Source organism: Hippocampus zosterae, chromosome 5 (assembly GCF_025434085.1).
Source record: "Hippocampus zosterae strain Florida chromosome 5, ASM2543408v3, whole genome shotgun sequence".
In the NCBI taxonomy this organism is placed as follows: Eukaryota; Metazoa; Chordata; class Actinopteri; order Syngnathiformes; family Syngnathidae; genus Hippocampus; species Hippocampus zosterae.
Genome location: NC_067455.1, coordinates 4,078,520 through 4,148,908, shown reverse-complemented (window position 1 = coordinate 4,148,908; position 70,389 = coordinate 4,078,520). Strand labels below are relative to the sequence as shown.

At 45.4% G+C, this 70,389-nt stretch overlaps 5 protein-coding genes across 6 annotated transcripts in view; 4 read left to right on the top strand and 1 right to left on the bottom strand.

The window, feature by feature from the left end:
* Positions 1-20,172: 20,172 nt before the first annotated feature.
* On the top strand, positions 20,173-36,812 carry LOC127600540 (CTP synthase 1). The gene is made up of 18 exons (XM_052065200.1): positions 20,173-20,328; positions 21,646-21,826; positions 21,951-22,121; positions 23,342-23,442; positions 23,956-24,072; positions 25,235-25,318; positions 25,409-25,489; positions 26,724-26,875; positions 27,573-27,705; positions 27,776-27,864; positions 28,513-28,607; positions 28,829-28,891; positions 28,964-29,007; positions 31,526-31,622; positions 31,711-31,766; positions 31,940-32,036; positions 35,631-35,775; positions 35,849-36,812. The coding sequence occupies exons 2-18, from the start codon at positions 21,661-21,663 to the stop codon at positions 35,925-35,927; spliced, it is 1,770 nt and encodes a 589-aa protein (XP_051921160.1). The 5' UTR covers positions 20,173-20,328; positions 21,646-21,660; the 3' UTR covers positions 35,928-36,812.
* Positions 36,813-37,833: 1,021 nt separating this feature from the next.
* On the top strand, positions 37,834-40,361 carry LOC127600631 (ras-related protein Rab-39B-like). Its single transcript, XM_052065327.1, has 2 exons — positions 37,834-38,223; positions 39,410-40,361. Exons 1-2 carry the CDS (start codon positions 38,006-38,008, stop codon positions 39,843-39,845), a joined length of 654 nt encoding a protein of 217 aa, XP_051921287.1. The 5' UTR covers positions 37,834-38,005; the 3' UTR covers positions 39,846-40,361.
* Positions 40,362-42,959: 2,598 nt separating this feature from the next.
* LOC127600659 (transcription initiation factor TFIID subunit 12) lies at positions 42,960-44,988 on the bottom strand. The gene is made up of 6 exons (XM_052065380.1): positions 44,818-44,988; positions 44,025-44,216; positions 43,770-43,847; positions 43,558-43,672; positions 43,334-43,422; positions 42,960-43,252 (listed from the first exon to the last, which is right to left on the bottom strand). The coding sequence occupies exons 2-6, from the start codon at positions 44,103-44,105 to the stop codon at positions 43,217-43,219; spliced, it is 399 nt and encodes a 132-aa protein (XP_051921340.1). The 5' UTR covers positions 44,106-44,216; positions 44,818-44,988; the 3' UTR covers positions 42,960-43,216.
* A 1,428-nt stretch (positions 44,989-46,416) lies between these two features.
* On the top strand, positions 46,417-58,692 carry si:ch211-79k12.1 (uncharacterized protein LOC568891 homolog). 2 transcript variants are annotated; one of them, XM_052065279.1, is made up of 7 exons: positions 46,417-46,591; positions 46,896-47,017; positions 48,030-48,228; positions 49,918-50,063; positions 52,824-52,965; positions 55,181-55,322; positions 57,596-58,692. In XM_052065279.1, exons 1-7 carry the CDS (start codon positions 46,540-46,542, stop codon positions 57,687-57,689), a joined length of 897 nt encoding a protein of 298 aa, XP_051921239.1. In that variant the 5' UTR covers positions 46,417-46,539; the 3' UTR covers positions 57,690-58,692. The 2 variants fall into 2 exon arrangements, with proteins under 2 accessions (XP_051921239.1, XP_051921240.1); XM_052065280.1 differs by lacking the exons at positions 55,181-55,322; positions 57,596-58,692 and adding an exon at positions 53,397-54,204.
* A 4,352-nt stretch (positions 58,693-63,044) lies between these two features.
* The window catches only part of LOC127600548 (cell adhesion molecule 4-like), a 184,141-nt gene continuing 176,796 nt past the window's right edge, over positions 63,045-70,389 (top strand). The window contains exon 1 of the mRNA XM_052065212.1: positions 63,045-63,449. Coding sequence (XP_051921172.1) covers positions 63,377-63,449 — 73 coding nt within the window. The 5' untranslated portion in view covers positions 63,045-63,376. The remainder of the gene's footprint in view (positions 63,450-70,389) is intronic.

Below are 70,389 nucleotides of genomic sequence, written 5' to 3'. Positions count from 1 at the left end.
AGCCATGCATGACGTTTGACATTCAGATTCATGTGCTATTCCTTGAATGATTAAAAAGACGTGTTGGTAATTATTATTTGCTAATCCCGACAGAAGTTTTTTCAAAAAACAGCAACCAAAAAATAAACACGTTAATCCCGATAGACCAAAAATCGAGCTCTGATAAAAAAATGTGACCTCTAGGGTGGTGATATCGCATCTTTTTCTCTTGTGAGGTCGACTTCATGAGTGCAAACTAAAGCAGTTCTGAAGTGGGCGCCCCCCCCCCTGAGATTACCCAACGTTGTTTAAAACCTCATGATCACAACAGCGGCCTCCAAGAACACAACAGCCTCCCCTTGTTTGGTGAACGCTCATGTCTTTAATACGGGTCAAACCAGTGCGCTGCGCAAGCTAGTTATTTCTATTCCCGCATCTAAGACAACCCCCGAGGGCACTGCCATACATCTGCCACCTCAAAAAACCACCGTCCAAGACAATCAGTAGAAAACAAACACTCGGAAAAGCAACCATCGCAACCTTTGATCACCTAGGTGGCTCAATAAAATGACGCTAACGGCCCGGACAGCAACGCCCCCCCGGAGAGAGGGCCTTTGGAGCACATCTGCGTGCCACATGCGTGCGAGGGGCTGTAAACCAACCGACACCTCCGGCGCGCTGATTGCGCAGGAGACGCTGTGCCCAAATGTGGCTCGAGCGCAGCTTTTAACCCAGAGAGCTAACAAAAAAAAAACGAGAAGAATCGCGCATTTGGCGCCACGCCGCCGCGGCTGCAAACAGCAACGCTGTTCCACTAAAACTGCCCTTCAATCATACAAATCTGGAACATGTATCTTTTCATTCATTCATTCATTTTCCGAGCCGCTTGATCCTCACTAGGGTCGCGGGGGGTGCTGGAGCCTATCCCAGCTGTCTTCGGGCAGTAGGCGGGGGACACCCTGAATCGGTTGCCAGCCAATCGCAGGGCACACAGAAACGAACAACCATTCGCACAAACACTCACACCGAGGGAGCACCCGGAGAAAACCCACGCAGGCCCGGGGAGAACATGCAAACTCCACACAGGGAGGCCGAAGCTGGAATCGAACCCGGTACCTCTGTACTGTGAAGCCGACATGCTAACCACTGGACTACCGGGCCGCCGGAACATGTACTTCATACTGTACGCGAATGTGTGTTTAATCCATTTCCTCCAAGCAGGAACATGTATCTGCTTGGAGGAAACGGATTAAACACACATTCGCGTACAGTATGTAGTGATATTTGCGCCGTTCAGGCTACTGTAGCCTGCGGGGATAAGCGCGAAGCCCCTACCGCCCACCCCCCACCGACTCGCAAGGTAGCTACTCCGTGCAGCCTTATTGTGAGTGAGTGAGAAAAGACCCTCTGTTACTGACAGCTGCCTTAAGCAGAACACACACAGAAAGGACATGACAAGATGCACGTCAACAAGGACTTAGTCACGTCTGTATGCAGTATACTGTACAAGCTATTATCCAAGGATCCGGGCAATGTAATAAAGCAGTAACGACCGCCTACTGTGACACAGCGCTTCTCTTCCAGGCTGCCCTACTTTCCGAGTGTAGTTGATAACTTGGATATTCAGTCTGAATGGCCACTTATTGCTATTCTCTTTTTAGTTGATTTTATTTTTTTATTTGTTTCAAGTGGCCCAACACACACGTCGGAAAGCACAAATAAGGTGCGGCGAAGAAGACGGGCACAATTTATTTTCAATCATCAGCGACACAACAAACAGATTAAATTGCTTCATGCGTGTGTGCAATGTAAAGCCTGAGGTGGTATGCGGGTGTTTGTTGACACGCAGGCGGGGTAACACCCTGAATTGGATGCCGGCCAATCGCCGGGCACGCATGGACAACCATCCGTTTACAATCACACCTCACGACAATTTAAAGTATTGGTGTTAAACTCAAGGCCCGGGGGCCAGATTTGGCACACCACATGATTTTCTGTGGCCCGCGAAAGCGAATCAAACATGTCAGATTCTGTGATGCTTGCCAAAATCTCGACCAAAATGAAACGATTCTCATATGTAATAAATAAGATTACATACACAAATGAGGGGTTTGTTATCAAATAGAAAAATCGCGCATTTGGCGCCACGACTGGGCATTTTGGTTCCACCTCTGGTTTGTTATCAAACCCATCATTTGTGTATGTAATCTTATTTATTACATATGAGAATCGTTTCATTTTGGTCGAGATTTTGGCAAGCATCACGGAATCTGACATGTTTGATTCGCTTTCGCGGGCCACAGAAAATTATGTGGTGTGCCAAATCTGGCCCCCGGGCCTTGAGTTTAACACCGTTTGTTATCAAACCCCTCATTACAATAACTTCAACAATAGTTAAATAAACCGGTATTATTGACTTCCTTACATGGTGTCAGTCATAACGGCCCACCAAGGGAAATGGTAACTAAAATGCAGCTCATTACAAAAAAAATGAGTTTGACGCCCTTGATTTAAAATGTTCCATGAATCTACTGTGCATGTTTTTGGAACGTGACGGTCAAAGGTTTGATCGAAACTTGCAGCTTTGCAACTATTGCAGGTGAGTCAGGAAAGCAGCCCCCCTTGATGAACGAAGGTTGACTGTGCTGAGTCTTGTTCAATTGGTTTTATATTGTGTACGTGGCCAAGTGTTTTTCTGCAAATCTTCATATTACCGTATTTATGAATTCACTATTAACCGCTTCCAGGGACAGCAGTCACGACAGTGGACGGGTTATTATGTTATCAGTTTACAGGGTGCATGAAAGGGTACAAATGGGAGAAAAAAAATACATATTCTTATTATTCATTCATTCATTCATCTTCCGAACCGCTAGATCCTCACTAGGGTCGCGGGGGGTGCTGGAGCCTATCCCAGCTGTCTCCGGGCAGTAGGCGGGGGACACCCTGAATCGGTTGCCAGCCAAACGCAGGGCACACAGAGACGAACAACCATTCACACTCACACTCACACCTAGGGACAATTCAGAGTGTTCAATCAGCCTGCCACGCATGTTTTTGGACTGTGGGAGGAAACCGGAGCACCCGGAGAAAACCCACGCAGAACCGGGGAGAACATGCAAACTCCACACAGGGAGGCCGCAGCTGGAATCGAACCCGGTACCTCTGCACTGTGAAGCCGACGTGCTAACCACTGGACTACCGGGCCGCCCCATATTCTTATTATTTTTATCTTATTCTTTTCCAATCTTAACACTGCCCTCACGGTTTTCCTGGCACTAAATGTGGCTGACTGACGGACAAAATGAACACAAAGTATGGACGGAGGATTTCACAATTTTGGCTCAACCCAGTCAGTTACTTTCATGTCGTGTTCAGGTACCGATTGACTCCGTAGGAGCCCGCCTCAAGGTATTTATTTATTTTCCTAGATGGATGAAGATAGCGAGCGGATAATGACCTCAGCTTCCATCTGCTGGGCACCGTGGGGCGGAGACACCTTCAACCTGCCACCGGTCGCTTGCCACGGCAATCTGCCGCTCCCCATCGTCCTGGCGACATCTGCTTTTGGGTGACGGCGAGATGAATGCATGCGCCACCAGCCCGCACCGGGCTTAGAACAGACGTCACGCAGGCCAAGAGGCGCACACACAAACACACACACACACCATCACTGCGGCACAGATGGCCACGGGCGCACTACTGTGGAGATTACAATCTAAGCATTCTCGGTTGCCTCTAACCGCTCAGTAACATACACATGATTTCACTGCAGATTTGTTGTTCTGCTTTTTAATATTCGTCAAAAGTGGCCCTCTAGAAATGTTTAGAGGTTGAGACGATCATTTGCAAGCATGCCCACACTCTCCTGATAATAAATGACACAACAGACTCAATGACCTGCTAAAAGAAGGACGTGCAAATTGCGGTTATGGCTTCACATCCAAATTTGTTTGTGTTTAACGCCACAGGGGGAATTAAGTGTTGTTGCTGACTAGTACTCTGTATCTATGGCGATATCGTTTTGCTTGACTAGAGTCCCCAGCCACAGCTGTCACAGTTATTTAGTGCCTCTGCGGTAACCTTGGAAACACCCTCCCCACATAGACACACACACACACACATGCACACGCACGCTGCCGAGTGTTTGCACAAAGTGAAATCCTGATAAACAGGTGACGCGCAGGCAATGTGTCAAATTCACACCAAGTGACGCGACAAAAGTAACATAATGTGTCGGGAAAGGGCATCCGGGAGCGAAAGAGAGGAAATGGAAAGTGGGCGGGTGCCGCTGACTGGAACATTGAAGCACAAGTAGCAGAGGACAAAAAAAAAAAAAACGAGAGGAATTCAGGTCAGCATTGGGGGATTATGCATGCCAGACTGGGCATTTTGGTTGCACCTCTGGTCTGGATCGACTGCTGGGTGAGGGAAGGGAAAGCGGATGACTGATGGCTGATAGAGTGGCGGCCTGCGTGGCAGAGGGGCAGCTAGCTGAGAAGGAGATCAATTAGAATCGACCTTCATCATTCCTCAGCAGGGGAGAGTGAGTGAATTTGGTTACAAGGTGGTTAATTTAAGGTGTGTCCACATGGATTCACCCCCCCCCCCCCAAAAAAAGAGTCCAGTTTAACTTGAATAGTTCAGGCTTTGGTTACATATAAATAAATGCTAGGACTGATACCAGAAGGCGGCCCGGTAGTCCAGTGGTTAGCACGTCGACTTCACAGTGCAGAGGTACTGGGTTCAATTCCAGCTCTGGCCTCCCTGTGTGGAGTTTGCATGTTCTCCCCGGGCCTGCGTGGGTTTTCTCCGGGTGCTCCGGTTTCCTCCCACATCCCAAAAACATGCGTGGCAGGCTGATTGGACGCTCTAAATTGTCCCTAGGTGTGAATGTTACCGTGGATGGTTGTTTGTCTCCGTGTGCCCTGCGATTGGCTGGCAACCGATTCAGGGTGTCCCCCGCCTACTGCCCGAAGACAGCTGGGATAGGCTCCAGCACCCCCCCCCCCCGCGACCCTAGTGAGGATCAAGCGGCTCGGAAGATGAATGAATGAATGAATGTTCTTAGGGATGAGTGTTAGCGCAGATGGTTGTTCGTCTCTGTGTGCCCTGCGATTGACTGGCAACCGGTTCAGGGTGTCCCCCGTCAAGTCAACCCGAAGACAGCTGGGATAGGCTCCAGCACCCCCCCGCGACCCAATTGAGGATCAAGCGGTTCGGAAAATGGATGGATGGATGATACCAGATGTCGGTATCGTGCCGATAACCGCCTTATTCTAAGGTATCGAGTCACTATTTTGCGCAGGCTGTCGATACCAGCCACCGATACTTAAGGCGAAACATTTCAGATGTCGAGTTAACTCTCCTTTGCAGTGGTTGCCGCTATCGCCGGTAGTTTGACAAATTGCCGATTCCTCATCGGTTTTATCTATCTAGCACTTACCCTCACAAGGGAAAACATGCCAACTGTTGTGAACTAGTACACCGACTATTGGAGCCCAGAGAAACACGAATATGAGCGCAAAAATTTCATTTTATTGGAATAAGGGAGCAGAACAATAAAAATAACAAGCGGCAAATGAAATCCACAGAGGTGGCGAATCCAGGTCCAGAAAATAATAACCCTGCCACAGTTCGCCTTCAGCCACAGGTGCTTTTCTTCAACCGGCCGTTTAACTACCAGGTGAGTTGAGGCACCGTTGGCTAAAGCCAAACCGTGGCAGGGATTTTTACTTTCTGGATCAAGATAGTCGCTCCACGCTGTAATAAGAAAAATAAGAACAGACTCAAATACCACTTCTTCTTTCGGCTTGTCCCTTTTCAGGGGTTGCCACAGCAAGTCATTAATGTCCTTATTTCCCTGTTCTCTGCATCCCCTACTCTGACTCCAACTCCAACAGACTCAAATACTACACAAAGTGCAATCACACGATAAATGACAAACACACACAAAAAAATCAACAACTCAAAATTGAAAAATGCCTAATTCCATTTTCAAGTGGTTTTCAAATCAAATAAACAGTTCTCCGGAACCTAAAAGTGAGGTATGCTGTGGACCAAAGCACGTGACATACATTAAAAAAAAATATGCTCCTTGCTTGTACTTTGTATTAGTGCCAAGTTGGGCCTTTTACACTTTGGAAAGGATCCCAAATGAAAGATGACAACTGACATTTGCCAAAGCGGAAGATAACTATAGACACTGCAAGACCACTAAATGTTAAGTTTAAATAGGTCCAAATGTAATGATTTGATTTCCGTTCTCAAAATACCAGGCGGGTACTTGTGATTCCTGCAATGACTGCGTTTCCTCTTGCGCAGCACTTTGAGCTCAGAATGGCATTTTTATGGCAGTTTAATAAATGATGAAAAAAAACAGATTCATCCCTCCAAAAAAAAAATTTCAGAGGTGTCAAAATACCAGAATGCTGCAATGCACGATGTGCTGTACGCAGGCTTACCTTGGCCAGGGCAGGAAAGTGGACATCTTTATATAACCAAATAGGTTCCAAAAGGCTTAGGAGCTGGCAAGCAGGCAAAAAGAAAAAAAAAAAGCTGGAAGAGGAAAAAAGACCAGAGGACACATGATTAGGAGCCAAGAAGAATAAATGATGACTACAATTTAAGACTTCGGAAAGTAAACTCAAAGTGGACACAATCCCGCAAGGCGACAAGCTGCAGTGAAAGCAATCTTGGAAGAAAAAACCGAAAGTTGGCAACTTTGAACAACAGAAATTGCAGTGTGAATTCTGTGAAAGCTAGCTATCTAGCATTCGGAAATTTACGGTGCCATTTGGTTGCGGAATCCAGAATAGACTCGGCTGACCAACAACAAGCCGGTTTCCTGGCATTTATATGGACTCTGGTGGCACCAATTGATTTTTTATTTTTTTTATTTTTTTACTGACACTTGTCAAGACTGCCACAGGAGGTGCTACGACAGTTCTACACGGCAGTCATCGAATCAATCCTGTGTTCTTCCATCACGGTTTGGTTTGGGGCCGCCACAAAAAAGGACAAAATCCGACTTCAACGGACAGTTAGGACGGCAGAAAAAATCGTTGGCACCGCCCTACCCACTCTTGAGGACTTGCACACTGCAAGAATCAAGACAAGGGCACGGAAAATCCTCCTGGATCCCCCGCATCCTGCCCACCACCTTTTTCAGCCACTCCCCTCAGGCAGACGCTACAGATCCATGCGCACCAAATCCAGTAGACACTTAAACAGCTTCTTCCCTCTAGCCATTAACTCCTTAAACAGTCACTGACATAGTCACTCTTCTTGCACCACAAAATGGTACTACAAAACTACTGGTTACTCTAAAATGGTTCAATGATTTTGTTGTTTACGATGATACTAGTGCAGCGTGTCATACCGGAGACAAATTCCTTGTGTGTTCTACATACTTGGCCAATAAAGATGATTCTGATTCTGATTCAGGGCGGCCCGGTAGTCCAGTGGTTAGCACGTCGGCTTCACAGTGCAGAGGTCCCGGGTTCGATTCCAGCTTCGGCCTCCCTGTGTGGAGTTTGCATGTTCTCCCCGGGCCTGCGTGGGTTTTCTCCGGGTGCTCCGGTTTCCTCCCACATTCCAAAAATATGCATGGCAGGCTGATTGAACACTCTAAATTGTCCCTAGGTGTGAGTGTGGGCGTGGATGGTTGTTCGTCTATGTGTGCCCTGCGATTGGCTGGCAACCGATTCAGGGTGTCCCCCGCCTACTGCCCGGAGACGGCTGGGATGGGCTCCAGCACGCCCCGTGACCCTAGTGAGGATCAAGCGTTACGGAAGATGAATGAATGAATGATTCTGATTCTGAAGACACCATTACAGTAATCGAACCTACTGAAAATAAAACCATGAGCAAGTTTTTCCTGTGTCTTGTGACAGAAAACTCTTCATTCGAACGATATTTTTCCTAGTGGTATCAGGTGAGTTAGTAAAAGCTTTTAAGTGGTTGATAAAACTCAGATCCGAGTCAATAATTACAATTTTCTTCATATATGTGGTTTACTTTGTTGCTTTCAATGACACAGATTTAACGTGAGAGCTGATCTGTCATTTTTCGGGGCAAACGGCATGTCAACAAGTCTTCCGGACCATGTTCAGCCTCAGGGGATTCCGCTGTTTTCTAATGCAGACATGTGTACTGATGTGTGTTTTATTTGACTTGTAGAAACTACAAGAAAATGGTTGTTTGGTTACCAAAGCATTGCTATGTAGCAACAGAGTTGCCGATAACGTGCTAGTCTGCTTTGGGCTCTGAAGAATCTGCAAATTCAGCATCACACTCCGAAGACTCCAGGCGTTAACCCCAGCCGAGTGTTGAAGTAGAGCACTCACACACACTCACGAGACTCGCTGACTTGCACGTACACATCAGTGCAAACCCCTGCCGAGCTTGTAAAAAGAAAAAAAAGAAAAAAACACAAATCTGCACTGCTCTCAGAAATTCCAACAACACATCCCGCGCATACATGCGCGCCCACACAATTAAGGTGAGATCACATCCATCTCCAAGTGCCCCAACCCCTCCCCCTGGCTCTCCAAAACAAATAGCTGAGGATTGCAATCCCTCCCCGTGGCCTTTCCCGATGTTTTTCATTTATTCATTCATTCATTCATTCATCTTCCGAGCCGCTTGATCCTCACTAGGGTCGCGGGGGGTGCTATAGCCTATCCCAGCTGTCTTCGGGCAGTAGTCGGGGGACACCCTGAATCGGTTGCCAGCCAATCGCAGGGCACACAGAAACGAACAACCATTTGCACACACACTCACACCTAGGGACAATTTAGAGTGTTCAATCAGCCTGCCGTGCATGTTTTTGGAATGTGGGAGGAAACCGGAGCACCCGGAGAAAACCCACGCAGGCCCGGGGAGAACATGCAAACTCCACACAGGGAGGCCGGAGCTGGAATCGAACCCGGTACCTCTGCACTGTGAAGCCGATGTGCTAACCACTGGACTACCGGGTTCCCTAAGAACAATATTTGAGTTTTCAATCAGCCTTCCATGTATTTTTATGGAATGTGTGAGGAATTCGGAGTACCCGGAGAAAACCCACGCAGGCCCGGGGAGAACATGCAAACTCCACACAGGGAGGCCGGAGCTGGAATCGAACCCGGTACCTCTGCACTGTGAAGCCGACGTGCTAACCACTGGACTATCGGGCCGCATTTTTCATTTATTTATTTATTTTAACCGTCTTGTGTACTGCGCTCACCCTCGCGCCGGCCATAAAATGGCCCATCGCGAGCACCGATGTCAACGGGAGGTTGATCGCACGTGCACGCTGCATTCCAAACTCATTGGGTGTGGAGAGAGAGGTGAGATCCTCTGATCATTGCTTTTACGGCGGCCGTGGTTCAGCGCCCTAGCAAAGCGAAAGGAAGCGAGGGCCGGGGTTCCGATTCGCGAGCGGCTGCTGACCTCAACAATCGACAGTCCTAAGTGGATCGTTTCCTATGTAAATTCAAGCTTCGTTCCAGCATCAGCGCTGAGGATTTCCTTGATAAATATTGACGGAGAGGCTTGCCGTAAAGGTCCAGTTTGGCCTCCGCAAAGTCACCGCAAGCCCAAGACTGAAATTCAGGACAGTATGCGGACAAGAGGAATATTATCGAGAGGTACTGGGTTCAGGTACTATTTGTGAGCAAGCAAGTGTGACACAGGCCCTGTGACAGAGAAGGTCGCCAGTCAATAGCTTTTTGTTTCTGGTGGCAACAAGTCGGCCTTTTCTCCTGCGCTTAGCCGCGGGAGGATTTGAAGCTCAGGACGAGACCTGACTGAACCTTGCTCCTGATGCCATCACACTCGTTAGGCTTGTTCGCAGATGTTCACGGTCCGCACGGGGGCCAAACCCCATCGGTTCTGGCTGGTCATGCTCCCGCATTCCTCTATACATGTGATCCAAAGTGATACGTCGTTCCGATCAAGACGCCCATTGTCCCCCCCCCCCCCCTCAACCCCTCCTTCGTTCCTTCATGAGGACTTCTCACGGACAAAGACGCGGCTGAGAGGCTGTGAAACAAATCCCCTATTGATAAGGCCACCAAAATAGGACACTACATTGTGTAACACTGTAGCTCCTTTGTGGGCATGATGCACTGACATTTGACTTATGATGGCGTGGTGGCAAAATAAAATATGTTTCAAATTGCAAGATTGTGGGAGACCACAGTGCAAAGAAAGAAATAATGATCATGCAGTGGCACGTGCGGGGAATTTAAATTCATCAATACTTTTTCATTGACTGATCGGTTAGTTATGTTTCTGTCACCGGATAAATATAACTGCATAGCTAGCTAGCTAGCTAGCTAGCGAGCTAGCATAAAGTTGTCTCTTTTCTTGAGTAAATATTTGCCTTGCATGAAAATGGGGTGGCCTTCAATGATCAAATTGTCTGTTTGTTTGTTTGTTTATTGAACATAGAACATATACAGTAATAATTTGACAGAAAATAAGGTAGATAAAAAAAGTAAAAAGAAATCAGTCTTCATTCAACACAGTTATTATGTTCAAGGGAGTAGGATGAAGTAAAAAACTTATCTAGTCCTACCCCGTTATGTGTTTATATCTACTAAATCATTTTTATATCAATCAGAAAAGAAAAAGTAAAAAGAAGTCTCCATTAAGGCTCATACTTTACCCTTAACCGTGATATTTTTACAGTTTTTGCTTTGTATCGGGATTATATTCATCCTCAACCTGGCACTCTTGTGTCAATTTTCTCTTGTATTCATAATGGTATTTCAATAACTTTCTCTATTTATCAACTTAGCATATCATAGCAAGTTAATAATGGTCTGAACCCAAGAACAAACGTCACTAAGTTCACTATTTGGTCAACGGGGAAATTGTTTGTCAAAATGATAACCGCTCATCTCGCGACATTGTTATGTGGTCCAAACACCTTCAAGGGACTTGAAGTAAGTTTGACAATGTTGACTCATTCATTGAATGACAGTTATGCAATCCAGGTTAAAATAAATAAATAAAGGTTTAAAAAAAACAGAGTTATATAAAAACGCAGGCACCGGAATCGTTTGTTGAATGTTATGAAATAAAATATAGCGGGAAGTTAAACAGACAGCAGAGGACTTCATTCCATTCAATATTTTGACTCAGATTTGAGTGCCAACTCTGATGAATGATCTTTTTTTTTGTTGCTATTTTAGTTTTGATTAGATTTAATTTTATTTCACATTTTGTCATGTTTCTCCTGGGACCCTTTTTTTTCATGTAATCTCTACACATTAGGTTTTCATTCTCATTTGTACTCATCAGTCCGGTTCCTTGGATCCATCAATCAGCTGCCTTCAGCGAATCGTGTGTTGTCCAGGTGTGCCTCGTTGTCTCGCCAGTTTGGCTGCATTTAGCTCCCTGCTTTGGTTGAGTCCTTCTCGGTTTGTTGATGTTGATGCTGTGACATTAACGACTTCATTTTCTGGATCAAGCGGCTTGGAAGATGAATGAATGAATGTAGTTTTCACTTTATTCTATTTATGTGTGTCTCTTTGATACTTTTGGCTCTTTTTTAATGAACTTTGTTTATTTAGTAGTTCCTTGTGTGGGGGCGGGGGGTGGGTTCTTTGTTTGTTTTGGGGTTATTTGTGAACACGGGGGCGGCCCGGTAGTCCAGTGGTAAGCACGTCGGCTTCACAGTGCAGAGGTACCGGGTTCGATTCCAGCTCCGGCCTCCCTGTGTGGAGTTTGCATGTTCTCCCCGGGCACTGCGTGGGTTTTCTCCGGGTGCTCCGGTTTCCTCCCACATTCCAAAAGCATGCGTGGCAGGCTGATTGAACACTCTAAATTGTCCCTAGGTGTGAGTGTGAGCGTGGATGGTTGTTCGTCTCTGTGTGCCCTGCGATTGGCTGGCAACCGATTCAGGGTGTCCCCCGCCTACTGCCCGAAGACAGCTGGGATAGGCTCCAGCACCCCCCGCGACCCTAGTGAGGATCAAGCGGTTAGGAAGATGAATGAATGAATGTGAACACGGGTGCCCATTTTTCAACTTACGGGTGTACAAAACTGGCACTAGTACTGGCTGGGGCCTTTTGAGAAAGGAACAAACTTGACAAGAAGAGGTCGCGAGTGTTTTTCTATTTTCCCGTCAGCAGGCAGCCATAGCTCTCCGGCCTGTAAACGACGCTGCCACAGTTGATTGGTGTCGGCAAGCGCTATTCAATGCATGAAGAGGCCGAGAGTTGTCAATAAAAGAACCACTTGTTCACTCGGGCCCCCCCCGACAACTGACTTGAGAGGGCCGTGTGGTCAACGAGCCCTGATGCACACGGTCACAAGGCACCAGGGGTTCAATCCTTATCTTTGCTACCCCCTCACTTTCCAATGCAAGGAGTTATTTTAGGGCCCCAAGGATACTCACTTGGATTTGATGGGAGTCGATGTATGCTTGTCAAGAACGTGACGGTGTTAGTAAATGACACTTTGCAGGAGAAGCCTCGCTATTTTGGTCGTGGCAACGTCACTATTGACCCAGAAATGAAAATGGTGACAGTGTTTTATAATTATAATTATAAAACCCTAATTATAATTAGGGCGGCCCGGTAGTCCAGTGGTTAGCACGTCGGCTTCACAGTGCAGAGGTACCGGGTTCGATTCCAGCTCCGGCCTCTCTGTGTGGAGTTTGCATGTTCTCCCCGGGCCTGCGTGGGTTTTCTCCGGGTGCTCCGGTTTCCTCCCACATTCCAAAAACATGCGTGGCAGGCTGATTGAAGACTCTAAAAATTATCCCTTGGTGTGAATGTGAGCTTGGATGGTTGTTCGTCTCTGTGTGCCCTGCGATTGGCTGGCAACTGATCCAGGGTGTCCCCCGCCTACTGCCCGAAGACGGCTGGGATAGGCTCCTGCACCCTTTTAACATCTTAACAGATTTTGAAATTGTAACACCCCACACGATTTATGCACGATGTTACTGGACCTTTCGCATGTGGCCTACCAAGACACAACAATATCCTCCCCCGCAAACTGACCTGTGAGCGGCTGTCCGAGATTCAGAAAGTAACGCGCCCGTTGGGAATAAAGCCGTTGACAAAACTGCTGGATCAGAGAGCGTGGGTGGTGGTATGCATGGTGAGCAACGAGGCAAAGCTCGGGTGGGATATTGCCAATATTACTGCAGTTGTATGATAATTACGGCTGGTTGTGGCTAAATTGTCCACTGTTGGAGTGTCCTTGGGCAACACGCTGAACCCTAAATTGCTCCCAGTGAGACTGGCAGCGCATGCCATTGTAGGGCAGCAGTCACTAATTAGTTAATGAATGTGTGAATGAGGGCGGCCCGGTAGTCCAGTGGTTAGCACGTCGGCTTCACAGTGCAGAGGTACCGGGTTCGATTCCAGCTCCGGCCTCCCTGTGTGGAGTTTGCATGTTCTCCCCGGGCCTGCGTGGGTTTTCTCCGGGTGCTCCGGTTTCCTCCCACATTCCAAAAACATGCGTGGCAGGCTGATTGGACGCTCTAAATTGTCCCTAGGTGTGAGTGTGAGTGTGAATGGTTGTTTGTTTCTGTGTGCCCTGCGATTGGCTGGCAACCGATTCTGGGTGTCCCCCGCCTACTGCCCGAAGACAGCTGGGATAGGCTCCAGCACCCCCCGCGACCCTAGTGAGGATCAAGCGGCTCGGAAGATGAATGAATGAATGAATGATTGTGTGAATGAGTGAACGTGAGGCACTGCAAAGCACTGTCGACGAAACTGCATTTCCAAATAAATATGGTCGAATATTTTTTTTTCTTCACAAAACATTTACATCGGTCTTATCCCCACATTGTCTGTCATCAATGTGCATCGGTCGAAATGTTGGCACGTTGCGCTGGAATAGTGACAGCGTTCACGTCACAACCAGCTGGCTGAGATACAAATTCTTCAAACCTTCTGCGCATGTGCGTGAATGAATACTCACCAAGCTGACACCCGGCCCGCCTCCCGATTGCCGACGTCAAGATTGGTGTGTCGAGGCCATCGGAGAAGAAAGTATCACCTGATACTACTTTCCTATATGGACAGGACTTTGTTGGCACCTTTTGGCATCTGGGCGTGTTTCTGAAATAACACAAAAAAAGGGTGATTAACTTTTTTTTTAACATTTGTATTTTTTTTAGACTCTTAAACACTATTGTCGTGTTAAGCAACTGGTGAAACGACATCATTTTTCTATTTTCAGTTCAAACGCTCCTGTGTAAAAAAAAGCCCTTTGGTGCAGGAGGCGTGAAACAAGCATTAAATGAGCGACTCCACGCTAGCAGTTTGGACGTGATAAACGGCACGGGAGCCGTATGAGTGAACCTCATCCGCCTCCCCTGGTAGAAATCTCTCTTCGACTCCATCTTTCCTATCCTATTTGTATGCGACTCTGTCAATTCTTAACTCTGGTCATTGTCATCCGTGCCCCCTCACCCGCAATCGAGTATTGAACAAGCGCCATCCCTCAAGGCTGATCCTCCCTCTGCGCTTGTAATCAAATTAGACTTGCCGCACGTTACGGGAGGAGCTCACAAAGACTCGAGTCTGCGCGCACAACAAACAGGCAACGCCCTTCAACCGACATTGGCAATCTCAAACTCTGGTGTCTTATGTAATGGCTTGCCATTACATTACAATGGTGGGTGTCACACTGCGCCGTGGCGCATGCAAATACAGAGCTGCTCAAAGTAGCGATCCAAACAACAGCCGATTAACGAGCTATTGTTGACGTGCGACTTGGAACGTGTACAAATTTTGGCAACCGGAATTGAATGCCAGCCTATCAATCAAATGAACAAGTGACATGGACACGCGCAGAGAGCAGGGAGTAGAAATACAGATGCATTGTGGGAAATTATGTCGATTCACTGCGCACGTTTGACAGAATTATTCATTCATTCATTCATCTTCCTAACCGCTTGATCCTCACTAGGTGTGAGTGTGCGGGGGGTGCTGGAGCCTATCCCAGCTGTCTTCGGGCAGTAGGCGGGGGACACCCTGAATCGGTTGCCAACCAATCGCAGGGCACACAGAGACGAACAACCATCCACGCTTACACTCACACCTAGGGACAATTTAGAGTGTTCAATCAGCCTGCCATGCATATTTTTGGAATGCGGGAGGAAACCGGAGCACCCGGAGAAAACCCACGCAGGCCCGGGGAGAACATGCAAACTCCACACAGGGAGGCCGGAGCTGGAATCGAACCCGCTACCTCTGCACTGTGAAGCCGACGTGCTAACCACTGGACTACCGGGCCGCCCTGACAGAATTACACATCAAGAAATATATTTGGATCGATATCACAAATAGCAATGTGACAAGATTTCCCACCAAACGACAGTTGGCCAAAACTCAAGGTCTGCTCGGAATGGTCACTTCAACCTAAGTACAACACAGCAAGGGTTGTACTTGCAAAAAAATGGGTTTCAGAGTAATTTAGTGTTTTGTTTATTTATTTATTTATTTTTAATCGGGGGTCGTTTTACATTCATTCATTCATTCATCTTCCGAACCACTTGATCCTCACTAGGGTCACGGGGGGTGCTGGAGCCTATCCCAGCTGTCTCTGGGCAGTAGGCGGGGGACACCCCGAATTGGTTGCCAGCCAATCACAGGGCACACAGAGACGAACAACCATCCACACTCACACTCACACCTAGGGACAATTTAGAGTGTGTTCAATCAGCCTGCCACGCATGTTTTTGGAATGTGGGAGGAAACCGGAGCACCCGGAGAAAACCCACGCAGGCCCGGGGAGAACATGCAAACTCCACACAGGGAGGCCGGAGCTGGAATCGAATCCGGTACCTCTGCACTGTGAAGCCGAGTAATTTAGTGTTTTGTTTAATTTAAAAATTTTTTTTTTTTTTAAATCGGGGACGTTTTACAATATATCGTAAAAAAAAGCACACAAACACACATCTCTCTCTATGTGTATATATATCCTCAGGGGAGTCCATTGCCAGATTGTGTGACAGTTCAAAATTTTCGAGGGGTTCTCCAAGTCGATGCATCCCTTGTTACTGTGATGTTTCAAACGTGTCGCTTGCCCGTTTAACTCACCTTAAATCGTGCAAAATGGAACATTATTGCCGAGAAGAGCAGCGTGGGCAGTAGAATAGGTCATCAAGATGTGTTAAACAACCCCTGACAGAGCACATTTTTTATTTTAAAGCCAACCCACTGTTCAAGGGAGCAAAAGTATTGGAACATGTGCCTGATGGGTGCATTTAGGTGCTCAGGTGTTGCCTTTTAGATTGATTGCTCAAACATTAACTTGTGTTCGTTTGAATAATAATAATAATAACCATAGCTAGCTCGCATTCACTGGCTGAAATCAGAGGATTGGGGCATTTCAAGTCAAACAATGGTTTTAAACAGTTACCTGATTATTAAAATAGCTGTAGATGAATTTGATCATCAATGAGCTACTTAAACAGTGTGAGAACCACTGCGCACTGTGTCTCCAGCAAGCAGCTTTCAATGCTCCAGATCCTCACACGCGCACACAGGATGTAAACGTAGCAGCGCGACTTAGCTTTAACACAATGATAAGAAAGCAGACGCTCTTGAGTCGAATTCCTGACAGACTATTGTTTGCCCGAGGCGCCGCTTCACAACCGCACATGACCTTGTTGTCGTTTGCATGAAGGACTTCAAATATAAATGTGCATGTGGGTATGTGAGAACTGGAAATACAACTCTCCATTCGGGGCAAGCGAGGCGGTGCCCCAACCACATCCAGCAGAGGGCTCAACTGTTTTAAATATATTATCCTCTTTACACTTATTACAAAATACAGGGGTAACCTTGACATACGAGTGCCCCAGTTTGAGCATTTTACCGGTTGCAATCTGTTACTGGGTCGATTTTTTTCCCCCCCTTTGTGTTGTAGGCCAATATTTGTACACTCAATGAGCTTTGGGTGCACATGAGTGAAATGAAAAAAAAGAAGAGGGACGTTCAGCCGTTTATTGAACGGTTAAATACCCCAAAAACAAACAAACCAAATAAATCAAGCGGCACCGGAGCACTAAAACACACATGAACACAATAGAAATAGCTAGCTAGCTAGCCAGCTAGCTAGATAGATTCTATCTAGCTAGCTAGCCGGCTAGCTAGATAGATGCTATCTATCTATCCGTGTGTGTGTGTGTGTGTGTGTGTGTGTGTGTGTGTGTGTGTGTGTGTGTGTGTGTGTGTGTGTGTGTGTGTGTGTGTGTGTGACTTTAAAAGGCGGGTCCTGGCCTTTTAAAGGATATCAGTATTCACTCTTGAGTACTCACTACTATCTATGCAGAGTACCAGTACAACTCGTACCTTTGATAAATGAAATTTCGATGCTCACATTGCCTTTCTTCTTGACATGATGATTCACCAATGTGTCAAACCGCCACTGAATGTGCCGTAAAAACTGGGGAGGGGTACTAACTCGATTGTTTAATTTTTTTTGGGGGGGGCCCTAACGGGGACTGGTATCAGGAGCATTCATAAGCAGCCAATACATTGAAATCAGGGTGGTATGGCCCAATACCTGTTATCAATACTCGCCCACCTTTCATGAATGATGAAGATATTTAACACTTGGAACCATCAACCTGAACCATTTTCCAAGCAGATAAGAGAAGAAAAATCACTCTGAACACACACCCCATAGCACAAGATAATCACTTAGGACAATATTTTAGAGACATCTGAAAATCAGACCTTTGCTAAATTTGATCAGAAGGGTGAAATTATCAGCCTGTGTGTACCATGCTTTAGTTACGGCAGAGGGTTAGGAGACAAATCCCTCCGGGGAACATTCGCAAACATCCGTTTATTTAGATTGACGCTGCAGCTACTCTGCATCAGACCGTGCAAAGACGAATGCAATTTCACTTTTAATTTGCTCCATTTTAATATCTCCATAAACCTCGCTGAGCGTAGCCGTCACCGGCGCGATCACATTACGACAGCCCGGTGTCCGCTATAATAGTGGCAAAGTCAATCAATTTTATATGAGCTTCAACGTGAAATAGGTGCGAAAATTAGGTCACATCTCCCGCTTGAGAGGTGCCTCGCCTGCAGTCATTTGAAGTGGATGATTATCATCATCATCATCATCATCCATTTCTGAAATTTTGTCAATCTTGTTGTTCTCTCTTGCAGGAAGCTCCTAAAGGTCACGTGGCAAACAGGTATAGACAATAATTAACAGCCCAGCACGTGCCCTTGCAGCGGACTTGGTCAATGCTAGGTCACGTGACCAAAACATATTGCAAAAACGTGGCATGACAAAGTATCGTGTTGTCATCATCTTTGCTTAAATGCGATTAGCACATTCCAAAGAGGTGGACCTGCCTTTGGATTGCCCGCCTACCACCGTGTACTTGCAGGGAGAGATGGTGGGCAGCCAAAGGAGCTCTTCACGTAGGAGGTTAATGTGTGTCGTTGCTCACTTGTCATCAGTAATTGAAAGGAGGGACTTTTCAAAATGAGGTGGCGAGGATGAGGCCTTTAATTAGATCGAGACTGGTGCAGGATTAGAAATCTGGAGCATGCACCAGAGTAGTCTATACATTAAGGGAGACGCTTAACGTCTCAATCTGTGTGGCATGAGTGACATTTTGGGGAGCACCGGTTGATTTTATTAGGCGTCACTTAACCGCAGAGATTACCTCCTGGAACAATAACACAAATCCCTGTGTCACACGATGTCTCGCTTCGCCTTCATTAGCCATCCATCCATACTCAACACCTCTCCCAGCTGACTTTGGGTGCAAGGTAGACTACACACTGAAATGGTTGTCAGTCATTCGCAAGGCACTTTTATCGAGACAAACAACCATTCACACCGTCACTGAGTTGGAACGGATTCCACGCAGCCCGCTCACAAGTCAGGCGAGTTTAACTACAGCAGGGGTGCCCAAAGTCGGTCCTCAAGATTCAAATAATCAAGGATTGTTATAATGCTGCTTCAGAGCTGGCTGATGAGCTGATCATCTGAATCAGGTGTGTTGCAGCCCAGAGAGATGGAAAAGACAGTGGCCCTCCATGACCGGAGCAAAACATGCCTGAACTACACCATCAGCGACACCTTTCTACGACGTGCGAATAGCCGAACCCATTGTTGGCTCAGCATTTCAGGCAACATATCATGGAAGTTCTCTGCCATCTAGTGGTGAATATTCGAGTCAAATTTAGAACTACAAACATATAGTGAAATAGGGTGTTTGGACCATAAAAATAGTCCATTAGTTTTACAAAGACGACAATAATGAACGCACGCTAACCTGGAAGCACTCCGTTTGCGGTACTTTAATAAAGATGTCGAATGAAAACCATGCCTATTATCTTCCATTCCGGAAGATTTTTGGGACGAGCTTCTGATTGGCCGATTTTGAAAGAGGCGTGGTATAGAGGAGCCCGGTGAGTGACTCAGGAAGTAAATAAGTAACTCAGGAAGTAAAGAAGCTTGGTAAGATGATGTCACAGCAGCGGCTGAAGTAAAATACTTTTTAAAATTTTAAACAATCGCATAAATTAGAAAATAAATATATGCTAAATATTAGCAGGCGCAAAAAGGCAAATGTTGTAATTTATTTTTCTCGTCTACAAGTTTTGTCTTTGGTGACAAGTCTTTGTCCTTTGTGATCAGTATTATGCAGTTATTGGGCAAATTTTACTTTTTTTAACATTTAAAATGTATATATTTACATTCTAAATGTATATATTAGTTTTAGAGATAATCTAAATGTAAAGACATTGAAATGAATATAGAATACAATAAATACATTTTTGTTCATGTAGTTATTTCACAATAGCTGCAGCTGTAACGAAGCGCTTTGCAGAGCAGTGAACATAAAATAACAAAAATAATATCATAGAACACAGAACATGAAAAATAAACAGTTATACAATCGTAACGACTATTCTTGTATGTGCATTGTCGTTCTAATCTAAGCAGTTGTACATGAACGAGGATAGAATCAGTCTCCTTTCACCAGTGGAACAATAAAAGCGTTTCTTGAGTTTTCTCTTGTTAACCGCGGATGAAAGTTTACCATGCTTATTTCTCGTGTTGCATTGGTGTTTATAAATTTCGTTATACATTTGTGTGTTTGTCATTGTTTAATTTAGTCTCAATAACAAAAAAGAAAAAAATACTAAATCTGTAGGGGGCAGTAGCGTAAAGAAACTCCGGAAAGTCGGTGAGAAGTGTAGTCGAAGAAGAACGTCCAGGAAAGTCAGCTTGTCCTGCACGTGTTGTTGTCAGCGTGCAAAACAGCCCTCGGATATTCAACAAAAGGCTCAAATAACCCAGATAAACGCATCGCATCCATTCGACGCCACACGACTGTTGATTTGTAGTCGCTTGGTAAGTATGCCGACGTTGATTTGCGCACACGTTGACGTGCGGACGCCTCAAATCTTTTGACAATGAGCGCTTCCCACTAGCACGCTAACGTAATTCGAGTTTGAATTAATTGCCGTAATATCACAGTAACTAAAATAGAGTCCATTAGCGTTTAAAAACGAAGACCAAATCGTGAATGTCTTACCGGCGTGCCTGCGTTGCAAAAGTGGGGAACACCCGCTAAACTAAGTCAAACTCCCGCCATTTCATTTCCGTGCTTTCCAAAATATGCCACCTTGAACGACGTCTGCGTACACGTAGTACAATGATGCCCAAGTGCGGTCCGCGAGAGCCCTTATCCAGCCTGTTTTACAAGTTTACCTCGTGCATCGGCAATCTTTGCAGAAGGCAGCCTCGTAAGGATTCTCCTGATCATTTGAATCAGGTGTTTTGGCGGCGGAGGGAGACATCTAAAACGGTCTGCTTATGGAGCTTTCACTTTCACTTTATTTATTCAATTTATTATTGTATTGTATGTTTTATATGTTCAATCAACAAACAAACTTTCGAGGACCGGATCTGGGCACCCCTGATGAAGTGCCGCATATTTTTTTTTTTAGATTAAGGATGGTTGAAATATCCATAAACGGTCAACACAGTCAAGCCTTAACCCAGAGTCACAAGAACATTGTTTGTTTGCGTGTGTGCTGCACTGTATGCAAGCGAATGTAACTCAAGCATAGTAAATCAAAGTCATCTGACCAACAGTGATCATCACACGGTTAAACAATGCCCCAAGGAATCTACAAAGAAAAGAAAAAAATGTATTGATCCTGCGGAGAAAACTGACTCAACAGAGAAAATTATTGATTCCGTAGATTGAAAGGGCAGATTTATTCCACATTATTCCCTAACAATCTTGTCCCATTCTCAATTTTTTTGTTTTTGTTCAAAGACGTGAACGTATTACTTTGTAACCATCTAGTTGAATCTTGGGGTTAGGTTTCAACATTTGAAACGAATACCCCATATGTGTTTGTTTTGTTGACAGTCCTTGAATGCATGTTGTGCACAGTCCCAAGTGAAAGTGAAAGTATACAGTAGTTCTGCTTCTCTCCTGATGCATCTACTTACTACTACGTTATAGCCTGTGTACTACTACTGCCATTACAATTTGCTTACATTGCCTAACATTCATTTTTGTCATCAAATACCAAAAGGTTGAGTTCAATGACTTGTGTGAAGTGCCCGTGTGTATATTTGTTCGCCCTTTCTAGCTTGTTATTTTGGCTCTTATACTCATGTTGATCGTCGATACCATGTCTGCTCTCCGTCCAGATCTCCTATGCCACTATGAAGTACATCCTAGTCACCGGCGGTGTGATTTCCGGCATCGGCAAGGGCATCATCGCCAGCAGCGTGGGCACGCTCCTCAAGTCATGCGGCCTTCATGTCACAGCCATCAAAATTGACCCGTACATCAACATAGACGCCGGCACTTTCTCGCCTTATGAGCATGGTCAGTCAACCGGACGTCTCGGTTACTTAAAGCCTAGTTTTGTGCCGCGCGGTTAATATTTGACAAGATGGATGCTACTTTTGTTCCAAGAGCCACACTAATGTATTCTCCGTGTGCATATAAGGTGAGGTTTTTGTGCTGGATGATGGCGGTGAGGTGGATCTGGACTTGGGCAACTACGAGCGTTTCTTGGATATCCGCCTGACGAGGGACAACAACCTGACCACGGGGAAGATCTACCAGTCGGTCATCAACAAGGAGAGGAGAGGAGATTACCTGGGCAAGACCGTGCAAGGTGAGAAACCGCTAATAATTTAGCTTTGGGGCCTTTGTTTGTTTCTTTATTTAGTTTAACCTTTGCTGTCATTTGTTTAAATGAGCCCTTATTGCGCATTTAGACGTAAATCAGCCGTGTCATGATGCCAGTTGACTCGGCTACTTTTATTTAGGGAGCTTGAAATGTGAATCATAATATTTAATGTTTGGTGGGGAACTGACAAAGCTTTGAATTTGAAATTCAGACGACGGATTTTTACCCCACTCAGTGCTAATGTGTTACCGTATATTTACACAGCAGTCTTTTATAAAGTCCATTAATTGTCATTAAATATTTTGTGTTCAAAAGAAAGAAAATGATTTTACGTGAAATAAATACATACATGGAAAATGGATTTACTTTATAAAGATACATAGGATGCTTAATGGCACATTCATGTAATTACAGTTGATAGTGTATATTTTTTCAAGTACTGAAAATGATAAATTTTTAAATATTAGGCTTACAATTGAGAAAAAAAAGGATCTATATTTTAACCCAAAGAACGTTCAATGTATTAATCATGTAAATAGCTTAAATAAATAAATAAAATCGGACGTTGTATCGGTCTGTAGTGGTGAAGAAGGAGCTGAGCCAAAGGGCGAAGCTCTCAATTTACTGGTCGATCTACGTTCCAACCCTCACCTATGGTCACGAGCTATGGGTCGTGACCGAAAGAACGAGATCCCGGTTACAAGCGGCCGAAATGAGTTTTCTCCGCAGGGTGTCCGGGCTCTCCCTTAGAGATAAGGTGAGAAGCTCGGTCATCCGGGAGGGGCTCAGAGTCGAGCCGCTTCTCCTCCACATCGAGAGGAGCCAGATGAGGTGGCTTGGGCATCTGATTCGGATGCCTCCTGAGCGCCTCCCTGGTGAGGTGTTCCGGGCATGTCCCACCGGGAGGAGACCCCGAGGAAGACCCAGGACACGCTGGAGAGACTATGTCACCCAGCTGGCCTGGGAACGACTCGGGATCCCCCGGGGAGAGCTGGACGAAGTAGCTAGGGAGAGGGAAGTCTGGGCTTCCCTGCTAAAGCTGTTGCCCCCGCGACCCGGCCCCGGATAAGCCGTAGATGATGGATGGATAAATAAATAAAAGATTCTATGAGTTAAAATAGACCACAATAACAATGCATTTATGTTTTATGCCCATATCAGTGGGCATGCGAAGCTTAGAATTGTGTCTCTTCCACCCCGTCCAGTGGTTCCTCACATCACCGATGCGATCCAGGAATGGGTGATGAATCAGGCCAAGGTTCCCGTGGACGGGGATGGCGTCGAGCCTCAAGTTTGTGTCATAGAGGTCAGTTGGCTTGGTTTTTATACACTTTGTGGCCTAAACTGGGTTTTTTAAAAAAGTGCCGTGTGAGCCATGCTGTAGGGAAACTGAATGTTTTGCTTTGGTGCATTGCCTGAGGCGGTGAAGCGCGCGCATCTGTCGGCAATCTGCTGCACGATTGGGTAGGCCGCTGTCGGAGCCGGCTGTGAATATCACTCAATGTCTTCAGTCCAAAACAAAGCGAAATTGCGGTCGGTTCATCTTGATATTTGTCTCGGTTGTTTATCACACACACACACACACACACACACACGCAAAATCACCTCAGTGTTGCGCAAGCTTTTACGGGTGAAACAAACAGACAAAAATGACAATATGTCAAAAAACCGATGGGCCGGAGTGAAGACATTTAAAGTGATGTCAAAATACATTTCGAGACGCATGATGCCATCTGATTAAAATGTTGAACATCAAAATCGGTCTCGGCCCTGTCGCGATGATACAATGCGCCCTAAAGCCGGTGTGCGGTGTCCGCAGCTGGGGGGCACGGTGGGAGACATCGAGAGCATGCCGTTCATTGAGGCCTTTAGGCAGTTTCAATTCAAGGTGAAGAGGGAGAACTTCTGCAACATCCACGTGAGCCTCGTGCCGCAGGTGAGTGACTACACCGCACCCCCCTCCCTCGCTGCTGTTTCAGTCTTCTTCAAACCCTTCAGAAAAGGCTTCCAACAAGTTCGTCATTGTTATTTTTGTGAACATTTAAAAATGAAGGTTCAAGACTCCATTTCAGATTTTTCATGATTTGCCAATTAACAAAAATACAGTCGTACCTCGGTTTTCAACCATAATCCGTTCCAGAAGGCTGTTTGAAAACCAAAACTTTATTAAACACGTCTGTTCACAATGGAACGCTACACGAGGAAGCGTCACTTCCTTGTGTAAGGAATGCAAGAGGAGTCAAGTGACGCATTCAAGTGACTCAGTTTATTCGAGAACCCAAATTCGGTCGTCACCCGAGGCATAAAAATCTCCAAATTTTTGGTCGAAAACCGATTTGGTCAATAACAAAGACGTTCGAAAACCGAGGTTTGACTGTATATTAAAACTTTTTGGGGGTACGGGGGCTTGAACATTATGAAATGCAAATTTGGATCACATTAGTTTGTATTTATTTCTAATAATTTAAAATAAATCATTCATAAACAATAAATATAATAATAAATATATATATTATATATATAATATATAATATTATATAATATAAATATTATATTATATAATATATATATAATAAATATAACAAAACGAGTGGAACGAAATACAATGGTGTATTGCAAAAATGCTTTTCTCTTAATATACAGCTTAATAGTTTTCCATTTTTTATTTAAACTGCTGGTTCAAAATCAATAGACTACATTGATTCACTCAACAAAAAGAAAACTGCAGTAATCCTCCAACAAAATGTCTTTGTGAAAATGCTTGTGAAATGCAGCGCGGAACGACAAGAGGTTGAATAATTGGGACGCTTGGTTTTTAATAAATCAAATCCATCTGAAAAGCCGACTCAAAATGTCACTGGTAAATATATTCAATAAAAAATTAAAGGACCTTCACAGTGTTTCCGAGATCTGACTGAATAATTGTGGCTTGTTAAAGGCCGGGAGTGCCAAACAGGAATAAACTCATGTTTTACAAAACAAAATTGTTTTAATACAGCATTGCATGTGTAAAAAAAAACTGGAGTTGATATTTGTTGTGCAAAATTATTTAATTTGATGATTCTCTCCCTCACCTCCGCCTTTGTTTTTATCTCCAGCCAAACACGACGGGAGAGCAGAAAACCAAGCCGACACAAAACAGCGTGCGGGAGCTCAGAGGCCTCGGCTTGTCTCCCGACCTGGTGAGGCAAAAAATACGAGCGGCGAGACAAATCGATGCTGTCAAAACTGGATACACGTGCAAAAAGAAAAGTCCCAATTCTGTGCTTCAGATCATGTGCCGCTGCGCAACGCCCTTGGAAACGGCGGTGAAGGAGAAGATCTCCATGTTTTGTCACGTGGAGCCCACTCAGGTGATAAAAGGGGCGGATCTTTCGTGCCAGTTATTGAACGGAATGTCGGCAGTGGCGGTTCTGCGGGAGGGCCAACGGGGGCCAGTGCCCCTGTAGCACTGATTCTGGCCCCCCCTCCGAACGTAGATTACGCAGTCGCGCCAAGTCGCCGATGCGAAAAGTGGAACTAAAGTGCGCGATTTAACATTCTCGTGGGACCCTTTAGTGCCGTTTATTGAACGGTTAAATACCCAAAAAACAAACAAACCAAATAAATCAAGCGGCACCGGAGGACTATAACACACATGAACACACTAGAAATAGCTAGCTAGCCGGCTAGCTAGATAGATGCTATCTAGCTAGCCAGCTAGCTAGCTAGATAGATGCTATCTAGCTAGCTGGCTAGCTAGCTAGATAGATGCTATCTATCTATCCGTGTGTGTGTGTAACTTTTTTAGTCTCCCTTTTTATTTTTATTTAACAGGATCAATATATAAGACATTGCCTTTTAAAATTTGGATAATTATATGCATGTAAAACATCAATATCATCAATAGCTTCAGTGTATTTGCAATTTTTGTACCCGGCAGGCTGGTACCATATCATCCCCTGGCTTGATATTCTCAACAGATGGACACGGCGTATTGTTACGCTTGCAGACATTTTAGCCCTCCTAATACTGTTTTTTTTTCTCATCACTGTAATGTTATGAGGGGCGGCCCGGTAGTCCAGTGGTTAGCACGTCGGCTTCACAGTGCAGAGGTACCGGGTTCGATTCCAGCTCCGGCCTCCCTGTGTGGAGTTTGCATGTTCTCCCCGGGCCTGCGTGGGTTTTCTCCGGGTGCTCCGGTTTCCTCCCACATTCCAAAAATATGCATGGCAGGCTGATTGAACACTCTAAATTGTCCCTAGGTGTGAGTGTGAGCGCGGATGGTTGTTCATCTCTGTGTGCCCTGTGATTGGCTGGCAACCGATTCAGGGTGTCCCCCGCCTACTGCCCGGAGACAGCTGGGATAGGCTCCAGCACCCCCCGCGACCCTAGTGAGGATCAAGCGGTTAGGAAGATGAATGAATGAATGTAATGTTATGACTACAATTTCAAAGTTTGAAGAAATAAAAAGTCATGTGAGATGTTGAATCTGTCTTTTTAGCCCTGGGTTGAATGTGCCCCAGCCCGGCCCCCTTAGTGAAATTGATCCAGAACCGCCACTGAATGTCGGCAGCACGTCAATCAATAAACGGTTCGTTCTTGCAGGTGATCTGCGTCCACGACGTGAGTTCGGTGTACCGAGTGCCTCTGCTGCTGGAGGACCAGGGCGTTGTCAGCTACTTCTGCCACAGGCTCAACCTGCCCGTGGAGATGAGGCCCAGGAAGATGCTCTCCAAATGGAAGGAGATGGCCGAGAGGCGAGTAATTCCCCCCCCCCCCCCCCCCCCCCCCGACTCTCGTACAAAGCTCGCCACTGACCTCACCGAGGGGCAACTGCTCTCGAAAACGCACGGCCGAAGACGGCGGCCTCGGGTGAAAAATAAAAAGAATATGAAATGCTGTTACACAGAAGAAAGGAAAAGATGAATTGCGCGGGGTATAAAACAATAATTTTGTGGCCCCATAACTTTGACGCCGTGGTGAAATGTGAGAGTCCTGAAGCAAACGGAGAGTTTCTTTTTTTTTTCAAACGTGAAATGAAGCGGCTATAATCGTTTATTACAGAAGGCGGCCCCGGTTCCCTTGTTGCACTTATGTGATTGCTCTCTCTTCCCTTTCAAATGCTCTCCGTGTAGCTGAAGGAAAAGACAAAATGTTTGAGATGAAGTGCTCATTTAAGGGCCGTCATTTATTAGAACCGACACAAGGCGCACTTATGCAATCGCCGCCGTCCCCATTCCGCATCTTAAAGAGTCTCTCCTGCAGTGTATGTATTATAAAAGCCATCTCGCTAGACCGTGTTAAGCATATTTGACGCAAGGAAAAAAAGCCAACGTAATGCCGAGTAGAAAAATGATTGAATGAGCTCAGTCGAGCAGCTGCCACAAAATGTTGCGACGTTCAACTTGAATCCACGCTGACGTTTATTCTCCAACGTCCTCATTCACATTCCAGATCCGACCGTCTGCTGCAGCACGTTTCCATCGCGCTGGTGGGGAAATACACAAAGCTGTCGGACTCGTACACGTCCGTCATCAAGGCCCTGGAGCACTCGGCGCTCGCCATCAGTCACAAGCTGGAAGTCAAGGTATGGCGACGGCTCTCGCCATGTTGGACTTACGACGTGTTTAAAATGTGACGCCCGTCGCCCGTTCCAGTACATAGACTCGGCCGACCTGGAGCAGGCCACTTTGCAGGAGGAGCCGGTGAAATATCACGAGGCCTGGCAAAAACTCTGCAGTTCCGAGTGAGTGCATTTTAATCGGTCGTGTTTGTTGTCGCCACATGAGGGCAGCAGAGAGCCACTACCGTGCTGGTTTAGAACATAACATTTTTCACCGATGTACTTTGCCGAAAGAATTTTAGCTCACGGTATTGACACTTTCACCGAGCAATCAATTTACTGCACGTTGGGTGATTGGAGGACAATCAGTGCGTCCAACAAAACTCACTGTTCCCTTTTTTACCGCGGGATGGAAGCGCATGCTCATAAATAAGCGGGGGGGTTGTATGTGGTTGTATAATTTCGCTCTTGGCATTCCAGAGGACTTTTTGTGTCCTGTACAATCACTCACACTGACTTTTACGTACTACTTTTTGAGCCCTTTTAAGTTTTATCTTGCCAATTTGAGCATAACATAGTAGCAATGTGCCTTTTTGGGGGGGAGGGGTCCAAAAAATGGCTTCTTCGGAGAACTGTATATCACCTTTTAAAAAAACCACCTTCAAGTTGCGGTTTAAAAAAAACAACTATCTTGCTATGGCAGGTTTTTGGAAGAGTTTGACGAATACATTTCATGATTTTTAGCACTTTGTACAAGGTTGGCGGCCACTGATCACGTTGCTATTTTCAGGGTTTTGTTCGTGCTAAATGTGACTAAATGTTTCACCACAGTGGTGTGTTGGTGCCCGGCGGTTTTGGTGTGAGAGGCACAGAAGGCAAGATGTTGGCGATAAACTGGGCAAGAAAACAGAATAAACCCTTCCTAGGTAAGCAGGCAAGCAAGCGCTCTACACAATAGCAACACTCGTCGATAAAATCCAACACAAGTGCTCCATTGGCGTGTTGGCCGCCCCAACAATGGGCAACAATTCAACTTTATTAATTGTGTGGGCCGACTTTTTAATACAGCCTCTCAAGTTGCAACAATGTCATTCGATTGTACTCATTCAGCAAAAAAAAAATGCTGTCTTGTCACGCATCCGTGCAGGTGTGTGTCTGGGCATGCAGCTGGCTGTTTGCGAGTTCGCCCGCAACGTTCTCGGCTGGGAAGGTGAGAGATTACGAACACGCCGACGTTTAATCCCGTCTTCATTTGGCAAGAAAATTTGCTTTCTTTTCTCAGACGCCAACTCCACGGAGTTCAACCCGGACTCCAAGTACCCTGTGGTAGGTTTGTCCTCCTGTGTGCAATCATATTCACACCAACCACTGAGAAAAGTATGCGGGTATGCTGTGTACAGATATGAATAATTGACGATTGTGAGTCGCAGTGGGGATGAGGCAACGGGGACGGTTGATGAGGAAAAAATTTGCCGTAGGCCGCCACGCAATTTGAAAACTCTCGTAATATTTTTAATAATGACTCAAATGATTCAATTATTATGTATTCCACAAAGGTTGCATAATATTCATTCATTCATTCATTCATTCATCCTCCGAGCCGCTTGATCCTCACTAGGGTCGCGGGGGGTGCTGGAGCCCATCCCAGCCGTCTTCGGGCAGTAGGCGGGAGACACCCTGAATCGGTTGCCAGCCAATCGCAGGGCACACAGAAACGAACAACCATTCGCACTCACACTCACACCTAGGGACAATTTAGAGTGTTCTATCAGCCTGCCGTGCATGTTTTTGGAATGTGGGAGGAAACCGGAGCACCCGGAGAAAACCCACGCAGGCCCGGGGAGAACATGCAAACTCCAAACAGGGAGGCCGGAGCTGGAATCGAACCCGGTACCTCTGCACTGTGAAGCCAACGTGCTAACCACTGGACTTACCGGGCCGCCTCCTCACTAGGGTCGCGGGGGGTGCTGGAGCCTATCCCAGCCGTCTTCGGGCAGTAGGCGGGGGACACCCTGAATCGGTTGCCAGCCAATCGCAGGGCACACAGAGACGAACAACCATCCACGCCCACACTCACACCTAGGGACAATTTTTTTAGAGAGTTCAATCAGGCTGCCACGCATGTTTTTGGAATATTGGAGGAAACCGGAGCACCCGGAGAAAACCCACGCAGGCCCGGGGAGAACATGCAAACTCCACACAGGGAGGCCAGAGCTGGAATCGAACCCGGTACCTCTGCACTGTGAAGCCAAAGTGCTAACCACTGGACTTACCGGGCCGCCTCCTCACTAGGGTCGCGGGGGGTGCTGGAGCCTATCCCAGCCGTCTTCGGGCAGTAGGCGGGGGACACCCTGAATCGGTTGCCAGCCAATCGCAGGGCACACAGAGACGAACAACCATCCACGCCCACACTCACACCTAGGGACAATTTTTTTAGAGAGTTCAATCAGGCTGCCACGCATGTTTTTGGAATATTGGAGGAAACCGGAGCACCCGGAGAAAACCCACGCAGGCCCGGGGAGAACATGCAAACTCCACACAGGGAGGCCAGAGCTGGAATCGAACCCGGTACCTCTGCACTGTGAAGCCAAAGTGCTAACCACTGGACTTACCGGGCCGCCTCCTCACTAGGGTCGCGGGGGGTGCTGGAGCCTATCCCAGCCGTCTTCGGGCAGTAGGCGGGGGACACCCTGAATCGGTTGCCAGCCAATCGCAGGGCACACAGAGACGAACAACCATCCACGCCCACACTCACACCTAGGGACAATTTTTTTAGAGAGTTCAATCAGGCTGCCACGCATGTTTTTGGAATATTGGAGGAAACCGGAGCACCCGGAGAAAACCCACGCAGGCCCGGGGAGAACATGCAAACTCCACACAGGGAGGCCAGAGCTGGAATCGAACCCGGTACCTCTGCACTGTGAAGCCAAAGTGCTAACCACTGGACTTACCGGGCCGCCTCCTCACTAGGGTCGCGGGGGGTGCTGGAGCCTATCCCAGCCGTCTTCGGGCAGTAGGCGGGGGACACCCTGAATCGGTTGCCAGCCAATCGCAGGGCACACAGAGACGAACAACCATCCACGCCCACACTCACACCTAGGGACAATTTTTTTAGAGAGTTCAATCAGGCTGCCACGCATGTTTTTGGAATATTGGAGGAAACCGGAGCACCCGGAGAAAACCCACGCAGGCCCGGGGAGAACATGCAAACTCCACACAGGGAGGCCAGAGCTGGAATCGAACCCGGTACCTCTGCACTGTGAAGCCAAAGTGCTAACCACTGGACTTACCGGGCCGCCTCCTCACTAGGGTCGCGGGGGGTGCTGGAGCCTATCCCAGCTGTCTTCGGGCAGTAGGCGGGGGACACCCTGAATCGGTTGCCAGCCAATCGCAGGGCACACAGAGACGAACAACCATTCGCACTCATACTCACACCTAGGGACAATTTAGAGTGTTCAATCAGCCAGCCATGCATATTTTTGGAATGTGGGAGGAAACCGGAGCACCCGGAGAAAACCCACGCAGGCCCGGGGAGAACATGCAAACTCCACACAGGGAGGCCGTAGCTGGAATCGAACCCGGTACCTCTGCACTGTGAAGCCGACGTGCTAACCACTGGGCTACCGGGCCGCCAGGTTACATAATAGTTGACCTAAATAAATTTCGCGAATGGCGGGGGCCGTCGAATGATGGTGGGACATGACCCCAAAGTTGAATCCTATTGGGAGTTTGCAAAGGAAAACAACTTGTTCGTCAGTGCTTGCCGCTTTCATTGTGATCATTTTTTTAAAAATATTTTTTGGTACGGCGCAAAGTTTTAAACGCAATAGTTGGTACTCTGCAGGTGATCGACATGCCAGAGCATAACCCGGGCCAGATGGGAGGCACGATGCGGCTCGGCCTGAGGCGCACCATCTTCAAAACCCAAAACAGTGTGCTGAGTACGTGCACCCTCGGGGACGGCTGTGCTAATCTTTGCAGTTTCGTTCAAGCCACTTGTAATGAATTGGCCTCGTCAAACCCTTGCAGGAAAACTCTACGGAGACGCGGACCATGTTGACGAGCGGCACAGACACCGATTTGAGGTGAGCCGCGGGGCCCTCGACGATGTGGGGGGTCGAGGGGGGGGGGTGTGAAGGCCCTCTTTAATCAACCCCGTTTTAATCTCGAGGCTCTGATGTAATCCGACGCTATCGATCGGCAAAGTCTTTTGACTTGCTCGTTTCCGAGATGATTTGATCCGGCCCTCTCGCTGCAGGTGAACCCTGAGCTCAAGCACCACTTTGAAGAGAAAGGCCTGCAGTTTGTCGGCCAGGACGTGGAGGGGGAGCGGATGGAGATCATTCAGTTGGAGGGTGAGTTCATCACAATGGCATCACCGAAGCACAAACTTCTTAAGCGATTCAATAAACCAATCAGGGTTGAGCGACAACTGTTGCAATGCCCCATTTGCGGTGCACGCCATCGACGTGACTCGATTGTGACGTAATTTAAGATAAGATATCCTTTATTCGTCCCACACTGGGGAGATTTACAGCCTCCAGCAGCAAGAATGTGTAGTTGGTCATGGTTGAAGATAGTTAAGTGATATCTAACAGGGCCCCCGCCTGATCGATTCAACCCAACTCAAGCTTATTTATTGATCTCATTAAAAACAACCACAGTTGCATCAAAGTGCTGTACAACAAGTAAGAACAATAAATTAAAAACACAGAACCAGTAACCCCCCAAAACACTCATTGCCAAGTCTCATACTGAGTTGAAAGCCAAAAATAAAAAAATCTGACAGAGAGCGTGCTTTAACATTTAACAGAAGGTCATTCCAAAGGGAGTGACCGGCAGCGGAAAAGCCTTGACCGCCTCTCAGGCTCATCTTATTTCTCCCGAGCATCTGCTCCTGACCTAAGGCGAGACCAAAGATTTAAAAACAAAATGATCTTTAAAAAAAATAAAAATAATAAAAAATAGGGCAGCCCGGTAGTCCAGTGGTTAGCACGTGGGCTTCACAGTGCAGAGGTACCGGGTTCGATTCCAGCTCCGGCCTCCCTGTGCGGAGTTTGTATGTTCTCCCCGGGCCTGCGTGGGTTTTCTCCGGGTGCTCCGGTTTCCTCCCACATTCCAAAAACATGCATGGCAGGCTGATTGAACACTCCAAATTGTCCCCAGGTGTGAGTGTGAGTGGTTGTTCGTTTCTGTGTGCCCTGCGATTGGCTGGCAACCGATTCAGGGTGTCCCCCGCCTACTGCCCGAAGACAGCTGGGATAGGCTCCAGCACCCCCGTGATCCCAGTGAGGATCAAGCGGCTCGGAAGATGAATGAATGAATGAATGATCTTTAAAATAAGCTCTAAAATGCGAGGGGGGTGCCAGAATCGGGGTTATGTGCTCCCTCCTACAAGCTCTAGTTAGGCGGAGCAGCAGTATTTTGGACCAACTGGAGACATTTGAGGAAGGAATTTTCAACTCCGAAATAATGTGCATTACAGTATCCAGTCAAGACCTGGCGTGGAGAATTATTTTTAAGTGCTTTTGTGAAAGGAAAATCTTTACCTTAGCCAGCTGCGGAAAATGAGGCTGGTCTGTATTTAACAATGGCAAAAATTTAATACACAAGTTCGAGTTTGTTGACTTTCGATTTGATATCACGGTAGGGCAAGATGCACAAGGGCCACAATCAGCGTATAGTAACTTTTCGTTTCAATTTTCGTGGTTTCGTGCCATCCAGGCTTTGATTCCCACCCGACAGGACACAAGTGGCCGTCGTCGAGATATGTGGCTTGATTGGCTAAATTTGGATAATCGATTTATATTAAAAAAAAACACAGAATAAAGAATAAAACAACTTTTTTTTAACTTCCTTCATACTCACAATTACAAAGATATGAATTTACAGACAGAGCATGTTAGTTTTACACAACTTTTTTTTTTTTGTCAAGTTAAACTAGCATGGATGTCCTGACAACTCTTGAAACTTTTAAACGACTTGCATTCCAACACAAGCGGTCGTAACCATGTGATAACAGAACACCAACAACACTCACATGCAAAAGATAATCCCCCGGCAAGAAAAAAAAAAGATGAATATCACCGTAGTTTACAGGAGTTGCGGTGCTCTTCGTTGATGTCAAATTTGAGCGTTGTTCGATTAAGCCGTGACGATCGATGGCCGCTCACTTGTGTTCTTTCGTGTACCGCGCTTGCAATTTTCACCCCAATCTCAAACTACTGTCCGGCCTCTTTGCGATGACTTGCCGAAGTTTGTTCCGGTCACATTTGTTATCAGATGAAGCTGAGAGGGTGCCGACTTTCCCTCAAGGCCATCGGCGCAGAAAAACACTTTTTCACTGTGTTAAACGCTTGCGCCGCAACACTTTAATGGCTTTGTCCTTGGCTCGGGCCGAGGCTTGTTAAAAGATTCACCAACGCCTCCACTTCCAACACTAATGTTGGGCAAAGGGTGGCTGCTATTCATTCTGCTCTTATTGCTGTCACTGTTCAAAATGAATGTCTTTGCTTTTTCAACGATTTGTTTTCACCCGTTGTGGTGCTTTTGCTTTGTCCTTTATTGGTCTTTCTTTATTTTATTTTTATTTATCGTATCCTGTAAGTATTGTAACCTACAGGGGTAAATTGGCATTGTTTTATTAGTCTGCCGCATCAATTTTTATTTTGTATTTAGAGCAGGCATGTCCAAAGTCCGGCCCGGGGGCCAAATCCGGCCCGCGGTCGAATTTCATCCGGCCCTCGGCCCCTGTCATAAAATCAGTGCCGTCTGGCCCGCAGTTTGGGCGCAATGGAACACGTGTTGCATTGACTGAGGTCTCGTAGACTGGTGAGTGATGTTTCATAGAGTACTGCTTCCCTCTAGTGGCTAAATGAGTAATAGCATTCACTAAATGAGTAATAGCATTTAGACACTAGAGGGCATCACTCACGAGTTAACAAGACATCACTCCGTGTTTATATTGACTGATATGTCATATTTCAAATGGTCCTTGCAGTTGTGGATATGTGTATTGCTTGTTCATTTCCCTGTTGTTCGAGTCAAAGGTTTTGTGACTATTGAAAAGTCTTGGTGATACATTTTATGTTTCAAATCAATCAATTTGCACTCAGGAGACTTCTGTTTAAGAAAAAGTCAAGTGAATAAGCAGTTGCATGTGATATACCTGTTTCAAATGAACCAAAAGAAATTCTTAAGATTGTTGAAATTAAAATCAAAATGGAAATGTGAAACAGCCTGGCTTACTAAAATTTGTTGAACAATATTGTTGTTCAATGTAAAGAATGTCAGCCAAGGTCGGCCCCCCGAGATTTTACCACATAAAATCTGGCCCCCTTGGCAAAAAGTTTGGACACCCCTGATTTAGAGCATATTTGTAATTTGTGTGTTAGTAATAAGTTTGACCTCCAGAGTGTTTTTTTTTTCTGTGTAGAAATTGTACTGGAATGCTTGCTTGGTTTCATATTCAAGCCTCCAACAATACTACTAGTGTAACCGACGTGAAAAACAGCGCTCTATGGTGGTAAAAAACAAAAGGGGGCAATTATGAATCTGAGCGATTAATTTTGATACATTTTCTTAAAAGCAAAAGTTTTTGCATTTTTTAAAATGAGAACAATAGCAGTCTAGATTATACTTTATGAACACATAGATGGACATGAATTAAATAGATGTAAAAATATAATCAAAACAGTTTTTGTCACACTTTCATTTTGCTTCTCATGCTGGTGTGCTTACCTTAGCCACCCGGGCGGGGGCAATACAAGATGGACGTACAGTGCTATACTGTGGACTCGACTCCTTTTCTTTGCTTCTCACTACAGCATTAATATTAGTCGTTTTTTGCAGAGGATAAAGAATTTATACCCGAGTATCATCATCGTGCATTGCTGTTTGCGTTCAGATGCTTAATGGGTGACAACGGTGCCTCTCTGCTTTCTTTTTAGACCATTGCTACTTCATCGGAGTGCAGTATCACCCCGAGTTCACCTCCAGGCCCATCAAACCGTCCCCGCCCTACTTCGGCCTCCTCCTGGCTTCCGCCGGAAAACTCCAGAGCTACCTGGCTAAGGGTTGCCGGCTGTCTCCACGGTAACCACCACAAAATCCCACTGATCTCCTCCATTGGCCTCGCCACCGTAACGCCGGTCCCCGTACTTTGCAGGGACACATACAGCGACCGCAGCGGAGGCAGCTCTCCCGACGTAGACATCGCCGAGCTCAAGTTCCCGTCCTTGTCGTGAGTCCGGAGGCGGCGCAGCGAAGAGTATTTGACAAAAGTGCCACACAGAACGAATTTTCAAGCTATTGGGTACAATATACTTTTATTTATACTCTACGGTGAAATGTGTAAAGCTTTGAGGGACGTCTTCAATAAAAGTTTTTGTTAGTAAAAGATGTGGTTATTATGAGCAGCAGCATAGCACGTTTTATGTCTGGGATAGAAGAGTGATAAAAAATTTAGTTTATCACGTGTTGGGCTTTAAAATGGTTTTACATAAATGAATGAGTTTGCATTGACAAAAAGTCCGACATGGTCGTTGGTTGTCTTGCAAACTGCTCCAGTCTGTTTCCGTAATGCAGTTTTATGTACAAATCAAACACTGACATTGAGTGTACTGTATCTACAAACATTGTGTAATAGTAGTGTATGAGCACACAAAAACCGTTTGATCACCTCTGCCTTGATGAAATAAAGAAAGCGCCTCAGCGTAAGATTTCGTGCATCACCTTTTGCCTGATTGTATCCAAGGGGCTTTTTCATGCCAGTCATTCAACACAGTGTTGAATGAATAAAGCAGTTTCGTTGTCATCTCTGCTAGACACACTTTTTTCCCTCGCGACAAAAGGTCAAGTTGAAAATGACATTTTGGGGACTGCACTTAGCTTCATGCAAGCAAATACAATCCTTGAAGATTTCAATTGTGACTCCTGGTTTTCATTTTTGTCCACCAGGTGGATATGTAAATGTTCAAATTATGAACCAATATAATATGTTTAACATGGCCTGCTCTCTCCGATAATTATATATGACAGCTGAAGCTGTACAACATTAAGCAATCGTGGGAAAGAAAAACACCCACAAAGCTCCAATCTGTCATCAGTTGCCAACGTTTATGAAAGGTGAAGTAAACTTGACCCTGTCCCAGCTTTTTGGAAACATGTACCAGCGTTCCTTGAACATTCAATGTCTTGTCTCTGTAATTAAATATATCTGCATGTTGGACACGATAAGCAAATGATTGTATTCTGTTTTATTTTTGTTGACCAAAACGTCATTGGACTTGGGTTTGCAGCACCTTCCACGTTAAGGCCCCAGTTCCAACTGAAGAAAAACGGAATCCTGTCGTAAACCTGTATGCATTACTGAAACAACACTAACATTTGGAACAAAAATGTACGGGCCATTTTGATTTTTTTGAAGATGGTACTTTGATATACTGTACAGCAATCTTTTTGTACTGTGCATTTCTGTAACAGCTTTCCCAGAAGGACTTCGCATTGTCAACTTCCTCTTTTGGGGCTTTTTTTTCCCCCACAAGGGACAGGATGACCCTGTCGAGATTAAAAGTCATCAATGTTTACTCACTAGCTTCTCCTTTTCATCCATTTTCTCATCAGTTTATCCACACCATGGTTGCGGGATCTCCTCGGCATTTAACTTTATTTAAAATGCTCTTTCAAAAAAAACCTAATTTGTCAGGGCGACTTGAAAATAAATTAGTTGCTCTGTGCTGTCGTTGTGTTTGCGTTTTTTAAAAACTGCATACCACAAAAACATCGCGAATCTGTACCGAGTGAAAGTGGCCCCGGAGTGAATACAAACTTCCCACGTGTGCGCCACGCCCAGTTGTGACGTCACACCACGCCTTCAACGCCGTTCTCGTGTGTGAACAAGCAAATGTAAGCCACTTGGCCAAACCCGACCTCAGTATTTAACTATATTTAAAATGCTCTTTCCAAAAAAAACTAATTTGTCAGGGCGACTTGAAAATAAATCAGTTGCTCGGTGCTGTCGTTGTGTTTGCGTTTTTTAAAAACTGCATACCGCAAAAACATCGCGAATCTGTACCGAATGAAAGTGGCCCCGGAGTGAACACAAACTTCCCACGTGTGCGCCACGCCCAGTTGTGACGTCACGTCACGCCTTCAACGCCGTTCTCGTGTGTGAACAAGCAAATGTAAGCAACTTGGCCAAACCCTTCATGGAAGTAAACGCGTCCGTGTCGGCTTGAAAATGAAATGTAAGCCACAAGTTGTCCTGAAATATGGTGGTTAATTAAATAGGCTTTGACTTCCCCACCTCGCCCGTCTTGCGAGTATGGACCCCAGCCTGTGGCAGTACCAGTTCCGCATCATCATGTTGGGCGACTCGACGGTGGGCAAGTCGTCGCTGCTCAAACGCTTCACGGAGGACCAGTTTCTCGAGGCCATCGATGAGACGGTGGGGGTGGACTTCTACGTTCACTTTATGGAGGTGGAACCCGGCGTTCGGATCAAGTTGCAGTTCTGGGACACTGCCGGACAGGAGCGCTTCAGGTGAGACTTTTGACTTTGAAGTGCGGTACGCTCCAGGCTAGAAGAACGTCGGTTATTGTGACGATCCAGACGCACGTTCGAATATGTCGTGACAAGAAAGCCCGCTCGCATTTGAATGTTTTATGTCGTACATAGAATCGGAAAAGAAATTCCCTAGATTAAAATGCTTGTCAAGTCAAGTCAACAGTATTTATAGAGCACTTTCAAACAGCCATCGCTACATACAAAGCACAATCGTTGCTATTCTTCTACTTCTGTTTTATGTTGAGATTGTTGATGATTTGATTTGCAACGCAAGACCCTCCACATTTTTTTTTGTTAATGAGTTTGTTTCTTTGTTTATTGAACATAAAACATATACAGTAATAATTTGACAGAAAATAAGGTAGATAAAAAAAGTAAAAAGAAAGAAATCAGTCTTCATTCAACACAGTTATTATGTTCAAGGGAGTAGGATGAAGTAAAAAACTTATCTAGTCCTACCCCGTTATGTGTTTATATCTACTAAATCATTTTTATATCAATCAGAAAAGAAAAAGTTAGAAGAAGTCTCCATTAAGGCTCATACTTTACCCTTAACCGTGATATTTTTACAACTTTTGGGTAGGAGTGGCTGAATGACCACATTATTATTATTATTATTATTATTATTATTAACACAATTCTTAACATTTTCCTCATTTCTATTATTTGTTTTTAAAAGAGCAACACAATACAATACAAGACATGCTGATTTTTATAGCGCTTTCACAACAGCGGCAGCTGTAACAAAGCGCTTAACAAAACAGTTAACATAAAGTAAAATAATAAACACAACACATAACATAACGACACATTTAACGAACAATCACGTAACAAATTAGGTGATTTTTTTTTTCTTTTCATGGACCTGTACAGTGTGACGGCGTGCTGCCAGGTTATTCGTAGTTGTGTGCGAGCCGGCAAAACCGAGAGAGGAAGGTCTGCGCCGATGTGGGAGTGGTTATGGCCGACTTTAATCATGCCGAATCAATTGCTATACTTTAATTCTTATTTAATGTGGCGTGCTCGTCGTCGCGCGCTAGCAACTCGACCTGGAAAAGTTCTTCTCCACTGTGAAATGGCCGCTTGGAGAACATACGTCCAACCGTGATTGTTTTTTTGAGTAAGAACATTCGTAACATGCCCGACGTCGGGACTCTTTCAGGTCGGTGACGCGCTCCTACTACCGCAACTCGGTGGGAGGCCTTCTGGTCTTTGACCTGACCAACCGCGCGTCCTTCGAGCACATCCGGGACTGGCACGCCGAGGTGTGCGAGCATGTGCTGCCCCACCGGGTCCTGTTTGTCCTGGCGGGCCACAAGAGCGATTGTGACGGCCAAGCCAAGCGGGCGGTGAGCCGCGACGAGGCAGAGAAGATGGCCGCCGTCATGGGCATACCCTACGTGGAGGCCTCGGCCAAGACGGGCCACAACGTCAAGGAGACCTTCGAGCTGCTGGCCCGCCGGATTTACAAGGGACTGGCGAGCGGGGAGGTGGATCTGCACGAGGGCTGGGATGGAGTCAAGTGCGCTGCGCCGCTCGCTCTGCAGGGACGCAGGAGCAGCCTGGCCCGAAAGAACAAAAAGAAATGCTGTGACTAGAGTGGTTCAAGCCAAGGTCCCGCAAACTTTGTTTACACCATCGACCGCTTACACTTCAAACAATTTTTTTGATGGACTGACGCAGAAACATATTAAAATAAACATGAAAGGTGCAACTCAGCGTTTCTCTGGACGAACTTGTTGTAATTGGCGGGCAACATGAACGTGATTGCGGCCCGCAGATCGGGATTGGCCTCAATGTGGTTAGAAGTTAGTAGTAGTTGAAACAGCCATTTTCGTATTTAGGTTTATGGCAGGGGTGTCCAAACTTTTTGCCAAGGGGGCCAGATTTTATGTGGTAAAATGTCGGGGGGCCGACCTTGGCTGACATTCTTTACATTGAACAACAATATTGTTCAACAAATTTTAGTAAGCCAGTCTGTTTCACGTTTCCATTTTTATTTTAAGTTCAACAATCTTAAGAATTTCTTTTGGTTCATTTGAAACAGGAATTTGAAATATGACATATCAGTCAATATAAACACGGAGTGATGTCTTGTTAACTCGTGAGTGATGCCCTCTAGTGTCTAAATGCTATTACCTGTACTCATTTAGTGAATGCTATTACTCATTTAGCCACTAGAGGGAAGCAGTTCTCTATGAAACATCACTCACCAGTCTACGAGACCTCAGTCAATGCAACACGTGTTCCATTACGCCCAACCTGCGGGCCAGACGGCACTGATTTTATGACGGGGGCCGAGGGCCGGATGAAATTCGACCGCGGGCCGGATTTGGACATGCCTGGTTTATGGTCTGTCCATAGAAGGCGAAGGGGTTGAGAATCCGCTTAGTGACTGGTTGAGGTTCAATTTCGAGGTTAGAGAAAACACGTTTAATGCGGCTCGACGCGACCTACCTGCACGTAGCACCGGCGTCCCCGTTTTTGACTCCGAGCCCGGCCTAGGCTCGCAGAATGGCAACCCCCATAGGATGAATGGGATGAGATTTTCATGGGGTGTGTTGTCATTTTTCGAATCGTAACCATAAAAAAAAAAGGTTGCCTCGTGTATTCCTGTCAATCTGTGACACTGTGCTGGCTCCCTTAGATCATTCTTCAGTACGACGACAGACGTGTGCTTTGAGTGATTGTTGGAAACCGATGTCTGTAAGGAGCTTAAAATGTAAATATATATATATTTTTTTTTACCTAATTAACGAACTTGAGTTCTAAAACCGCTTAAAAGTATTCGATTCGACCACGTACCAAACGGGGAAAAAAAAAATCATGAAACTAAAACCATCGTGGTTCACAATATTCATTCATTCATTCATTCATCTTCCGAGCCGCTTCATCCTCACTAGGGTCGTGGGGGGTGCTGGAGCCTATCCCAGCTGTCTTCGGGCAGTAGGCGGGGGACACCCTGAATCGGTTGCCAGCCAATCGCAGGGCACACAGAGACGAACAACCAGTCGCACTCACACTCACACCTAGGGACAATTTAGAGCGTCCAATCAGCCTGCCACGCATGTTTTTGGAATGTGGGAGGAAACCGGAGCACCCGGAGAAATCCCACGCAGGCCCGGGGAGAACATGCAAACTCCACACAGGGAGGCCGGAGCTGGAATCGAACCCGGTACCTCTGCACTGTGAAGCCGACGTGCTAACCACTGGACTACCGGGCCGCCCGTGTTTCACAATAAGAAACGTAAAAAAAAATGTGCTGTTGAAGTGTTTTTTTTTTTTTTTTTTGCTTCTATGTCCGAGCTTCTGCCGCATCTGCACAAATTGCTCAGCATTCGAGGAGGAGGAGGAGAGTGAGCAAATTTGTTTTCACCCGGCCAACGTTGACAGTTACTCGAAGAACGCCGCGGGGCGCTTTTGGATGTCGTTGCCGAGCAGTGTCGCGAAGTCATCAAGGCAATTAGTGTCGCGCTCGCCGTGACGAATGAGCCTCCGGTGTAACTAAAGGGCGAGCAAAGTTATTAAATGGCACTCTACAGCCCGAAAAGTCATTCGGACCATGGATTAAGTCCTGTGATGTACATTAGTCGAGTATTTTTACTTGTGCTGTGAGGCTTTCTAGTCTTCTCATTTAGATGACCGCCAAGTTGGGCGTCTTCAAAGAAATTAACATTCGTGTGCTGGAAATTTGATGACCTTCAAATAGGCCTCTTATTGTGCTGATTTGTGAACGTTGAAGGTGTTTTTTTTTTTTTAACATTGCATGAGCACTCTTGAGTAAAAGGTCTACTGAATCAATGTGTGCCTTATTTTTGTCATTCATTCATTCATCTTCCGAGCCGCTTGATCCTCACTAGGGTCGCCGGGGGTGCTGGAGCCTATCCCAGCTGTCTTCGGGCAGTAGGTGGGGGACACCCTGAATCGGTTGCCAGCCAATCGCAGGGCACACAGAAACGAACAACCATTCGCACTCACACCTAGGGACAATTTAGAGTGTTCAATGGAATGTGGGAGGAAACCGGAGCACCCGGAGAAAACCCACGCAGGCCCGGGGAGAACATGCAAACTCCACACAGGGAGGCCGGAGCTGGAATCGAACCCGATACCTCTGCACTGTGAAGCCAACGTGCTAACCACTGGACTACCGGGCCACTATTTTTGTCATTTTATTGTCATTTCGGTGTACAATGACATATAGTCATCATCCTGACCTCTGAGACAGAACATCGTAATTTAAAAAAATAACAGTACTTTAAACAATTTTTTAAAAATGCAACCGCTTTGTCTTTACAAGTTTAGATGATCCTTTGAAGGTATATTGACAAAATAAATAAGGGTCCGGAAAATCCTGCACTTTAAGTTTAGGTATGACTTGATGTTGAGTGTTGCAAAATTATTCTTGACCTTGTTTGATGGTTATCCCTGTGGAAAAATTCCCAGTACATATTTTTTGTTTAAATATACTTTTGGGATTAAAAATCTGTTGTCTCTTATCTGAATGTTTACATCATCTTAAACAAAGTTGTTACTGGCGTAACCTGTTTTTTGACTATTTTGTGTGGATTTTTACAGTGCGGGTCAAAATGACCCGCAACATAATCAATGTGATTTTTTTTCAACATAATATGAGGGTTAACGAGTTGGACGTTCGTCAAATACATCTCACAAATGTTCCCCGTTTATAATGAAACAGCAGTTGTCACAATCCAAACAGGTGACTACATTTATTGACATAAACAGCTGAATGTGTACACAAAACAGGAGGAAAAACAAAACCAAATTAGTACACTAGTACGTGATGATAATATACTCCAAAATTAGGAAGACATGACAATGAAATATTAATGTCAACAAATGTCCTTTCACCAACTCATGATTTTTTTTTGAGGACAACCCTCTCTCAAAAAAAAAAAAAAAGAAGAAAGAAATACAAGGTGGCGGGCTTGACAAGAATGATGGAGGCTTGCTACTTTTTGGTCGTCTTGCGGATCAGGGCCATCCTCTAGAATAAAAAAAAAAACAATAATGAGCTTTGCTACAATAAAGATAATAAACAGGAAGGACTATGACTTATGTGGGTAACCTGTTTGTGAGCCTCTGTGGTGCAAGCCTTCTTAAAGGGCCGGATCTCATCCGACCCGTAACCTGGGATCCACATGTTCCATTGACGTTCTGCCAAACCCCCCCACCCCCACCAAAAAAAAAAACAATAGCAATTTACAATTTAACCAAATGCTGATTTAAAAAAAAAAAACAAATCCTTGTATTATTGTAAAATCTAAAAGTATTTGTTGAAGAAAAGCTCACCGAGATGCAACTGGACGTCTTTGACCTCCAAGCTGTTGGATTTGCGATGGCGTGCCAGCTGACAAGCGGCCGTCACCACGCTCTCGATGAAGTCGTCGGCGATCTGCAGCAGCATCTGCAGAGAGGCGTTTCCGAATTACACTTTATATGGCGCTTGATAGGGGTGGGGGGGGCACAACATGGGGAAGCGTCAAGACAAGACAGGCACGGACCTCCTCGACGTCCTCGTCCAGCTGCTCGTTGGGGTCGATTTCTCTCACCAGGTCTTGAAGCTTCTTCTTGCTCAGCACCTGAAATTGATCATGACAAATAGTGCCTGCAAATGTTACTTCCTGCTTATGCATTTGATCACGTATGCGAGGCTCAATGGTGTCACCAAATGTAGTTAATTTTTTTCATTTCTCTCCAATTCCGTCAACTTTCGTCATTCGACGCGGAAGAGTGTGCCCGTGCTTGCATCAACCCACCTGAGATCCTTCGGGGCTGCTTCTGCCCGCAGGACCGGGTGCTCCCATAACCTTTACTGCCGTCGCGGTGCTGTTGGCCATACCAGCACCCTCGAGACGATTGGCAGGATGTGCAACGTTTGAGTGCCGGGTCACTTTCAGAGCAAAGACGACGGATTGGATTATGTGCAAAGTGGAACCACGTCCATATATCTGCACAATGCAAGGGGAAAAGTGTGTCAGCTTCACAATATTAGGGACGCTTACGATTCTTTTCGACATTTCTCGAGTGATTCACGTCATTCAATATTTAAAATATTACTGTGATTATATTACAGCTTCCATGCTGTGATTATATTACAGCTTCCATGCTTCTTGACTGAAAGTTACCTAATTCAGTCGGACATTATTTTATTATTTATTGCTCTTCCTTCAAAATTTATTGACCTTTACAAGCCATTCCAAGTAACACGGTCCACATTTCATCGATAATTCCAACGCTCTTCAAGCATCCAAACGCATTTTGTACCGAAATGTCATTCTTCAGTTATTGCAATATGTTTGCACGACTCGTCGCGACAAAAGCAGGTACAGCGTCCCACGCAACAATAGCCTTAAAGGCAATTGTAAAAAAAAAAAACTAACTAAAAAATGATTTCAAATTAAGGTTTTGCGATGAACGCGCAAAAGTGACGGCGTGTTATGCTAAAAACAATAGCAGCCGTATAGCATTGACCGTAGCGGACGAAGCTAACGTTAGCTTCGGTGCCTTTTCAACACGGTTTCAAGCAGCTCGTCCAATTAATCCTCTTACCAACTACGCAGAGATCTTCTGTCCATGTTTAGGTTCCACTATAACGGGAAGATTGTGAGATAAATACACAATTGAAGACACACGTCTCGGCGCTACTCCGAAGTCACGAGCAAAAAAAAAGAGAGCGAGATGGTTGTTTTTTTGAACCGCACTACATCCGGTTTCAGGCGTCTCCTTCCGGTAGAATCTCGCTTCCCTCTTGCGCTGCATGTTGGACATTTTGCGTCATTACAAGTAAGTACAATTAATCGGCAGTTTGAACAGTTGATGCATTCCGGCCATCAATTGATTGGCGATTGATGGGTTTCCCACGTTTGACAACAAGTAACACATAAATAATACTTACCTGGCAATGTACTACAATCATGACTTCGATATTGTAAAGTCGTAGGCTAAGGCGTTCATAAAAAACAGGCTTTAGTCTGGCTTCCAGGAAACTGTTTTTTTTAAATTTTATAGTTTGCTTCTATCACTTTCACTGATTCGCGAATGAACAGCCAATCTCACAGCGAACAATTATCACGTATGGCTAATGTCATTTTGCCTCAAAATGTTTTAATCCTTCACAATTTTAAATCTAAACACTGATTTTCACTTTAATGTGTTTCTGCTTATATTATGAGGGTGGCATCTTCCGAGGCGCTAGATCCTCACTAGGGTCGCAGGGGGTGCTGGAGCCTATCCCAGCTGTCTTCGGGCAGTAGGCGGTGGACACCCTGAATCGGTTGCCAGCCAATCGCAGGGCACACAGAAATGAACAACAATTAGCACTCACACTCACACCTAGGGACAATTTGGAGTGTTCAATCAGCCTGCCACGCATGTTTTTAGAATGTGGGAGGAAACCGGAGCACCCGGACAAAACCCACGCAGGACATGCAAACTCCACACAGGGAGGCCGGAGCTGGAATTGAACCTCTGCACTGTGAAGCCGACGTGCTAACCACTGGCCTACCGGGCCAGCCATTGTGAGGGTGTGTTTTGGGCAAAATTTGTATATGTGTGCAGTTTATTGAATGCATGACTGACTGTAGATGGTGTGATGTACAACGATATCTCGGCCGTGTTAGTTGCTCATGTTACCCAGAAAGCGCTGCTTTTGTTTTGTGATGAATCATCAAATGCATTTCTAGTTTATAGGACGCCTTGAGGTTTCGTTTGGATTGTTTGTTTGCAGAGACTATGTTTCCCAACTGGCCTGGGACCGTCTTGGAATCTTCCTGGAACAAGTGACTGAGGAGAAGCAAGTCTGGGCTACCCTCCTAAAGCTATTCCCCCCCTTAGCCCGACCCTGGATAAGCAGATATAAAATGGATGGTTGGGTGAACTTTACAAATGTGGTTAAATGCAGTAACAAAGCGTTTGCCCTTGGTTACTTGCCAGGTGATTCAAAGCTCAAATAGCTTTGACGAGGACCGAAAGCTGCATAACGTCAGGACGTTTCAAGTATCCAGCAAACTCACACAAAAATAAAAGTGCAAGTACAAAGCTCCAGGTGGAACGCTTACATGTCACGCCAAGTAAACATATGAGGTGACTATATAAAATAACCGGATTGAGCCAAGAGTTGAAACGGGTTTGACTGGTCAGCCCACATTGGTAAGCCACACCCGCTCCGGCTTTCTGTAAACACGAGCTAGATAGTTTTGTTTTCAAATAACACCCAGGCCAATTTATGTGGTACACGTATTTGCAAACAATCGGTGAATTGGATTTAAAGCAATGGATTTATTCTTTGTCGCTTTTTACCTTGGAATGGCCTCCCTAGTGGATGGTAATTATTGATTTGTTCTTCAAAATTTTGAGTAATTCTTCTATTTGAATATTTTCTTGTTAAACAAGTACTAAGAAATTAATGTTCCCCCACGTCAGGTGAAAATCCAGCTTTGTTTTATAAGTACAGTAAAACGTATCGTTATGGCTACACAAGATATATTTTGCAACAAGGCCTAGTTGTGAAGAAACTGTTTTGCTACGTCACCATTAGAATTCCCCCCCCCCCCCCCCCCTCAGGTGCAGTAGTTGACATGGAAAATATTGTGGAATTTCAGAATCATTTGTTTTTTCTTTGTATCCAGGTGACTTGCTTATTCGAGGCCCAAACCAGAGCGTTATGGAAGGTGAAAGTGTGACGCTGGAGTGCCTGTACACACAAAATGAGTACAACATCAGTCATGTAAGATTTGAAAGCTTCTCCCAGGTGAGCAGTTTGGGCCACATGCTGTTTGAAGTGCTCCTCAGGCCTCCTTGTCAAGCAAAAGTGCTGCCTTGAGATGTGACTTGAATTTGTTTTGTGACCATGCTCAAATCTCAAATCATCTTTCCACATCGAAAGGAATGAAAATGCCATTCATCTTTTCCTGCCCCAACATATAAATATTTCTTTAATATGGAAAAACATCACCTCTATCAGATTGTATTTTATAAATGTGTAAAGGAACAACTTCATTAAATGGAATGTACTGTACTGTATATCATGATTAAATGCTATCCAATTCAGTGTGTTGCTCCCACCTTGGCCAGCAGGAGGTAGTATTGTATGTTACAGCATTACAAAGGTAAACAAAGAAGAGTAGACATCTTCTCCTACTGTACTCAGAATGTTGCTGTAATGTTCTTAATTTTCGCCGAGGTTAACGAATATTCGCATGGGCTTATTTTTATATTGTCCGTCTAAATGTTTTTGAACAGCTTATGTTCATATATTTATTAATAAAAGGGTTCTAAAATCGCGAATATCAATGCTAACAATAGCATGTCAGTGGCATTTTCTGTTCATGTTAACAAAGCTAGCGGGGCATTCTAAATATCGTTTTCTGTTTAAAGGTACACACGAGGTGTAATTGTCTTTATTGTATTGTTAATTTGACGTTAAATTTAAATTCGGAATGGCATTGCACCACTTGAAAAATCTTTTGTTGGAAATTGCAAACTTGTGGTGATGTAATGTGAATTGAGTTTTCTGCCACTAATACAGTGCTAGGACTGTCTCAAGTCTGCACTCACAAGTCAAAGCAAATAAAAGATGACGACTTGAATCTTGAAAACCCCTATTACAAACCTTTTTAGTTGGCTTTTTATTAATTGCTGGTTTTATTTCTGATTCACTTTACAGCTTTGCCCTACAAGAGGACACTGTGTCCGTATAGCTCTCGTTTACTATCATTGAATTTTGTTTTATTTCATGTTTTTCTCATCTGTTATCTGCGCAGATGCTCCAAATGTGGCACTCGGTGTGGCCGGCCTCTTGGTGCTTCTACAATATGAATGTGGAGCAAGTGGATGACAAGATGGTGTTGCATGTTTCCCACGTTGCCTCGTTTTTTGAGGGGCTCTTTCGTTGCGTGTCGGATGACGGCGCATTGAGCGCGCCGAACAACGTCTCCAAGACGCTGTCCTTAAAAGTGAACTGTGAGTGCTGCTGCTGCATCTTGAATTTTCAAATGGAAATTCCCATGCATAGTTACCAGAGCCTATCGCAGTTGATTTTGGAATTGAAAACGAATTGAAACGGCATCTTAGTATAATTAGAGTGAAAATGTCATTAGTTTTTGCCTAATTGATGTCATACATAATATTGCAGCGTCATTTGAAATGTATTTATATCGGTCTTACTATCATCACTATCACTTGCAGTCATGTGGCTCTCTGCTGAGCGAGGGACACAGGGAACACATTCATAGTTAATAACCAAAGAAATATCCTTGCACTGCACCGACAGACAGCGGCACGATTGGCGCTCCTTTGTTTTGCAGATTTAAACTCTTGGGCTCCTCAGCGGGAGCCAAAATTTATCAGTGCGCTTTGCTTTCCACAGCATCCATTGCACGGCCGCTCGGACTATCGGCGTCCTCTATCTCCTATGCGGCGTCCAATCGACCGGCGGCACTGCGCGATAGCCTTCTCGGCCTCACGGGTGGGGGGGAAGGAGATCAATAAGAAGTTGAGATTAGACAGCAGCGAGAGGACAGTGAGGACGAAGGACTTCTATTGAGCTGAAAGAAAAAAAAAGAGTCATTATTCACAATACTTCTTCTCAATAGGTCCATTACTGCGCTATCATTATTGATGACTCCACATTGAGGCTTTCTTACTTGAGTTTATCATTCTCGAAATACGGCACCGAAAAAAAAAAAGTTTAGGTCTAGAGATCCTCTTCTAGTTGTTAAATGTAACCTGCAGTGCCTTGAAAAATTATTTGGCCCCTTCCTGATTTCTGTGTGTTTTGCGTATTGTTCACACACAAAGGTTTCACTTCATCAAACCAATTCTCATATCACACAGAGACAACCTAAGGAAATACAAAATGTTTTTTTCTGAATGCTGGCTTGAACTGCCCCTTCAAATGCAGACTTTTACTTGGCCATTCCCAAACCGTATTTTTATTTTTGTTGTTTTTTTTTAGCCATTCAGATTTACTTTGTGATTTAACAGAGGCGTGTAGGGGGGCAAATACTTTTCAACATAGGGACAGGCAGTTTAGGATTTTTTTTTCCTGCCTTAAGAAATTAAATTGGCATTTCGAAACTGCATTTGATATTTTCTTGGGGAGTATGTGTGTGATATTAAAATTGCTTTGATGAACTGGAAAAAAAGGCACATTGCATCCACAAGGCAACTCAATGTGTTTCGCACAAGCAAAGATGCGACACCGCAATTGATCGAAAATGGTAGCCGTGCAGATTGTCAAAAAAAAAAAAAAAAGAAACCGGCCACTTCTGTGGTGTACCAGATCCAATCCGCCAGTTCAGAAGATTTTATTATTTTTTTGCTTTGACTTAAAATGCAAGACTCAAGTGATTGCACCACAAAGCGGCGGTTTGGCAAATGGTGAACAATTCATCGAAAGAGACGCTTCCAGTTGTTTAAGTTGTCCAAGTTGTTGACGTTTACTGCCCAATGAAACATACAAAAAGCGTAACTCTTTTTAAAAAATTTTATTAAAAAATTTATTTCAGTCCACTATTTTAATGCCCGCGCGAATTCCCATCAACGTTGCTGTGCTTTAACCCTTCAAAGTAACGGATTCAATTGTATGTTTTTACAAAGTACAAAATTCTGGTCTGCTATTTTATCTCATGAAAATATGCTTGATTGTAGACTTGGGACAGGTGTACCTTTCCAGAGAGGGCTACAGCAGCTTCCTGGGTCTGTCACAGGAGATTCGTGTACAGAAAGGAGACGACGTGACGCTCAAGTGCTCGGCCAGCTGCTCGGAAGAGCCCGACTATCGTTGGTACAAGGAGGTGAGCCTTGAACCATGCAGTTTTTTTTTCTCATGAACTTTTTTTGAAATTTGTTCTGGTCATGCAGGTGAACAACTGCTTATTCATTACAGAGTGGAATTAAGAAATCAATCATATTTGTTGAAATGTTGAATTAGAAGGGAAAAAAAGAGCATTTTTCCTTCATAGCCACCAGGGGGTGCTCAAGCACGTGCCCTTTTGCCCTGAAGGGAAAAAAAAGTCCTCTTTTTTTTCCTTCAGGGCAAAAGGGTACGTGCTTGAGCACCCCCTAGTGGCTATATGTGCAATGTCATGGTTTTGTCTTGCTCCGTCCTCCACTGTCAAACAGTTTCTTTTTGCCGTCATCGGGCTCAGCTGATGCCAAGTGAGGCACGCCTATTTAACGAAGGGATCAGGCTCTAACGAGGTCGATCTCAAAGCAAGAATGCTTTTAGATTTGCAATGACACTTTCTTTTGACTCTCGGGCAAAAGAAAACCTTGAATTATTCAAGCGCTGCGCAGGAGCTGCCGCTCGAGGGAAACGAATGTGACACAGCGTGAGAGTGAATGTGCCAAGCTGGCAAAATTTGATGAATTGGCAGATGCACGCCAGCTTCAAAGTCAATGTCAGAGGCCAAGGCAGACAATAGAAAATGTCGAATCAATAGCGGTATTGATTGCGAAGCGCCGTGGAAGAGGGTCAAAAGTCAAGGCGGCGTCGAGATCATCATTCAAGTCTTCGCCGTGCTACACTTACGGCGTGAATGCGGAGCGGCATTTTTCGACACGAGACTATACACGTGCTGGAAAAGATTTGAGAAGTTCTTCTCATAACTTTTTCATCAAATAAAAGATCAAATAAATGCATAACAAAAAAGTTAGCGTAATACTTTAGTTGAAAGGCTGAAATTTGAAATGAAACGAGGAAACGATTCATTTATTTATTTTTTTCGTTTATTCAAGAGCAGCGTTCGTGTTCCAACTGCATAATGTTAAAGTAGCATCCAAAAATACTCAAGCAACTGTAGAATCCTTCCGAAGAACGACGATATTTTATAACTGAAGGGATAAGAACTCAAAATGGAAAATGGATGAAAATAAAAAATATCTTAAACCAAATATTTAGCAGAGTAAAATTATTCCGGGCGGCCCGGTAGTCCAGTGGTTAGCACGGCGGCTTCACAGTGCAGAGGTTCGATTCCAGCTCCGGCCTCCCTGTGTGGAGTTTGCATGTTCTCCCCGGGCCTGCGTGGGTTTTCTCCGGGTGCTCCGGTTTCCTCCCACATTCCAAAAACATGCGTGGCAGGCTGATTGAACACTCTAAATTGTCCCTAGGTGTGTGTGTGGGCGTGGATGGTTGTTTGTTTCTGTGTGCCCTGCGATTGGCTGGCAACCAATTCAGGGTGTCCCCCGCCTACTGCCCGAAGACAGCTGGGATAGGCTCCAGCACCCCCCGCGACCCTAGTGAGGATCAAGCGGCTCGGAAGATGAATGAATGAATGAATGAAAATTATTCCATTATTCACTCATTGTTTACGCGACCACATCATTAAAAAAAAAAACTATTAAGCTGTATCTGCAATCGAATACCTGGATTCTTAAAAGAACATGAAAAAACGTCGTTGGCACCGAAAGAGTCCGCGAGCTTGCGAACGGGTCGCCCCTCTGTCGGCTGCTCTTGTGCTTTCAAATGCCGCCGTCATTTACGACGCTGACGCGTGACGGCTGTGCTTCCTTGAAGGTGTTCCGCACCTCCCGGCGTCCTTGCTCGCCTGTCAGCGTGACTGACAGCTCTGCGGCGATGAACCCGAGGGGGGGGTCACCCAAGCCACGGGGGCGGGTGTTCGGCCGTGTTCCCGTATGCGTCGGGGAGGCGGCATCCCATCCCGTTTTGACAGACAGCAAAGCGTGGGCGCAACAACAGCCCGGTGGTAATGACAGTGAGACACGGACACAATTGAGGGGGGGGGGGGCGATGGCTTTGCCAGCCTCCAGATTTGCATACAAAATGCTACTTTGGCCAAACCTGGCGTGTTTGTTTGTTTCTTTTTTGGGGTTGGGTGCAATCCTCTTAATTCTGATGCCTTCCAATTGAAATGGTCTCTTTCTTGGCAGGCGTGGCAGCTCCCAGGAGCCAAATCATTTGCATTGTGTCATGTCTTTTTTTTTTTGTTTTTTTGCGGGGGTTGTTGTGTTGCTCCTTAGCGCCACCACCACAATTGTTTGGCCGCTGATTTGTTTTGGAGCGCCGTCGAGTAATAGTGAAGCTATTTCCGTGTCAGGATTCATCCCTTGCTCCCTTGCCATCTCATTACGGCCTCGTATCGCGCGGGCGTGCGTCGTTGTTGATGCTGCTGCTGCTGCTGCATCGCTCTCCCGCAGACGGCGGCCTTATCTACGTTATTGACTCGCGGCAAGGCGGGCACAGTTTTTCCCACCGTTTCCATCGTTTCACGGCGTCACACCCCTTCTAAGTCGACGTCGAGGTAGTTATTTTGGGGGGTTTGTAAAGTTTACGGGCCTTTAGCACGTTTTGCCGTTATTAATTGTTGATGTTCCCACAGAGGAGCAAGTGTGTGCTGCTCCTTGTGTGTGTGTGTGTGAGGGGGGGGGGTGTTGAGATCAAGCAGCAGTTGCTTGAAGTTTTAAAAATAGCGGAAAATCTCTGCAAATTTCCATTGGCCCTTGTATGGCTTTGCCCGTTGTACGTTAGCATTAAGCTAGCACACTCTCGGTCAAACTCCGGCACGACTTGAACTTTCCGTTCCTATTCCCTTCAGGGCAACGACTGGATCCTGCCCTCGCCGGTGATGACGCTGAGGAAAGTGAGCCCCACGGACAGTGGCGTGTACACGTGCGTGGTCGAACACCCCAGCGCCTCGCTCAGCAAAATGCGCAACATAAGCCTCGTCGTTCTGCCCGGTGAGACAAACTGCGGAGATTTGGGCATGAGCGTCCCGTGAGGGGTCACGAGTGAACGCAAAGGTCAAAGTGGTTTAATGCAAACTGATGTCAGTACATTCCAAGGAGAGTCATCGAGCCGTTTCATGCCACTCTCACTTCACGTTTACCGTCACAACTAAATATAAATAAACACAATTAGAAAGCGAAAGCATACTATGCCGCCGGCGGAATAACCTGCTAGCTTACCACGGAAAACGCCGCTGTCGTGTTAACAGTTAGCATTGATGCTTGCTGTTTTCTACACAAACAAACACACGTAGACAGATAATATAACAATACTCACGGGCATGCGTTCTTTATCCTCTGCAAAGAATGACCGAAATTACCGCGGCTTACGCACGAGTATCCTGTGGCCTTCGTCAACTCCATATGTATTTTATGACCTCCAGGTGGCCAAGGCTCACACACCAGAAGAAGCAGCACACATTTTCCATCCGTTTTCCGTTGCAAGCGTTGCGTTTCCGCTTCCTCCGCCGGGACGAGGCGCTCGATCGCAGACGAGCGTAATGAAACGTGAAAGTCATCCGAGTCACGTCGATTGGAAATGCGGCTGGTCGTGTTGGCCACCGTCCCGCCGGACCCACGCTTCGTCTTTGTCCCAGCAGGCAAACTGTCTTCGTTTTCGGCGCTAATTTCACGACAACATTCTCGACTAATCCAATTAGGGCGCCTCATCTGTCTCCATCATCTTTATCAGTGACCTGTGAGAGGACGGCAGCGTTGAGACTCGCCGGCCCTTTTCAAACGCCGTTCTCTCTCACGCACTTAAAGTGTCATGAAGCCACTGTGCGTTATTTATTACGGGGGGGAGATCGTACGACTGCGGCAATTGACTCTCAGGTCGCCACTATGCCAAAGTGTCTCCACTCGCTTCTCCCCGGAGCGCCTCTGCTAATTAAACAGGAAATCTCTCGGGGATGCTGATAATGATTTTTCATCCTTGGACGGCTCCGGAATGTCACATTTTGCTACTTGTGCTGGAAAAGCGCCAGGTGAATTCATAAAAAAGAAATCTGTCCTTGGTCGAATTTTCCTGCTGGCAGTTGTGCACATGCGTCCCAATATAACTTTAAAACCTCATAATTTTCGAGTAAACTTGTCATTTTAATGAGATAGTATCGATAGTATCGAGGCTTTTTTTTTAAGTATCGGGTGCTCCTGCAGGATGCCGATACCAGCCATCGATACTTTAGGCCAGGCATGTCCAAAGTCCGGCCCGCGGGCCAAATCCGGCCCGTGGTCGAATTTCATCCGGCCCTCGGCCCCTGTCATAAAATCAGTGCCGTCTGGCCCGCAGGTCGGGCGCAATGGAACACGTGTTGCTTTGACTGAGGTCTCGTAGACTGGTGAGTAATGTTTCATAGAGTACTGCTTCCCTCTAGTGGCTAAATGAGTAATAGCATTCACTAAATGAGTAATAGCATTTAGACACTAGAGGGCATCACTCACGAGTTAACAAGATATCACTCCGTGTTTATATTGACTGATATGTCATATTTCAAATGGTCCTTGCAGTTGTGGATATGTGTATTGCTTGTTCATTTCCCTGTTGTTCGAGTCGAAGGTTTTGTGACTATGGTGATACATTTTATGTTTCAAATCAATCAATTTGCACTCAGACTGTTTAAGAAAAAGTCAAGTGAATAAGCAGTTGCATGTGATATACCCGTTTCAAATGAACCAAAAGAAATTCTTAAGATTGTTGAAATTAAAATCAAAATGGAAATGTGAAACAGACTGGCTTACTAAAATTTGTTGAACAATATTGTTGTTCAATGTAAAGAATGTCAGCCAAGGTCGGCCCCCCGACATTTTACCACATAAAATCTGGCCCCCTTGGCAAAAAGTTTGGACACCCCTGCTTTAGGCCAAAAAAAAGGTCTGACATTGACTCCCTCCGCCCGTCTGCAGTAGTTGGCGCTATACTGCGGCAGTTTGACACGATCAGTGAATCTGCATTAAAAAAAAAAATCTTTTTTGTCATTGTGTTGAATTCAATAAAAAAAAAATGTATTTGGGGCATCAGTACTACTGGAATCTGCCAGGAAAAAAAAGTGGTATTAAACACCCCTACAAATTGTTATTGCACTGATAAAATGAGAAAAGAAAAGAAAGTCTGCCAATTGGTGAAACGGTTTTCGCCGATTTGACGCCTTACGACTCTGATCCGCAGAAGACGCCAGTTGGTTCGAGACCCACACGGGCCGTCTGGTGCTGATGACGTCCTTGGTGGCGATCGGCAGCCTCTCGCTGCTCGTGGCCGCCTTGAGTGTGTGCATCTACCGCAGGAAAAAACGAGCCGAGACCAGACCCATGTAAGTGACACGCAATACCTGACGGGAATCTTCTGACGCTACGTTATGTTAAGTCAGTCCGGTTGTTTTGGTGCCATCAAGAGAAGTCATTTTAAATTAAAAAAAAAAAAATCCTCAAAAAATTATTATTTTTTTCCTCATGAAAGTTTTTGGCTTTGTTGTTGAACGATAAGATGATACTCTGCAACTTTAGTCCCCGTAATGTGATTTAAATTTCATAACTGAGTAATTTTTTGTCTTGTAAATGTGACTTTTTTTTGCATAATGTAACACATTTTTGTCGTAAAAATTGAGACTTGGGAAAATTGCTCCTTTGTTCTCAAAGGTTTCAAACACGCGCGGACTACGCTGCTGGAAGGAAAGCAACCTTTGTGCAAGAGTGCACCGATTTGTGTGCTGTTGTTCCCCTTATCGCGTCTTTTGTGTGCGCGCTGAATATAAAAGTGCATTCCGGCAGGTACCGGCCCGCCCTCCCATATGCGCTCCCGACACCCCTCCGCCGCTGACCTATTAACAGCGGCTTTAAGTCATTGCCACTATTTGAAGTGTCAAAAGCACCCCGGCAGCGAAACATTAATGGAAGTCACGTCAAAGTTGCCCGGCGACAGCGAGTTAATGCGCACCGTGACCCCTCCGCCGCTCGCCTCGTTGACCTCTTCTCCACATGTGTGGAAGAATTTGCATTTTCATAGCAAATCGTCGGACTCATGCATATTTACGGGCCGCAAGAAAAAGCAGCGCCCTTATTGAGCCTTTCCAGTTACCTCAATCCCAAGACAGTTATGAGCGTGAACATTTCTCAGACTTTTATGCCGTTTTGGAGCTGAGGTGTTGGAAATTCAACTTGATGGCGGTATGTGCGCATTCCAAATAAGTGCAACTGGCTGGCCGATCAGTCCGGGGTGTACTTTGGTGTTAAGTCACCCACGATAGGCTCCAGCTCATCCGCGACTTTTTTTTTGGAATGCTTTTTTAAATATTGTAGCTATTGTCTGTTTTATTTTTCAAAATAATGCTTTATTCAAGTAATACTGTGTTTTTCATGATTTAGATTTTTTAAAATTTAATCTAGTAATTTTTTTCCTACTTTATATATATATATATATATATATATATATATATATATATATATATATATATATAATAAAACATATTAATATATTTAAATGTATTAATAAATTATATAATAAATATAATAATATATATAATAAAAGTAAATATAATAATAAATTACTAAATATATTAATAAATAATATATTTCAATATATTACATATATACATATATATATATATATAAAATAAATATATAAATATATTTAAATGTATTCATTCATTCATTCATTCATTCATCTTCCTAACCGCTTGATCCTCACTAGGGTCGCGGGGGGTGCTGGAGCCCATCCCAGCTGTCTCCGGGCAGTAGGCGGGGGACACCCTAAATCGGTCGCCAGCCAATCGCAGGGCACACAGAGACGAACAACCATTCGCACTCACACTCACACCTAGGGACAATTTAGAGTGTTCAATCAGCCTGCCATGCATATTTTTGGAATGTGGGAGGAAACCGGAGCACCCGGAGAAAACCCACGCAGGAGAACATGCAAACTCCACACAGGGAGGCCGGAGCTGGAATCGAACCCGGTACCTCTGCACTGTGAAGCCGACGTGCTAACCACTGGACTACCGGGCCGCCCTAAATGTATTAATATATAATAAATATAATAATATATATAATAAAAATAACTATAATAATAAATTAATAAATATATTTAAAATAATATATTTCAATATATTACATATATATATATATAGTTCTTTTTTTTCAACACAGGAAGTCACACCTTTTAAATACTGTCAAAACAACAGTCATTATTTAACAAAGAAATGAAGCCAAATTATTGGAGTGTATTATACAGGGGCCTTAATAAGAAATATTTCACTTTGTGTCGCCCTTGACCAGCACCTTGGCAGTACCTGGGGGTGATTAAAAAAAAAAAAGAATAGACTCAGTGATTTGTAGTTCACACAGAAAGTAACTCAATATGCTTCATTTAATATGTTGGTAATTAAAAGTACATAATTTAAAAGCAGCTACAAACAGAGTTCACTCAGATAATCATGGATTTAAAAAATAAAAAATGTTCTTCAAGGTGATTTTTGTGGTTGTGGCGGCGTATCCTAGCAAGTTCTCTGGAGTACTTGGAGCCTCCTCATGACATCCACCTGTCTTTAAAATAAATAAATAATTTTTTTTGGGGGGGGGGCTTCCGTAGTGATGACAGATCCCAGACCAATCCCATCTACAAGGACAGCAAAGAAGCTCTCCACTCCAGCTGCGGAGACAAACAGCCTCTTGTCGCTGTGTGATGCCCGCGGCCGGGAAGATGGAGTGCGCGGCCAGAGAGTGACGGATGATATCAGGTGGCTACTTAAGAACCGCTCTGATGGTTATCGATGATGAGTGGCCGAGCGAGCGAAGCTCTATGGATGGCTGAAATCAAAAGAAGTACCTAGCAAAAAAAAAAAAAAAAAAAAAATCTGAGAAAGTATGAGTGATTGCTTTGCGGTAGCTTGCGCGAGGACAAAAGGCGGGCAATCTTTTCCTGATTCATTCAGTGGCATGGGAGGTGATGAACTATCCACTTTTAACATTGTTAGCTGCTTCTGGGCTGTAGGCACTCGAAAATCTCACTCTTGACAGCGTTTCCAATGGCAAGCTAATGTCAAGGCTTGTTGATTTGCGCCTGATGTCTTCATGTGGTTCCCATGACAGCATTTAACACTTTCCCAGCAGCTTTTGTACGGCCTCTGCACTTATGGTTTGTTGATTTCATGAAAAAAAAATTATACGAGCCGCCCACAGCCGCAGCCCGCGCATATTAGAGTGCATTATGAATAATAATCAGCATAAATGTACAATCAGTGGGAGTCCACATACATGTGGCGAAGCACTTTTGAAGGCATAAACACTTGAAGTGTAATATCATTCGGACTCGGAGGAAAGGGAATTTGGCTTTATTTTAATTTCAATATTTGTAAAAGATCGATAGAGACCATATAAATAAGATTCTTTTTAGATTGATTTTTTTTTTTACAGTTGTACCGCTCTTGACATTCTTGAACCCTTTCATGCACCTTGTAACCTGATAACATGTTAAGCTGTCCACTGTAGTAACCGCTGTCCCTGAAAGGGTTAAACACGTTTTATATGTATTAACAAACCCCTTTTCACAAAAAACTAATTGCGAGCATAAAATAATTTTATTTGTCTTAAGACCCCCTTTTTTATGCACATTGTTAATATATTCCAACACAAAAAAAAAAACAAATTGCAAACATAAAATCTTTATTAAAAGAAATACTTATTGTTTCCATTGCTGGTCACTCATCTTTAGAACTTGTCTTAAAACTCATTTCTGTTCTTTGACTTTTGACTCAGCGTGAGACGGGATTTTAATTTTGACCATATTTGTGCTTTCCGCTGTCTTTGTTATTCATTAAGTGTTTTTTTGTGCTGTATGATTTATTTTTGCCCCATTTACAGCACTGTGTGTACAGCGGTGGTTGTTTTAAAGTGCTTCAGAAATACTGTTGAGTTGTGTCAGCATTGGATACGTGCATGTGCCTTTAAGAGGCGGGGCCTGCTGGGGTGGCGGCTCCTGTGTTTCTCTCTTTCGGGGTTCAATAAAGAGCTAAAAAAAAATTGCATTTGCTCTCACTACCACATTTGAAAGTATTGATTTATTATTATGACGATTATTATTTTATTTTTGCTTTTTGGTATTGAAATTTATAAATTCAGTCCAAGTAACCTCATTTTATTCTTCCAAGTGTAAAAGTTAAGCCAATAACTGAAATGCAGAGTATGTCTCTTGTCAGCGTGTTTGTTATCTGGCTACTACCTGGTTCATGGATGACTTAAAACATTTAGAATGGAACACCTAAATGGGGAAACATATTTAATAACTGACAGTCAGCAAAACAGAACAGATGGACCAAGCTTAACCGATTAACTCATGGTAGTGCTAGTCGCAGAGTACCACTTTTCAATTTATTTTTATTTTTTTGTCCATCTGTTAGTGAGCAGTCCCTTCCTGGTTCTAGCTTCGTAGCTAGCTAGTTAAATAGCAGGCAACTTCCTGATTCTAGCTAGTTATTTTGTTAGCTATCTAACTAACCAGTCTTTGTCCTATTTGCGGAGCACCGCGTTTTTAGTTTGCGTTTTCATCCATTAGTTAGCAGCCTACTTCCTGATTTTAGCTAATTATCTTGTTAGCTATCTAACTAACCAGTGGTTGTATTATTTGCGGAGCACCGCTTTTTTAGTTTGCGTTTTCATCCATTAGTTAGCAGCCTACTTCCTGATTTTAGCTAATTATCTCGTTAGCTATCTAACTAACCGGTGGTTGTATTATTTGCGGAGCACCACTTTTTTAGTTTGCGTTTTCATCCATTAGTTAGCAGCCTACTTCCTGATTTTAGCTAATTATCTCGTTATCTATCTAAATAACCAGTGGTTGTGTGTGTGTTTTTTGTTTGTGTTTTCATCTATTAGGCTACTTCTTGATTCTTTCTATGACTGACTGACTGCACGGCCCACTAACTAGTGCTATGGTTAAAGACCATGGCATACTTCAAAAATTAATAGCCCTGGCAGCGTGTCACTCAAAAGTGAGCATTATTTTTGCACAGGCAGAATTGCTCCTCGGGCTCACGTATTGGATGTCATTAGATGTGTGCGCAAGTGTAGCTAATCGAAAGTCACACATAAATACTCAGTGCAAATAACACTTTGTCGAAAAGTCAGATACCCTTGAAAATGCGCCCATTTATTAGGCGTGCAAGGCAGCTCAAGTAAATGAGGTTTGTTCTAATTCACCCCCTCCTCCCGAAAAATAATCGTCATGGACCACAAGTTCATCCTTTCTAATTTTCTACGAAGCCTTCGCCGTCATCGGCGCTGACGAACGTGAGCGTGTTCGCGGTACAGATCGTTTCATCATGCTTGTCGGCTGAAGTTATATTTGGGCTTTTATGCACTTTTATTATCTGTGCGCGGCTGACCGCAGGCCGCCGTTAATAAACGGGGCGAAGTGGCAGTTTAACAGTGACACTTCAATAACGGCCCGTATGTCCACGCACCGCCGGGATAATGTTATTAAACTGATTATTCAAGCGCCCGCTGAGCAACGCTGAATGTTTTACACACTATATACGTATCTCCACTCAAACTACACAGACTTATTGAGGGGACGGGGTGGGGGTGCGCGGAGAAAGTCTTCAAGAAGTTGTATATCTGAAGCGACCCGTGGAATTCAGCTATGCGGGTGCAAAAGGCTTCAACTGTGCACCGGCAGAAATAAACGTGATTATTTTCGCAGGGAGTTATGCGGCGCAGCACAACGATGCGGTGCTGATTCATGACCGTTTCACCTTCGTGGTGCCCGGTGGATGAACCTGTGGGTAATAGCTTCAGGATAGAATACATTAATGTATAGGATAAAAAAAATTTCTTGACTACTGTAAAGTTTTATAACCAGATGGAATCAGTGGATCTTAATTCTTGAAGAAAAAACTGTGGATGATGTTCCAGTGGCTTAAAGTAATGTTGAAAAGACTCTACTGTTTACAGTTTCAACCTCTTGTTGTTTGAATGTTCGTCATGATGATGATTCTTGGAAATTATTACCGTATTGGCCCGAATATAAGAACGGCCCTGATTATAAGACGATACCCTCTTTTTCAAGAGTCAAGCTTGAAAAAAGACTTTTTGAACACCAAAGTAATTTTTATACAGAAAATAATTACAGTACATCTGAAACAAATGATTATAACTAAATATTTGAGAGAAAAAGCATCTTGAAGTTTACACCGTAACTTCTCCTCAGCCACTTTTCTCCAGATTGTCGCTACGTTTCTCCATTTTCTGTTATCTCTTCTACTATTGTCTTCTCTTTTCTTTCTTACCGCTATTTTTTATTTTTCTTCTTCGTGCTACTGCTATTTTTATTTTTATTCTTCGCGAGGTGTTCGCTTTGGCCTGGGGAGTCAAGTTGAGCATTCGCTTCAATGATCTTTGGCGCCATCTAGCGTCGAGAATGGGTATAATGTCTAGACGCCGAATATAAGACGACCCCCACTTTTTCAGTCTTATTTCAATGCAAAAAACACCGTCTTATATTCAGGCCAATATGGTATTATTAGCTTTTTGTGTGTGTGTGTACTTTTAGTTTGAGAAGGACTGCTGCCGGGCTAGGAGGAACGCCAAAAAGATTTCCGAGGGTTGACTGGCGAGATGACATCATCGAGGCTTGCTGGGCCCCTGGCTAAGTAGCCCCCCTTTCCAAAGCGTTTTGCCAAATGGAGCCCCGTGAGAAGACGCGATGGCTCGTGCAACGGCGAGGCCACGGCTGCCAAAGCTCGCCGCCGTCACGCTCGCTTTGTTTTGTGCGCGTATGCCGCAAATGCCGTGTCGCACGGCAGGGAATGAAGGAAGAGGAGTTTAGTGCGCACAAGCAGGTGTTTGCCGCTCATTACTCTCTGACAACGACCAATCTGCTGCTGGGACGCTGTTGGCGGGCTAAGACTCCCTGTCAAAAAGGGAACAAACACTCACTGAGAGGACATTTGGGGCCGGGGGGGGGGGGGGGTGGTGAGATGGCGGATGTTGCCTTTGCTGATGTGAAAAAAACTCACAAGCTAAAGATGAATTGCAACGCTAATTGAGGGCCACTCAAAACAGGCTGATTTTTTTCCCCTTTGTGTTCCTTATGAAGTTGAAAGCCATCTGCGCAATATGTCGAGAAGTACAAGATTCAAACCTGCCCCCCCCCCCACACCTGTAAGACAGGGTGCTCTTGCACCGTTATGTTCTTCCTGGCCAGGAAGTGTCAGATGCTCAGGCCATTGCAAGCAGGAACGAGGTGTCCTGCCACGACTCTGGCGTCGCAAATGCCACTGGATGTTTTATGGGCACGCCTGCCTGATCGTCTTTTTGTTTTTGTTTCTACTTGTTCACGTGATCGTGTGATGTGGGCCAAGTCAACAGAGCTTTGAACTCGATGCTGGTGGCGGTGTGACTTTCAGTTTGTCCCATTCGTGCTCAACACGGGCCAATTAAAGTAATGTTTTATATTTATGTGGGGATAAACGGTACAGAACATGAATTATGGTTCTGATTGCGTCGCAAACCGAGACGTAAATCGAGGATTCCGTGACCGGACAAGTTGAAGGAACTGAGAGCTGACGCTGTCCACAATGTTGCCTGTGGAGGGCGCCAAAGATACAACTTTGAAAAATACCGCGTTACAAACTACAATATTAGTTGAAAAAAACCATACTAGAGATAGACAAATAACCTACGTCCAAAAAAAAGACAAATATTATTTTTACTACCGACCGCCACTTTGTTCTGAAGCTTTTAATGGGCTCTGAGACCATATGGGACAGAACCGTGACGTCACTGTTGACTTCTTCCAAGTCCGGTGCACTTTTAATTCGCATCATATAAAGACAAATAACCTCAAGCGCCAATAATCCGTTTCACTCCCATCGCGCGCTTTATGCGTATGAGCAATAAATTTCTCATTTGCCCCTCCTAGCATTATCATTGGGCGATCAATCACGTGTAGAGGAAAGGGGTAGGCGGTGGGGGCGCATTGATTCCTAATTTACCCCCCCCCCCCCCCCACCAACCCCCTCCTCTTTCCTCTGCCTGGCGTCGTTATCAAAAGTCAGCACCAGGAAAAACCGGCCCGAGCCGTCAGCCGGTCCCGCTCGCTCTCCCTCCTGGCGCGTTGACACTCCGGCGGCGGAGAGAAAGTGGGCGTGGACGTACGCAACCGCAAGACGCACGCGGACGCGCGCGCGCAAGGTAGGCACGCACACACCGCGAGTGCGCGCCAGCCCGGTCGCAGCGAGCGCGTGTTCCCGGTGCGAGTGAGCGACTGACCGAGTTGAGTCCACCAACGTCCTGCAAAAGCCAACAGGAATTACGACCGCTCACCGCCGGGGGTGGGGAAAAAAGAGGAGGAAGAAGAGAGGAATACTCGACCATGGCGCTGGCGTCCGTGTGGAAGTACCGCGTCCCCTTCGTCGCCATCGCCGTGATCTGCCTGGCGCACACCGGTAAGACGCTGCTTTGCTTTTTTTCTCTTTTTCTGTTCCGCGTGCAAGTTTGCGTTGAGGGAGTTGGCGCAACCCGCACTCGACTTGTTTAACGCTTCTTGCGTGTCGCTACTCGGACGCCGCGAGACGCACCGAGAAGGAAAAACAAAAAGTGAAAAGGTTGGCGGTTGCATTCCCAACGCGCCGACGGTTTCGCGACCAGAAGTGTGCAGCTGGTTCCGGGCTCCCTTTGATTGCTTGCTTGCTTGTGCGTGTGAGGAAGACAACCGGAGCGTTTCGATTTTGGCGAAAAACTGCGATCAATTAGGCACGCTCAGCTACGGCTGGATTTGCAGTTTTTTTTGTTTTTTTTTGCATTTGGTTGTTTTTGCATTTCTGGGACAGTGCTGGTTCGCTTTTATGACAAGTCTGCCTTGCAGGTGGAGCGGTGTCAGGTTGAAATATTTTTGCCTTTTGCGGGAGTTTGCGAGTTGCACATTCATATTTTGAGAGAGGGGGGGGGGGGGGGAGTAAAAACTATTTTCTTCACGCTATTCGCTCATTAAATCGGCCACCTTTTGCATGAAAAGGAAGACAACGCGGAGGGCTTTCCTCGGTTTACGTCGATCCCGACATACGACTTAAGACGTTTAGTTGCGGCTGTACTTAGTTTTAAAGTACAAATCCAATGACAAAAAAAAAGAAAAATTCATTCGCGATACCATATGCAAAATTAGGGAGGGGGGGGGCGGAATTCATGTGATGTAAATTGCAGTTTAAAAAAACCTCACTTTATCCGGCCTACAGTTACAGGAAAAAACGTGACTAAATTAGTTCAATTATCTTAAAAAAAAAAAAAAACTTTTCTTTTGACGTTTATTAGGTATTGGAGTAATCCAAAAATATGTACAAAAAAAGAAATCAAATTAGTTACTATCCAAATGACATAATCTTATTTTTGAACTCGTTCCTGTATGGGAAGAGATTTTCAAGCAGCTCGCCCAATGCTGTGGATGGATTTCCATTTCTTATGCGCACCTCCCAGGAAGACAACAGGGTGGGCAGAAGGGGGTTGGGGGGGTTGTTTAGACCAGAATTTTGCATGAGTTTGCCCTTGTTCCCCCCCCCCCCCATCCCCATGCTTGTGTGGCTTTTCTAGGGGTTGTTACAAATCGATTTCTTTCACAGTATGCTTCTTGGTTATTGTCCATCTGCGCTGTCTAGCGCCATCTAGTGCGAATTTGTCCCATCATCTATTCCGTAAATGCGAGGGAAGCAGAGTGATGTCCCGGCAATTATGACCCAATCAAAAAAAGGAGCCCCATTGAGAAATGAAGTGCTGTTATCTTGCTCGGCAACACGTTTCAAGCGGGCTTTGTTCGCAGTTCATACTTGCATGTCTTCAAGGAAATTGATATGTGACACATTTTTCTTTCCTGCCGGCGGCTTTTTATAAGAGACGTGTGTTTGTTTTTCCTAATGCACGCGGTCACGATTCGGGGGGGAAATTGGGTGCGACTGAACTAAAATGTCTGCACCTGATGTTTGTTTCCCCCCCCCCCCCTGCTAGGCTGGTTAAAGGTTGTTACTGCTGTGATGCTGTCATCGCGCAGGTGGGAGACCCGCACGACTCCGACATCGGAACTCTGATGCCAAGCTCGCCCTATTATAGCTTGTGCATTGATTGATCCCCTCCTGTGTGTGTGTGTGTGTGTGTGTGTGTGTGAGAGCCCCCAGGGGCGACGCAGTGAAGATTTATATGCATGAGCTCAGAGGCGTTTATGCCTCATACAAAAAAGGTGTACGTGTGTATGTTTGTGTGGGCACGTTATTATGAAATTGCCCGCGCGTCGCATTTAAATGCGGCCCGCGTCGCTTACAGTGGCGTCTTCTTCTTCTTCGCGCGAGCTCCGGGCGGGCAACCTCTGCTTGCTGATCACCGTCATTAATCTAGCCGATGACGGTGGCCAGGAGAGAACGTTGGAGGTGGGTGTAGTGGTGGTGGTGGGGGGGGGGGGGGGGATTGGCATGGTAGGTCTGACAGTCACGGAAGAGCCTTTGTAAAGCATGTGCATTTATATTGTACGGGAAAGGCTCAATTTTTGGGAGGAAATCGGCGGAAGCGATCCTCAGGAAAGACGGCGGGCGTTTTGATTACGGCAGCTGCGAGGCGGTTGGGGTCTTCAAAAACTAAGGCCCGGCGGCCGTCGCCGTTATGTTCACATTCATTCATTCATTCATTCATTCATCTTCCTAACCGCTTGATCCTCACTAGGGTCGCGGGGGTGCTGGAGCCTATCCCAGCTGTCTTTGGGCAGTAGGCGGGGGACACCCTGAATCGGTTGCCAGCCAATCGCAGGGCACACACAAACGAACAACCATTCACACTCACACTCACACCTAGCGACAATTTAGAGTGTTCAATCAGCCTGCCACGCATATTTTTGGAATGTGGGAGGAAACCGGAGCACCCGGAGAAAACCCACGCAGACCCGGGGAGAACATGCAAACTCCACACAGGGAGGCCGGAGCTGGAATCGAACCCGGTACCTCTGCACTGTGAAGCCCACGTGCTAACCACTGGACTACCGGGCCGCCCTGTTCAACATTTAGAAAAGTAAAAATTTTTGACTGGTAAATACCGACTTGCAAATAGGTCCGACTGCACCGATGAGTTTGAAAGTGTTTATTTGTTTGTTTTTTTTAAAAATGGTTTTTCATTGTGTCGTTGCAATGCATTTTGTGTATTGACTTCTGCGCTCTATGTGTGAGTGGAGAGACAGATTTTGTGGCGCCAATGCATTCATTCATTCATCTTCCGAGCCGCTTGATCCTCACCAGGGTCGCGGGGGGTGCTGGAGCCTATCCCAGCCGTCTCCGGGCAGTAGGCGGGGGACACCCTGAATCGGTTGCCAGCCAATCGCAGGGCACACATAGACAAACAACCATTCGCACTCACACTCACGCCTAGGGACAATTTAGAGCGTTCAATCAGCCTGCCGTGCATATTTTTGGAATGTGGGAGGAAACCGGAGCACCCGGAGAAAAGCCACGCAGGCCCGGGGAGAACATGCAAACTCCACACAGGGAGGCCGGAGCTGGAATCGAACCCGGTACCTCTGCACTGTGAAGGCGACGTACTAACCACTGGACTACCGGGCCGCGTTATGTTCACATATAAAAAAAAAAAAGAGAGAAAAGAAAATTCCTTCAGTTTGTTGCATCCGAAGAAGCGCGTCCCATCACAACAGTGCTGAAGGGGACATACGGTATTATGGAAATGCGCTTTTTAATTGGTTGTATACAAATTGTTTGGTCTCCGGAGCGTTTGGCTCCCCATCAAGTGTGAAATGAATCTGCCAAAGTAAGTCTTTTGCCAAAAGGATATTTTTGAAAACGCGGGCCGTTTGACTCGGGGGGGGGGGGGGGGGGGCAGGCTGGCTGAAGATCCGGAGCCATTTTCGAGCAACGCCTGCGATCTGATTTGCCGGACGCGCTTGCAATTGAATAAATAAAGATTTTCTTTTTTTTTCTTTTTTCTTTTTGGGGGCGGGAAAGGAAGAACTTCCATTTCTTTGTTGAAAATATACATTTTTTTTCCTGTTCAAAAACAACCAAATCTAGTCCTGGGCATCGATTATTGTCTCTCTCCTCTGGAAAAACCACAAGACACGGAGACAAAGCATTATGCTTGTCAAAGGGAAACTCCTCAAATTACTCGAACATAGTTCCTTGGTATCCAGATGCCAGAAAACGGGGGCATAAAAATGGCTTACTCCGTTTGCGTGCGGCAGAACAGCTAAATGCCGATGCACCGCATTTACTTTGGTAGGGTACAGTTGTCCGATATGTCGATTTAGATTCGCCCAGAGGGATCCATCGATGCCGTAGCCGATTAAAAATCATCTTTCAGTCAGTTGTGTCGGATGAGGAGAACGTTTTGTGACAGAAAGGGGTGCGGGGGGGCGGGGTGGGGGGGGCGGCGACGGCGCTGCCACTTGCCGGCGTGTCTTCAGGGCAGCCACAAAAGCCTGCGACCGAAAATTTCGCACCCTCCGACTGAATGTGTCCCCGACTCCACCTCCTCTGCCGGCCCAGTATTAATAACCCCCCCCCCCCCCGCACCCCCGCCCAAATCCACATCTGTATTCCTCCACCATTTCGTTGCCTCCATTAGCACTCAACTTTTTGTATTCCGCATTAAATCACCTCCATTTGTTTGTTTGAATACTCGCCCCCCCCCCCCCCCCCCGACCCCACCCCTCCCGTGTCATTATGTTTGGACCTCTCTTGGGCACTCTGCTGAGATTGGATTTATTTCCCCCCTCGCATCGACGACCTTTACATGTAACATATATTTATTTTTTTTGTATGTGGGGATGGGAGCGGGGGGGGGGGGGGAGGGCAGAAATGCCATCCTTGAAAATACCAGAAAACACAACAGTTCTGCAGTACCATTCCTGCCCCCCCCCCAACAAACAAAGTTGTTGCGTGTGACGGCGTGAGGAAACCGACATCAAATCAACAAGTATACTCGGGTTCGGTTCACGCGATTTGTTACCATGGTGACTGACTTGGAGTTTCTCTGAACTGTCTGTCTGAGCGCGGGGGGGTGGGGGGGGACTCATTGACGTGCGATGACAAACAATGGTCACTTCACCCGAGAGCGACGATTTACCTGCTGCTGTTTTGGTGAGCAACCCAGCCCAAATGGGACCTGCGGTTTCATCACCGCTTTGGATTGCCGTGCGGGTAATTTGGCGCGCGGCGTTGATGAAAATTATTGGGGAAAATATGTCGGGTAGAGCAAACGCGCTCGGGTGCGTTTCCTTTGGTGTCGCCCGTTGTCGGATTCCTTCGGCCCAGTTCAAAATTGCCCTTCCCTTAGCTTCGCCGCTACTTTGCCCGGCTGCCTTTTGTTCCCCGGCAGACTGCGTCCAGAGCCAAACGTTTCTCCTTGATCCGAACCTTGAAGGGATAATTCACCCACAAATAAACTTGTCAACAATTTAATTAGAACGTGCGGGTGCTTCTCGGGGCGGTGGTGAGCCGCCACCGGCCCCCGCCGCTCGCTATAGTTCAAGGCAGCGACTTGATGCGCGATAGGATATGCGATTGTCTCTCGAGTGTCCGAAGAAAGATTCTCTTGATTGCTTATGCTGAAGTGCTGGCTGTTTTAAGATAAGATAAGATAAGATAAGATAAGATAAGATAAGATCAGGATAGATAAGATAAGATAAGATAAGAAAACCTTTATTAGTCTCCGCAATTTTGGGAGAAAATAGTTTTTTTCTTCTCTTGGATTTGAAAGATTTTAAGTGATTTTTTTTGGGTGTGGTTTATGGTTAGTCGTTTTTTTCCCCCTCTGATTATTTTGGATGTTTAAAGAGTTATTATTATTCTTATTATTTTTTTTTATCCCTGAGGATCAAAAAGAGGGGCGGCCCGGTAGTCCAGTGGTTAGCACGTCGGATTCACAGTGCAGAGGTACCGGTTCGATTCCAGCTCCTGCCTCCCTGTGTGGAGTTTGCATGTTCTGCGTGGGTTTCTCCGGGTGCTCCGGTTTCCTCCCACATTCCAAAAACATGCATGGCAGGCTGATTGAACACTGCCAAATTGTCCCTAGGTGTGAGTGTGGGTGCGGATGGTTGTTCGTCTCTGTGTGCCCTGCGATTGGCTGGCAACCGATTCAGGGTGTCCCCCGCCTACTGCCCGGAGACGGCTGGGATAGGCTCCAGCATCCCCCGCGACCCTAGTGAGGATCAAGCGGTACGGAAGATGAATGAATGAATGGATCAAAAAGATCCGAGCGCGATTATTGTGCAGTGTGTTCAAAGTGATTTTTTTCATCTCCGATTTGGAAGATCCTGACCGATTATCACTTGTTGTGGGGGTGTGTTCGGAGAGATTTTCCCCAACTGATCTGAAAGATCCTGAGCAATTAATTTACAGGGTGGGGGGGGGGGGTGAGGGTGTCAACTGTGATTTTTAATTTAATTTTTATTTTTTTAACTCCATGATCCAAGAGATCCTGAATGATTATCCTCTGCATATCGTCTTCGTCCTTTTGCAACCTCCCGGATCTGAAAGATCCCATGCCATTATCCTGTTTAGAATGATTTTTTTTTTTGGTGCGTTAAGAATGATTTTTATTTTTTTTCTCTGCACCATCTGAAATATCTGAATAGTGGTTTGTGCTGTTAGAAGAGATTTTTCCGAACTGATCTGAATGATTCTGAGTGATTATCTGTGGTGTGTTAAGAGTGATGACATGAAATATCCTGAGTGATTAGTGTTTGTGTTTTGTATGAAGGCTTTTTATATCTGACTGATCCGCAAGATCCTGCCCGATTATCTTGTGGTGCGAGGTTCGTGAAGGGTGTTTACAGTATTTGTTTTTCGGGTAGTAACAATCGGAAATCTTAACCTGCGCAATCTTTACGATCAACGAAATCAAATGAAATCAGACACTCGCCTGATTGTTTAAAAATGGGCGTGTCGGTGTGTCAGCCGACTCAACAGAACGCACGCCCGTCGGAGAAGTTGACCTTTTTGGAAGTGCGTGCGTCTCCGTCGACACGTGACGTCCGAAAGGCGGTCCTGATAGGCTAACCCAGAGGTGGGCAAACTACGGGCCCCGCGGGCCAAATCCGGCCCGTTGGTCTTTTTAATTCGGGCCCGCCGAAGGTTGGTACACAATAGGGTTCGACGTCAACGACCGCATTCATTTCATTTGGACTTGTAATGACAGGCATTTCAACGCCAGGTGGCACAGTTACTTCAAGTTGCAGAGCATTGGGAGGAAGGGGGAGACACGATACGGAAGCCCGCAGTAGCGCCAAGTCAAGCAAATCCCGTTCGATACGATGGAATAATGTACTCTTAAAGTCTGAAAAACGTTCCAAAAAATGCAAAATACTGTTTTTTTTTAAATAAAGAAATCCAATTAATATTATGTCGA

Excerpts from the sequence above, each read along its gene's own strand:
- LOC127600540 (XM_052065200.1), top strand. The coding sequence starts at position 21,661 with ATGAAGTACATCCTAGTCACCGGCGGTGTGATTTCCGGCATCGGCAAG. Across the intron at positions 24,073-25,234 it reads ACGTGAGCCTCGTGCCGCAG|CCAAACACGACGGGAGAGCA; the intron begins GTGAGTGACTAC and ends TTTTATCTCCAG. Across the intron at positions 31,623-31,710 it reads AACCCAAAACAGTGTGCTGA|GAAAACTCTACGGAGACGCG; the intron begins GTACGTGCACCC and ends AAACCCTTGCAG.
- LOC127600631 (XM_052065327.1), top strand. The coding sequence starts at position 38,006 with ATGGACCCCAGCCTGTGGCAGTACCAGTTCCGCATCATCATGTTGGGC. Across the intron at positions 38,224-39,409 it reads GCCGGACAGGAGCGCTTCAG|GTCGGTGACGCGCTCCTACT; the intron begins GTGAGACTTTTG and ends GGACTCTTTCAG.
- LOC127600659 (XM_052065380.1), bottom strand. The coding sequence starts at position 44,105 with ATGGCCAACAGCACCGCGACGGCAGTAAAGGTTATGGGAGCACCCGGT. Across the intron at positions 43,673-43,769 it reads TGGACGAGGACGTCGAGGAG|ATGCTGCTGCAGATCGCCGA; the intron begins GTCCGTGCCTGT and ends GCCTCTCTGCAG. Across the intron at positions 43,253-43,333 it reads CCACAGAGGCTCACAAACAG|AGGATGGCCCTGATCCGCAA; the intron begins GTTACCCACATA and ends TTTTTATTCTAG.
- si:ch211-79k12.1 (XM_052065279.1), top strand. The coding sequence starts at position 46,540 with ATGGATTTATTCTTTGTCGCTTTTTACCTTGGAATGGCCTCCCTAGTG. Across the intron at positions 48,229-49,917 it reads GCTGTCCTTAAAAGTGAACT|ACTTGGGACAGGTGTACCTT; the intron begins GTGAGTGCTGCT and ends GCTTGATTGTAG. Across the intron at positions 50,064-52,823 it reads ACTATCGTTGGTACAAGGAG|GGCAACGACTGGATCCTGCC; the intron begins GTGAGCCTTGAA and ends TATTCCCTTCAG.